Raw genomic sequence first — 72089 nt, forward strand, 5'->3', positions numbered from 1 at the left:
GAATTAACTAATCATCAAGCTCATGTGAAATAGTGCACACCTGTCTTCACCGAAAGTGACTGACTTGTTCCTTTTTCATGGATTGAAAAGAATTACAGGCCTGGGAGAGTCAGGAACATGAAGCCAATAGGTGTTAACCGACCTTCTCTGCTTTTACTTGCAAACATCAGCATTTATACAGGGTTCGGGGGGTATAACACCCAAGCAATGAGAATATACATTACATTCTTATAGAATGTGAGACAAGTCCAGTTATGGCCACTTTCCGGTTGAAGGCAGCCCTTTCGGGCCCTCTCTCCTAAACAAAAAAAGAGTGCCCCTTTCTAGGCTGCTTTCCAAGAAACACAAAACAGATGTGTGCAGAGAAGCAATAACTTCTCTCCACTCCAACCCCTGTAGTCTCAAAGTCCAAAAAGGAAGAAAACAGGATGAAACAGAGACAGAAAAGTCAGGCTGATTAGATTTATCTTGTAAGATAGATCTTACTTGAAGTTGGTCCATTTTACTACACAAAAGTACACTTAATATACACTTAAAGTTATGCTTTACTACAACTTAATTACAACTAAAATATACTTAGTATAGTGCTGTCAAACAATTAAAATATTTAATCGTGATTAATCGCATTAATGTCATAGTTAACTCGCAATTAATTGCACATTTTTATCTATTCTAAATGTCCCTTGATTTCTTTTTGTCCCATTATTTTTTCTCATTTGAATGCTCTTATCAACATGGAAAAGTGGATCGGCTTGCTTTGTGCAAATGTTTTTTTTATTGAAAACATTTTTTTATTTCACACTAACATTCTCACTTGGAGCAGTCACACTTGGAGCAAATAATCGCATCAGAGAATTCGCATCAGCTGTGTTCATGGCCGTCAAGTGGTATTTCAGACTGGACGTGCTGCGATGATAGCTCAGTTCACAACGACAAAACACACAGATCACTTTGGTATTGTCAATGGAACCATTTGGCAACTTTTTAAAAGTAAACTTTCCATTCAGAATCTTATTGGCAGTCGTTTTGAGTCTCGCGCTCGCCATCCACTAAAAACGTAACGTTAGCCTACTACTCTTTGGCCGGCTCGCAAGCCCAAACAAGTGTGTGCGGCGTGCCTGTTGTTTTGTTTCCGGTCTAGCTAGATCCGGTGTGGTGTTGTAGTTTTTCTAACATTACTAGTTGTTGCAACAGCATGTGAAAAAACTAAGTTTGCTAGGCAAAAAAGAACATTAATCTCACGATAAAAAAATTGACGCCGTTAAAATGGGTTTGTGTTAACGCCGTTAATAACGCGTTTAACTGACAGCACTGCTTAGTACAAAATTAGTTGCTTCAATAGCACACTTTAAGTTAACTAATCATTGACACACTTAAAGTATTCTAAATTAGTCTGGCTGCAAGTGTACTTAGATTTTTTTTTTTCTTTTCTTTTTTTCACCAGGGTCTTCTTGTTTGCATACTACTACAAGAGCCATATAGGCCACAAAGAGCGTATGATGCATCAACAGGATCTCATTGTTGAAACTCGTGAGGGCTACATAAAAAAAACAAAAAACATTAGATTTGCCATGGTACAGTGAAGACAGTCATCAATAAGTGGAGAAAGTATAGCACAACAGTGACATTATCAAGAACAGGGCATCCCTCCAAAATTAATGAGAAGACAAAGAGAAAAAATGGTCATGGAGGCTTTCAAGAGGCCTACAGCAACATTAAAGGAGTTGCAGTTCTTTCTGGCAAACTTCTGGTTGCTATGGGGCTATGGGCTTTTTCCACAAAACAAAAACAAATTCCAAGTCCAGCTAAACTTTGCTAAAATATATTCAGTGTCGGAAAAGCATGTGGGGAAAAAATTATGCTCTGATGAGACCAAGATTGACCTTTCTGGACAAAATTGTGGGGGAAAAAAGAAAAAAAGTATGCTTTGGGCCTGCTTTTTTCAGCTGGAACTGCTTTAGTGAAGGTGGAGGGAATCCTTAATAGCTCCAAGTACCAGACAATTTTGGCACAGAACCTTCTGGTGTCTGCTAGAAAGCTAAAAAATAGAACTTTCACCTTTCAGCATGACAATGATCCAAAACACACATGTAAATAAACAAAATAATGGCTTCAGCAAAGAAATATGAATGTTTTGGAATGGCCCAGATGGAGACAAGATCTGAATCTATAGAAGGACCTGAGGAGGGCCATGCACAAGAGAAGAAATGCCCTACTAGCAATTTCACAGATCTGGAACCAGAGCTGCCAACTCTCACGCATTCACCGTGAAGCAATTGACACTTTTCACACGCTCTCACGCCACACATCCATTTTCTCACGCACAGAAAAATCGCGGAGACCGACAGACTAGACAGAGCAGTTACTTATGATATAAAAAAAATCTCAGCTCTCAGATTCTGTCACTTTTATTACGAAATTCAAACAATAAATACCGTTTTGGCACTTGTAAATGTGACACGACCTTTTACAGTCTGGACGCGACAGACCCCTAGCGGCACGTGACCCAATCTGTCACGGTAGGGATGAGTGTAAAAAGGTGCGAGGACTCAAGTGCAGGAGAATGGTTTATTTACAAAAAGAAAAACAAACACAAAACAAAACCCACGAGGGGGGAAAACATAACTAGCAAATATAAAACAAAACCAGAACATGAAACCAACTGCAGGATCACGGGGAACAGGAAACATTAGACAACGTACCAAACAAGAGGGGACTTATAAAGGGAAACTAATCAGGAGGGAACAGGTGGAAGAACTCAACAATAATCAGATAACAAGTGGGAGGGATCAGACAATGACATGAGCACATGGCCCAAAATAACAAAACACCCATGTGCAGCACAAGACAGGACAGGCATGTGACAGGACAGGCATGTGACATTACCCCCTCCCTACGGAGCGGCTACCAGACGCTCCATAAGACCAGACCGGGACGGGAGGGACAGACCAGGGCGGGACGGGCGGGACAGACCAGGGCGGGACGGGAGGGACAGACCAGGGCGGGACGGGAGGGACAGACCAGGGCGGGACGGGAGGGACAGACCAGGGCGGGACGGGAGGGACAGACCAGGGCGGGACGGGAGGGACAGACCAGGGCGGAGACCTTCCATCGGGCGGCCAGGGCGGAGACCTTCCCTCGGGCGGCCAGGGCGGAGACCTTCCCTCGGGCGGCCAGGGCGGAGACCTTCCCTCGGGCGGCCAGGGCGGAGACCTTCCCTCGGGCGGCCAGGGCGGAGACCTTCCCTCGGGCGGCCAGGGCGGAGACCTTCCCTCGGGCGGCCAGGGCGACGACCCCTCGGGCGGCCAGGGCGGAGACGACCCCTCGGGCGGCCATGGCACAGGAACAGACACCGGCACAGGAACAGACAACGGCTCAGGAACTGGAACAGACACCAGCACAGGAACAGACACCGGCTCAGGAACTGGAACAGACACCACCGGCTCAGGAACTGGAACAGACACCACCGGCTCAGGAACTGGAACAGACACCACCGGCTCAGGAACTGAAACAGACACCACCGGCTCAGGAACTGGAACAGACACCACCGGCTCAGGAACTGGAACAGACACCACCGGCCCAGGAACTGGAACAGACACCACCGGCTCAGGCTCAGGAACAGACACCACCGGCTCAGGCTCAAGAACAGACACCACCGGCTCAGGCTCAAGAACAGACACCACCGGCTCAGGCTCAAGAACAGACACCACCGGCTCAGGCTCAAGAACAGACACCACCGGCTCAGGCTCAGGAACAGACACCACCGGCTCAGGCTCAGGAACAGACACCACCGGCTCAGGCTCAGGAACAGACACCACCGGCTCAGGCTCAGGAACAGACACCACCGGCTCAGGTTCAGGAACAGACACCACCGGCTCAGGCTCGGCAGGCGTGACGTGAACACTCTCGGCGGCGGCCATCTTGTCCGAAGACACAGGCTCGGCAGGCGTGACGTGAACAGGCTCGGCGGCGGCCATCTTGTCCGAAGACACAGGCTCGGAACAGTCTCTGGATCGGCAGACGTCCTGTGCTTCCTCCACGCCTGCAGTACCGCCACTGCATAAAAAAGGAAGACCACTCTCTTGGCCGTGGCAGGACTGATGGTGGGCGACTCCGAGACGATCTCAGGGATGACAGCGGGCTGCTCGAAGGGGACGGCCTCCGGGACGACAGCAGGCTGCTCGGAGGGGACGGCCTCCGGGTCATTGGGGAGGCAGGAAGTCTTCCTCCTCCTCCGCCTCCGGACCACCGGACTCGGGACCACCGGAACTGGGACCACCGGACTCGGGACCACCGGACTCGGGACCACCGGATTCGGGACCACCGGAACTGTCACGGAGGAGGTCTTCCTTCTCCTCCTCCGTCTCGGGACCACCGGAGTCGGGTCCTCTGTCACCCCTTCCTCCACCTCAGGATAGGTGGCAGATGGGCTGGAGCATTTCTTCCTCCTCCCTCTCCCCGAAGGGGTCATCGGAGGACTGGGGACTTGGGAGCTTGTGAGGTAAATGGGAGGTGGGCCAAGGGGCGGAAGACCACCCTCCCCTCCACGATGGTAAACATACCCCACAAACTGCCAGAATGACAATATCCCCAGCATTCCCATCTCCCAGGCAGGCACAGGCATATTAAGGCTGGTGTTAAAAATGTCCTTGAGCTCTGCGTCGCTGATGTTGAGCCCCTCCGCTACAACCACAAACTGGTGAGCAAACTCCTTTACGCTGGCATTGCCTTGTTGAAGCGAAAGGAGTTTGCTACACTGATCCACTTGTTGAGCGGAGGGGCAGGGAGATGGGAAAAGGAAGATGCCCATTTCTTCTGCTGAGTCCTCAGATGGTCGGTACGTTCTGTCACGGTTGGGATGATTGCAAAAAGGTGCAAGGACTCAAGTGCAGGAGAATGATTTATTTACAAAAAGAAAAACAAACACAAAACAAAACCCATGAGGGGGGAAAACATAACTAGCAAATATAAAACAAAACCAGAACATGAACCCAACTGCAGGATCACAGGGAACAGGAAACATTAGACAACGTACCGACACAGACTGCAAACAAGAGGGGACTTATAAAGGGAAACTAATCAGGAGGGAACAGGTGGAAGAACTCAACAATAATCAGATAACAAGTGGGAGGGATCAGACAATGACATGAGCACATGGCCCAAAATAACAAAACACCCATGTGCAGCACAAGACAGGACAGGCATGTGACACAATCATCTCTAGCTAATAGTAAATAAACACGAATGAACACTGTTGAAAGATACAGCCTACAACTTACCGAAATGTATATTCCTCATACATAATATCGACCAATCTAACAAACAAAGGGGTCAATAAAACCGCTGGAGAACAATTATGTCACATAACCTCAGGAAAGCCATTTGATGACCATAATATAGGCTATAGCACGTTAGTTGGCTAGAAAAAAAGAGAGAGTATTTTGCTAAATATGTGTACTATATTACATATTTATTATATTTTAACTTATATCATTAAATAATGTTGTTATTATAATTTAAAAAAAATGCATTATATTTAATTTGAGCTATTTTTAACCTTAAATAATTCTGCCAGCTGATAGGGCTCTCTGTGTGTTTACAGCATTAGGTGAGTTGTTGTTTTTTCTTGAGAAAAATGAACGCCTATCTTGTGTAGCCTACCTAATATTCATCCATATGAGTCAATTTTAAATCAAATCACAATCATTTAATTAAATTGAAATAATAAAAAAGTGTAGCTTACCAGAAATTGTACCATGTAAACATTGTAACATGTTGTCACTAAACCTAATAAAATTCAGTTTAGGTACTAAAATGTTTTGACAATCACAATACACTTATTGTGATGCAATAAAAAAAAAATAAAAAAAATCTCACTCCAAGCAAAACTCAAAAGTTGGCAGCTATGTCTGGAACAATTTTGCAAAGAAGACTGGGAAAATATTCCCAAGTCAATATGTGCCAAGCTGATAGACTCCTATTCAAACTGAGTGTTGTAAAAACAAAGGGTGCTTGAACTAGTTCAGGGGTGTGCACACTTGCAGATAGTATTCCAAGTTTTTTATTTATTTTTTTTTTTCTCTGAAATCTGTCACTTTGGTTTTCAGTGGCATTTACATCACAACACCGGCTTTTTAAATAGGGCTGTGTAGACTTTTTATATCCACTGTATTGTTTTAGACACAATATGACATTGAGCCCCAGACAAAATATGGACCCATTTAATGTTTTTTTTTTACATTGTTCTCTTTGTTTAAAAGAGCATAATAAATTGTGTGAATGCAGAAAGAGTTTGTGTAAAGATCACTGCAAATATACAATATAATTAGTTTTCTAAGTGAAGTACCATTCTCTTCTCTAGGGATCCAAAGAGGAATGTCAAAATTGCCCAAATTATCAGAGATTCTGAGACTGCAGGATCTTGGGAGTTTGCAACTTGAGATTGCAACACTGGCAAGAGACTATCCTGACATTAGGTTCTGATAGATGTGAGCGAGCAAGATTCAGTTATTTTACTTGAGAGGCAAATACTAGGCCACAGCCAAAACCATTACATGATGTTTTACTCTCTGACCTGACTGCCCTGAATTTAGAGTTTAGAGAACCCTAGTGTCTGTATTGTTTCATCAATGATCTTTGTTGTTACTCTCCACTAGTGAGCAGCATGTTCTTGCTGTCCTGAACCTGAAGACCAACCTTTCAAGCTCAGATTTGTGCAGGATTCAAAGTGTGTTTAAGTGAAAACAGAAGCAGACAGGACAGGACACTGAGTCCTCCCCTTCCCTCTTCTCTAGAGTACTCATCAAACAGGATACTCTCTGTTACAACTAAAAACACATTGATATTATTCTTTTAAAGTTTTTCTAATGATTTACATGTCATTGGTCAGTCCATCTAAAGTGGTCCAATGAAGTTTTTTTTTTTGTTTTTTTTTACCTATTCCCGATTTTCCCTTTTTTTTTTTTTTTTTTGGTATTGGTAATTGGTATTGCAAAACCACTACTTTTTAATTTTTATTTTGCTTAATCACAGCAGCTATCTTTGAGTTATGACCACAAAAATGTTTGGTTATATGGACATTCACAGACACCTCAATGTCTCACCCCATAGAACACATTACAAAGTACATGGACATACAGAAACTGTAAATAATCGGTGACATTTGTATACACTTTATATATATTTTTATACTATTCTTTACATATTTTATACTTTTTTACATATTTTAGTATATTTAACTGTTAACAGAATTTAACTGATCACTTTTTCCCATAAATATAAATATAAGCATTAGTCTTACAATCTATAAATAAATATACAAGTATGTTTAAAAACAAGAAAATATCTAGACATATACAGGGTGTCCAACCCCTGTATATGTCTAGATATTTTCTTGTTTTTAAACATGAAACTGAAACACCAAGACCACAATAATTTATTAGCAAGGTCTAGGCCAGTGCCTCCTTTTGTGGCCAATACAGCATCAATTTGTCTTGGGAATGACAGATATGAGTCTTTCACAGAGAGATTTTGAGCCATTCCTCTTTTAGAACAGTGGCCAGGTCACTATGTGCTGCTGGTGGAGGAAATTGTTTTTGCTCCTCCAAAATACAAATACTGGTGACTGTGCAGGCCATGGGAGATGTTTAACTCCACTCTCATGTCCATCAAACCATTCTGTCACAAGTCTTGCTGTGTGTATTGGTGCATTATCATGCTGAGACATGGCACCCTCTTCAGAATACAATGTTTGAACTATTAGGTGCACATGGTCCTCCAGAATGGTTCGGTTGTCCTTGGCATAGATGTGCCCATCAAGCACAATAGGGAATGCCATGATATAGCAGCCCAAACCAGCACCTGAGTGCATTTACTCTGGGCAGCAACTTACAGTCCAGGTGTTAAGACTCTTTTGGGCTTCTCCACACCGTAACTCCCACGGATAAGGGAAAGACAGTGGACAGCCAAACCATGAATATTGACTCTGTGGAGCTCACGACGAACAGTTTTGGTGGAAACAGGAGAGTCATGGAGCACATTTAATTCTGCAGAGGGGCAGCTGTGGTTTTATGTTTTTGGAGACAATCCGAGTTAGTACCTGGACATCCCATATGCCATAGCTCTCAATACACCACAAAGACTTGGTGTCTTGGACACAGATGAGCTAGTGAGACGTGCACCAACAACTCTGATGTCTCCCATTACGTATGTTGTGTGTGGATTGCAGTATTTTGTGTACAGCTGTGCTATTGCTCTGCTAATTTAACCTTCACACTCTGCTCTTACTGATGTAATGTAAAATCAGTGAAGATTGGCCACGAACCTCTAACTCTATTGGCCAGTGTTTCAGTTTCATTGTCTAATTTCTGTAGGTCTCGTTTCAAACATTACATTATTAAAATCCTTCAATCAGTATTTACTCTTGTTTGTAACTGGTACTAGTTGGTATATAAATGTTTTGCATAATGAAGAGTTCAGATGCAAAAGCCTCTAAGTGCCATCTGAAATTTTCTTCTAGAATGATCATTTTTATCAAGCTCGTATATTGATAATTATAATGATAATTTTTATCAAGCTTGTATATTTAAGTTCAGTAATTTCACTTAAATGACAATTAATAGGTCATTTTCATTGCCATTTAAGTGAAATTACTGAACTTAAATATACAAGCTTGATAAAAATGATCATTCTAGAAGAAAATTTCAGATGGTACTTAGAGGCTTTTGCATCTGAACTCTTCATATACACTAATGTTCATTCCCCGAGCCCCCTCATGGCGCCGACCCTGTCACTCCTTCATAAGCAGTGTCAACAGCCTCGATGACGTTCTTCCACTCTAATTGTAACAACATTATCTTGATTGTTTACAGTGACTTGACCCTGCCTCCCACAACACGGACTGTATCTCTGAAAGCAATCTTTAATTATAATGGGAAGTGTAAACCTGAGTCTGTGTTGTTGTGCTTCATAATTTGCCAAAAGTAGATTTTTTGTTGCCTTAAGACAGATACAATAAAATTGACTGAAGCTGTTTTACTTTATTTGAAATGACGACTAATACATTCTTAAAAAATAAAGGTTCTTTATTTGGTTCCATGGAGAACCTTTAACATCCAGGGAACCTTTCCATTCCACTAAAGGCTCTTTTAAGTGGATCACGAGATTATATAAAATGATTTAGAAGATTATCTAAATTGGAAAAAATAAAAAAAGGTTATTTTAAGAACTGTTCACTGAAAGTTTCCTTGAAGAACCAAAAATAGTTATATGGTCTTTGCTTTTAAGCTACTTCTGGAACCTTTATTTTGTGTACAGTAAAAAAAAAAATCTGCACACATATATTTTTATGTCTTTATTATAGAACAAAAGTAAAGTCATCGAAACTATGATAAAACACAAATGGAAGAATGGGGATTATATAGTGTTAAAAAAAATGCTAAACAAACCTAAGCTTTTATATATTCTGTGGCTGCCTTTAGATTACAGTATTGGAAGATTTCTTATCAATAAATGTTGGCCACTTGTTGGGCTCACTCGTTAAAAAATCATTAAAAGTTCAGTTTTGTGTGAAACTCATGGGCACAATTTACATTTGTCTGTAATAAAAAAATTGTTAATAAAAATGTATTTTTAAGTTCATCATCATATACTTAAATTCTGTCAAGCTTGTCCAGTAATATGACTGGTTGTAGCCTATTTCATTGCATGCCAACGTTTTTATTTAAATAAGAAATCTAAATAAGTCTAAATCTTAACAACTAGGCTAGTTGTTAAAACAGTTTTAAAAAAGAAGAATAGGCCTACAAAAAAAAAAGTTTAAAAGTTTAAGAATACAATAAATCAGGTAAAAAAAAAAATGCTGCCATTTGTTTACTTGGCATAGTGATGCTCCATTTCTTCCCTGTGGTTTGAGGTGCTTTACTGATCTACATGATTCACTGGCAAGGCTTGTGGAAAACCATAAAACAAAAGCGAAAGAAAGCGTTTCATTTTCACTTTTATTCTTAGTTTCAATGCCGGCTGAATGAAAAAAAGCCTTCACTCAGAGTGGGCTCTGACCTTCTCTGGTCTTTTGGGGGGTTTCCCTGACAGTGACAGACAGTGAGGGCTGAAGTGTTCAGTGAGTGTTTTGGCCAGGTCCGTTTACAGAGGCTATACTGCCACCTGCAGTATAGTTGACACGCTGCTAATTTAGCCTTCAACATGATCGTCTTTGAGTTTTATATTTTAAATAACAATGATTAAACTAGTGAGTTGTAGAGAGGGGTTTAGTTAATTTTAACTATTACTACACAATTCGTTTTTTTCTCCGTCATCAGATCTTTCCATATTATGCCGTATAAAATGTTTACGCTCGTTTTTGTTTTGAGTTCTGACTTCAGACAAAGTCCCCTTCAAGGACCTTTTCTGTTTCTTTCGCTGTGCAAGTGCTGGGGTGGTTTCTAAATTCTTATATTTGCATTCTCGTTTCCTTTCCTCGGCTGCGTTCCAGTTAGCTGCAGTGCATATTTAGGCCATTTAGGCTAAGGCCAATCCAAAATTGTCATGCCCTTCACTTGCTAACTTCCCTCCGTCTCTTTCACTCGGATGTACCGTACGTCATTGCTTACGTTGCACGAGTGCCCACTACTGGTGGAAACTGCAATGGGCTGAATTGAAACGTCCTAAGCCCTTGATCACTTGGAATCAGCTATGGAGTTGATGTATTATTTTAAAAAAATGTCCCTTTAAGAATTTGTTTAATGCAGCATCCAAATGTATATCTGTGTGTTTGGGTTGTTTTAAATAAAATAAAAAATATACTTAATATATCATAGAGTTGTTTGTTGTGGTGTTGATTAGACAAGATCTGTGGTTAATCTGGGGTGGAGCTACATAGGGTCCACAGGCCTGCAACGTTCATATAATGTTTTTCTGAAACATTTTAGACGTTTTTCGAACATTTTTAAATGTTCCTTCTTGTTTCAGATTGTTCAGAGAAAATTCCAAGGTAACAATGTTCCATTAACGTTTATATAACCAAAATAAAAATAATAATAAATGAAACATTTATAAAGCTGAATGTTCAGGAAAATAATGTATAACTGATACATAATATGTAACTTAATGGGAATGTTAGCAAAACATTCTTAGAGAAAAATGTATATTTGTTATTAAAGAGAGAACATTCATTTTAGTGAAATTTGACATGACAAACTGTTAAACTGAAGTTTATTGAAATATGTTAATGGCTTAGATGGCTTACCTTTTAAAACAAATTATATCATACCAATTTAGGTTGTTAAAACAAAGTGGTTTGTGTATATATATATATATATATATATATATATATATATATATATATATGTATATATATATATATACTGTATACATATATATATATATATATCATTTGTAAAATTTGTAAAATAAATAAATAATAATAATAAAATATATATATTTTTGTATTATTATTTATTTTACAAACTATATTATTATTATTTATTTTTTACAAACTACTATATTACTTATTTAACTCTCTCTTTTTAAAAATAGAACTCTTACTTTATTTTAAAAATGTATACCACCACACATTCATGTGCGTTTATTGGTAAATTGGGGCACAAGAAATGCGTACTGGTTTGGAATGACATGAAGGTGAGTAAATGACAGAATTTTAATTTGTGGGTATAAAGAGTTCCTGTGTTTCAACAAGGGTGTGGTGCTAATGCCAATGGTTTGAATGAATGCATATACTAATAAGTGTATTGTTTAAATGTATGTTGGATTAAAGCATCTGGCAAATTCATAAATTTTGCCCATTCAGTTGAATTCACCTAACAGAGGAATCAATCACATTTATGTTTTCACTTAAAAAAAAGCCTAATTGATTTGCTATAGCCTACTCTTAGTGGGCTATGTTTGCCTTTTTGTTGCTGTAAAAAACACAACAACATTATGACCTTTTAGGTCATAATTAGTGCTATAACCAGACATAAGACCTTCACTTATCTAATGAAGGCTGATAAATGTTTTTGATAGAAATATAGGATATTTTCCTTTGTGCAAGAAAGATTAAAGCCTTTGTCACTGTCCCTTACAACAGTAAACCCTTTGAACCCTGAAAATGCCACAGGTAATCCTGTGGACCCACACTGGCTGTTTGTCCTCTGCATTCCTCTCCATTGGCCTACATCATGATGTGCTCAGCCAGGAATCTTTTGTTCCAGTAGTTTGTAAACACATCCAGAGAATTCACTCTGTGTGTCATCCACTGTCCCAGGCTATAATTTGTGTTGCTTCTGAAAGCAGAATTATGTAGAAGGAGAGGCAAATCATTAAAAATATTATAATTCTTCACAATTTCTTGGAAAGAAATAATATATAAAATAATTAAAAAATATATATTGTTTTCATGTTAGAAATTGCATGGCAAAAATTTCATCATTCCCCTTTATTGTAATAACAAAAAACAAACTAATATGATTTCCATCTTTTATCCAGTAGGCTATATCCAGACATGTCATGGGGGCATAATAATGTAATGCATAATAGCAAGGTTTTTTGTACCATTACTATAACAAAAACAGGCATCTGTAAATACCATTAAGCTGCATTTATGTATAAAAAAATGTCTAAAGTATTAAGTTATGTGGCCTACCACAAAAGAGATCTTCCCCAATCAGCAAGTAACTGCCCAATATGATTGATAGCAAAATTTAACAAATCAAATAGAATCCAGTGAGGCACAAGCCAATCAAAACAGCCGTTTAACTGATGGGGCGGGGCTAGTTTTTGGCCGAGTTAAGTCACTAGTCACGAGGGTTTATGTGCTCATTGTGGTTTAGCATACGGGCGTGCGAGAGGTGAGTAAAACTTCACGAAAACATATTGGCCTTTTCAACAAGGAATTCTTTTTAATAAGAAATTATTCTGATTTTGGCACATTTTATACATATATTCGGACTCTGACTTGAGGAGCTACTGCGTGTTAGCTTTCAGGTTATGCTGCCATATGTTAGCTGACTAGCTCTTATACGTAACGTCAGTCATGTTAGTACGCAACGGCATTATTGCGTTGTTGGTTGAATAATTTTGCTCATGAGTGCTGTTTTATTTCAGATCCCCTGTATTGAGGGCGTCGTGAGATTTCTCTCCAGGGTTTATCACTCTGCTTCGCAAGGTGTAACCCAGTCAGGCACCGCCGTGCCGACCACTAACTAGCGTTTCCAACTAAACTGACAAACTCAAACCAGTAGTTCACCTCTTTTCAGGGCGACCAGCGGTGTGTTTATGTCTTTGTTTTGCGAAAACGGTGAGTACCTGGACGACAGGAGCTACGGATGGGAAAGGTACGTGGATTTTCGTTATTTCTAGTGTTTTTTTCTCTCATGTGTAACTTACGCGAACACTCTCGCGATAGTTGGTTTGTTTAATCAGATCTATGTGTGCGCATCAGTTAATGTGTTGCATACTGCACCGAATAAAATGGCGTCCTTCTATGGTGTGACGCACTCTGCAGCATGGGTTTGCTCAGCAGAGGCCTATTTGGTGTTTTATCCCATCAGAAACTAAATGCTGCACCGAATTTGTCTAGAATGTCAGGCTCTGTACTTGGCCTCACATTGCCACTGTTTCCTATACTAAATAGCAACTTATTTCAGCCTAGAGTTGTTTCTAAATAGTTACACAGGACATACATACCCCAATATCACTTTGACAGGTGGTCCTAGTAGATAACTTGTCAGTCTTATAGAGAATGGGCACACCTCGATTCATATGTCTGCTGTATTTGATATCAGGGGGGTAATGTTGCTAAACTGTGTGACGCTTGGTGTTTTCTGCTCTTAATCCTCATTCTCGGTTTTATTTCCCTTTCGCAGTGCTATAGTGCAGCTGACGGAACCTGTTTGGGGGGAACTTAGTCAACGAGCTCCAAGCCTGGAGCCTCAGTGGCCGTACCCTTTTCATGTCAGAGACAAAGTACTCTTGCAGTCGTTTATGTCATCCCCTCCTCTCCAAACAGAAGATACTAATAATTGCCAATTCAAGATCTTCTCGTCTTGCTGATAAACCATACGGGAAGCCAAAATGTCCATCAATGTCAACCGCAGCGTGTCGGACCAGTTCTACCGCTATAAAATGCCCCGTATCATTGCAAAGGTGGGTGTTAAAGGATGTTTTATTTATATATATTATATAAATATATAAATAAAAATAACCTAAACTGTTTCTATTTCTCACAGGTGGAAGGCAAGGGGAATGGAATTAAAACAGTCATAGTCAACATGGTTGATGTTGCCAAAGCTCTGAATAGGCCTCCGACATGTGAGCATTGAATTTAAAAGCTATTTTACTTATTTTTTTATAAAAGTAGTTTTTTTTCATATAACATTAAATTGTAACCTCTGTTTAGATCCCACCAAATTCTTTGGTTGTGAGTTGGGAGCCCAAACCCAGTTCGATTCCAAGAATGACCGCTACATCGTCAATGGATCTCATGAGGCAAACAAACTGCAAGACATGCTAGATGGATTCATTCGCAAGTTTGTGCTGTGTCCTGAATGCGACAATCCTGAAACTGATTTGGTAAATACATTCTCCATTTTGCCTTGTACATTTAGACTTATAGGTAATAAAGATGCATAGATGAGTCATGGTCAGTGAGACTATTGATGAACAGGTGCATTCTAGACAAAAATGGGTGCCCTTGATGCCCAGTTGAACTGTATGCCCTTTATGTTTGTATTGATTTTGCTGAGTATGTGGGGTCACACATCTGGCTTCTGTGTGTTGAGATTGTTTTGCAGGTGTACAGAGGAAAGTAGCTGTGTCATTAGCTGTATACAGGCTAACTTCAGTCTCTCATTGTTACATTTATTCAGTCTCTTGTTTTCAGTTGCCAAAACTTACCAGCTAGGGCTGCGTGATATGGCAAAAAAATAAAATCCCGATTCACAATTTTATGTTTAATTAGTCAACTTAAAAATGTAGGCTAACTAATATATAATTCAAGTAACATAATCTTTATTAACCATCTAGTTAGTTATATTCCAGGACAGGTGCACCACACCTGAAGTGATCAACATAGTTTAAATGCCAACCAACGTGAGCGGTTAATCAGATGCTCCATGTGGTCGGATCATTTTCTTCTCTTAACTGTTATCATTGCTGAATTGTCAACATGTCTAATTGTAACATTTGCCAACATTTTTATTCAAAACCACAATTTATAAAAAATAATAATAATTGTGGCAAAACATTAAATTTGAATTAATCGGAAAGCCCTACTACCAGCCATTGACAGCAGGGTTTTTTTCTTAAAGGGTTAGTTCTGAAATTTACTCCACCCTCATGCTGTTCCAACCCATAAGACTTTCGTTCAAAGAATGCACAATCTGTTAGTGCACAGATCTTTCGAGAACATCTGACAGGGCAAGTTGCATTAATGTTTTTTTTTTTTTTTTTTTTTTTTGTGCCTAATGTTTCATGTGAAGTGCATGTTTCATGTTTAGGACCACTAGGATTGTGCCATTTCCCTACAGCAGCTCACCGTGTCCTCATAATTTTTTTCACTCACAACATCAAACTAATCTATATCAGCATATAATCTTATCCACATATCAATATACCTTTACAAAGTCCATATACCGCTCATGCCTACACAGTGCACATCAAATATGGTAAACGGAAGCTTAAGCTTGCTTGAGCCACCATGATTTTTTTTTTTTGGAGTTACAACAAGCACATTTAACTTTCTGCACGAACCAATGAGGTTTGTTTTTTGCACATCAAGCAAGTACAGTTGAGCTTCCGTTTACCATATTCAATGTGCTACATGTATGTGTGTTGATCAGTGTATATTTATGAATAAAAGTCTAAATTAAATCTGTTCCTCATTATTTATACAATGTCAATGACCTCTCTGAAGCATCAACGTTTTGATTGCAAGGACTTTGTATGGAGGGACAGAAATTATTGTTTTATTTAAAAATTCTTCATTTATGTTTTAAATGTTATATTTTGAAAAAGTCTTATGGGTTTGGAGTGACATAAGACCGAGTAAATGACAAGTTTGATTATTAGATGAAATATTCAGTTGAGAACAAAATACTTCTACTTTGCTCTACTGATTTTCCTCTGCAGTGCAGTACTGTTTGACTTCCTGAGATTTTGCATAGTCTCAGCTGGCCTGGTTTCTGTTTCATGCGGCAGTCTGCCTTAAAAACTGTCTGTAAGGTCATAAGACACAACACAGGATAAATCCCTATATCGATATACACACCTGTATATAGGGAAAAGCATACATTTTTATGGCAACAAAGCAATCTTTGCAGTTTTCAAGTACAGGAAGCTTTGTTTAGAAGTTGTGAGTGATTTGCCCCAGAGATTTCTCGCTGGATTCATTGTTGTACAGATTGTTTATCAGTGTACCTTAAAGTTGCTTCAAATGTTCTTGTCATTGTAGCACATTAATCCCAAGAAGCAGACCATTGGAAACTCCTGCAAGGCTTGTGGGTACCGAGGCATGTTGGACACTAGACACAAGCTCTGCACCTTCATTCTCAAGAATCCACCTGGTAAATACAGATTATAAAGAGACAGTGAATTGAGGTTTTGAATCCCCAGTGGTAAATTGTTCTTGCTGTCATTTTCTTACTTCCATAAACCTGTCAGTTTCACATGAAACCAAAAGAAGGCCTTTTCAGTTTCTGAGTATTTGGGTTAACTTGATGTGTTTCAGTCTTAGTATCTGCTGTAATGGTGGTCAGAAAATTCAGACCCTTTGCATGTTGATTCTGTGCATAAACTGAACTCTGTTGTTTCCTCTCTCTGGTCTTGTGGCAGAGAATGACAGTGGATCTGTGAAAAAAGAGAAGGAAAAGAAAAACCGAAAGAAAGACAAAGAGAATGGCTCAAGTGGTGGAGAGGCTGGGAATCATAATGACATAGATGCCCCTGATGCAGTGGTAAATGCTGCTTTGAGAAACCACTTTCAGCCTAACCAGTGGAGGAAATGAGAAATGCTGGTGTTGAATGTTATTTTGATCATGGCAGGATGGGGATGATGATGATGAAGACTGGGCTGAGGAGACCACAGAGGAGGCCCAGCGCCGCAGGATGGAGGAGATCAGCGAGCACGCCAAGGGTCTCACGCTCACTGAAGACTTGGAAAAATCCCTGGAGGAGAGGGTCAACATATTTTACAACTTTGTAAAGGTGTTTGTCTTAAGATATTATTGAATTTAAGAAAGATACTATTTATATATAGACTGTCTTATTCAGCTCCAATCTTTTTGCTTCTGCTCTTCAGGAAAAGAAGGACAGTGGAGCGATTGACGCTGCAGATAAAGAGGTCTTGGCTGAGGCTGAAAGGCTTGATGTAAAGGCCATGGGTCCTCTGATTCTAAGCGAGCTGCTCTTTGATGAGAACATCCGTGACCAGATCAAGAAGTACAAGCGTCACTTCCTCAGGGTACGTCCTGACATCTATTAGCATTTTTAACATTTAGAACAATAGTTCTCAAATCTTTGATTCCAAGGCCCCTCATTGTCCACAATATTTGAAAACCCAACACTGTAAATTAAGTTCCAGGGGTCACACTTTTAACCAATTAATTTACGTGTTTAAAAAAAAAAATGGCACTCAATTTAATAAAATTTGTGGTCGACCGATATATCGGCCTTTGCATTTTTTTAAAATATCTGCATCGACCGATACGTTTTTCTGTTTGTCCAATGTGTCAGAAGCGGGACTTATATATTGACGGTGCTAAGAGCGCCACACACCGCTCCCATTCTTCGTCACCATTAGTTTACGATCTCTGTTTAACAGTTCTGTCTAATACGTTATTAGATAGAAATATTAAACAAAGTAAATGGTATACCAAATAGTATAGAATTTGCTTTTATATTATTAGTAATATTAAAAACAAACACTACATAATACGTTGTCATTTACCATCAGCGTTCGGAAATCTTTGACCTTCTAATAAACGTTGCTTTACACAAACCATACTGACTTTGTCAAATCCAGCAGTGAACAGCTTCATCTGAAGTGTACATTTGTTGCCTGCATGAACGTGCATAATTTTAATATTGGCTACCTAATATATCCATTTAGTCCAAGATAATGGAAAACCCTGGTTGTTGTATTTAAAAAAGGAGTGAATTATCTGGATTTTTATTTTCTTAATCTCTCAAATGCTATTAGTTGCACATCAACAAGTCTTTCCATATTTCTTTTGTTAAATAAGTCATACTGACTTGTTGATGAACTATAGTAAATAAGTTTACATTTCTACCCACAGTTCTGCCACAACAATAAGAAAGCTCAGAAGTATCTGCTGGGTGGGTTTGAGTGCCTTGTGAAGCTGCATCAGACTCAGCTCTTACCCAGAGTCCCCATTATACTCAAAGACCTGTATGATGCAGACCTGCTGGAGGAAGATGTCATACTTGCATGGGCTGAAAAGGTAACCTGCCATCAAAACACTTGACATTCTAGAATCTGTCATGATCAGATGCCAAACATCGATCTCAGTTGTTTACATGCATGAAACCAAATGTAGCCATAGACAGAAGGATGATGTGGTCAGTTGCCAGGCAACCCTTGAAGGATCTGTCATTTTAGCCTGAATGTCTGAGAGGGTTGTAATATGGTAACGTCTGTGACCTGCATGCTTATTAACAGCAATCATACTTGACTAGTCCAGTGTTTAAGGGTGTTCCGATTGGATTTTTGAAGCCGATTGTCGATCACAAGAAGCATTTCTCACACAAAAACAAATTCTCACCTAAATGTTTGATCATGCAGTGCATTTGTTTTTACAATGGGGATTTTTTTTTTTTTTTTTTACAAATAAAAATAATACTGGATGGTCTTCCCTGAATAAATTAAATACAGATTAATCTTTAAAATTAAAGTTATTCATTCAAGAGCAGCGAGTGTCAATGTTAATCAAACAACAAAATACAAAATCAGAGACAGCAGCAGGGTTGTTAGGCTGCTGTCACTTTAAGACCGAATGCACGGATCCAATATACTGATACACATGCATTTTCTTTCTGAACTTACATTCACGCAAGACAAAACCGACAGTTGACGTGCCTACTATTTGACCATTTAGTGAAAATTGGTACTCAAGCTTTTTGTGAGGCAGCCTTATGTGTGAGTGCATGAGCGCTCCATCTCTAAAGAAATGCAGACTATAAACTTCAGTGACGACGCGACACTGCCTCAATTGCCACTGCCTGACAATTCCTGTCAACTCTGCAGCGTGCAGATATGGTGACTTGAAGCCATTTGTGCATTTTAACAGTGAAAGGGAGAGTGCGTGGTGATTCACTCACACTGTTTGAGAAATATGAATTGTACCTCACCTTCAGCATAATTATTTTACCCACGCCGGACAGAGATTGAGACTGCGTTGCTGCAAACCTCTTACGTCAGGAGCACGTCTTTTAGATTGGTCAGTATGAGATCGACAAATTGAGAGATTACCAATTGTGATCTATCGGAGCACCGCTACCAGTAGGGTTTGGTATCGGTTTTTTTTTTTCGATACCGGTGCCAAATCAATACTTTTAAAATGGTACCGGTGCCTGAACTGATACTTTAAAAAAGAGCGTCAATACGATGGTGAATGACATTTATTTAAAAAAATTAAAAGAATTCTTTAAATTGAACTGTGTATGGGATAATGTAATAGCGAGGCGGTTGTTATAGCGGATAACAACCCCGACAGGCTGAATGGGAGCGGAGGGGTCTTGAATCAGCCTGAAGGGGTTATTCGCTATAACAACCGCCTCGCTATACATTATCCCGCTTATTACATGGCTACCTACAAAATAAATAATTTGACGAAATATTGATTTTAAAAAGGAGTTTGATTTAAAAACGATTGTATTGCTTCCGCTAAAGAAAATAGTCCATTCCGCGTCCATAGCAACGCTCTGTTTTTCATGGGAACGGTGTTATACTTCGCAGCGGCATTCTACATTGGAATTCAACCAAGCCATTATTTATATATATATATATATATATATATATATATATATATTAGGGCTGGGAATCGATTAAAAAAAATTAACTAATTAATTGCACAATTTCTGTAATTAATTGCAATTAATTGCGCTTCCCCCAAGCTTGTAATCATCAATATTTAAACTTAGAATCACCTAATTAAACAACACAGGAAAAAAAGGGAACAGAAAATAGCCCTATATTAAAATATTAAACATCAATATATTATTCTTTTTCAATAATCAATCAACATAATCAATTTAACAGATTATTATTATTATTATTATTATTTTATTAATTATTAAAACAAAATATAGTCCTACAAAGCTATTATTACCAGAGCATGTGATCAGAGCAGGTCATTTTACCATTGTTGCCCAGCATGGCTATACCAGCTCAGCAAACAGAAGTCAACAGAGAAATTTCACGTTACTTGAGTGGACTTTACTTTTCCAGTGCTTAGTACATGATTGAAGCCTTTGGGCCGTTAACGACAGAGCCGCCGACACACACACACACACACACACACACACACACACACACACACACACGGAACGGAGAGCTCGCCGCTGCTGGGCCATTAACGACAGAGCGAGCCGACACACACACACACGCACGCACGCGCGGAGCACAGAGCGCGCCGACCGACCGACACACACACACACACACGCACGCGCGCGCGCGGAGCACAGAGCGCGCCGACCGACCGACACACACACACTCACGCGCGCGTGCGCGACGCACATACCGAGCGGAAAAGACCCGCTCATGAAAGCTGCCCGAGAATGAAACCTGACCGCCGAACATGGAGGGGCGGGACGGCATATTTCGGCCTTTTTAATAGCAGACGCAACAGGAAATCATTAAAACGAGGCAACAAAAAAAAGTGCTGCGTCAATTGCGTTATTTTTTTTTTACGCGTTAAACATTTCAAATTAATCGCAAAGATTAACGCGTTAATTCCCCCATCCCTAATATATATATATATATATATATATATATATATATATATATATATATATATATATATATATATATATAATTATACTTAAATATATAAATATAAGTTAATACAATGCATAAATACAAAACACAACAAATGTACGTATTCACAATAAAACCTAAGCCACCTAACCCAACTACAATAATTTTACATTAAGTTAAAGTACTAATAACAGCAAAGTAGTTCTTGTAATGCTACAAACCAGCTTTAAATTTCAGCATTTCTTTTGCAGAAATATGACAATTTTTTACCTTCTCTGGCAATATGACACCTCTCCTGACTTACTGCATGTTCTGCACAAGGTCGTTATTTTATAGCGCATCACCTTAAATGCCGTGATGCAAAACCCTTCGTGGAAGAAAAACGCTGTCATATTAGCAACTGACAATGAGCACTCATCAGGATCGACTGAATGCTGGATTTTTAAAAGTATGTGAAATTCGCAGCTCTATTGTTGCAGTCAACTTGCACAATGTTCTTCAATGAATAATTTATTAGATGTACGCCGGTCCGTTACTAAATGTAACGCAACAAATCATTTTGTTCTGCGTCATATGTCAGTCAGTCCTTGGCTGATATTTTTTTATTCAATACATGTAAGTGAATGTGTTTTGTCATTTAAGAAACCTTTATAATCATTATGATTCATGTTAGTTGATCTATAACGCACCATGTTAGTACACACCGCAGTTCAGAGAATTATCTGTCAGGTTTACAAGTCAATTCATCCACTTCTCCCGAAATACATGAAAGCAAGTGACTGGTGAAGTGCGAGACGAAGAGAGTAAATTTGATAGTTACAGGTCTACACAATGTGTATCTAACACGTTATCAATATAATCGAAATAATTATTGCCGCTTTCATAGACATCAGTGTGTATTTTACAAAGTATAAATGTATTGTTTTGCTAGTACTTATGTGTATTTAAATGTCTGAAACCTAAAAAAAAAACTTATGTTGTTGTTAAACACTGCATAGTTGTTATATGACAGCTCTGAGCGCATCTGGCTTAGTGACAGCCAACATGCGAACGCAGATTTGAATTTAGAAGTTGATGATCACGTGATCTGAACGTTCTAATCACATCAGTGTGAATGATCGTACACGTCAAAGGGTTAACTAGTGATCACTTGTGGTAATCAGGGGCACAGGAAGTGGGGTGGCTGCAGCACCCCATTTTGTGCAAGGTAGGCACTAGGCAGGTTTTTTGTGCACTTCTATTTCCTGTCACTGTTCATGCTCTCTTATTGTATATGACAGTGTAAACAACCCAATAACCATTTGTTTAAAGGCTTAATTTATGTTCTGTAGGCCGGTCCGTTGCATTACGAATGAAAGCAGTATCAATAATGTCAAAAATGTGATGTGCTGTCAAGTTCGTGTGTGTGTTTGCCGTTTAAATGAGTGTTCTCACCGATACGCTTGTGATTCGCAGAGTTTTGGCGAGTTTTATAGACTTGATATAATTTCTTATTAAAAAGTGGCAAAAAAAAAAAAACAGCACCCCCAACCTAAAATATCTACCCGCGCCCCTGGTGATGCTTCTTGCGTCTGTTTTGGAGAACCAGAGGGCAAATATTTGAACCAACATCTGAGGCATTTAAGTGGCACCGAAATCTGCGTTTTAATTCGGTCCGGGTACTTGGGCACAGGTTCCATATTGGTACCGGGTTTCGGTACCCAATCCTACTACCAGTATTCATGAGTTTAAACCTGTTTGTGATGTTTTGCTGTAGGTGTCTAAGAAGTATGTCTCTAAAGAGTTGGCTAAAGAGATTCATGCCAAGGCAGAGCCCTTCGTTAAATGGCTCAAAGAGGCAGAGGAGGAGAGTGAGGGCAGTGAGGAAGAGGAAGATGATGATGAGGACAATGTTGAGGTAAAAAAAAAAAGCCACATTATCACACCAACTTTCATAACCAGGGTTTTCAGATTTTTTTTATTTTTTATAAGATTGTTATACAAAATGTGATGCTTGTTAGTTACTCGCTTAACATTGTTGGGTAGCACAGAATTTGCTAAAATGTCCCTTTTCCCTAGGTGGTGTATTCTTCCTCTGCCCGTGAGCTAAAAATGGAGACTAAAAAACCTGAGAAGTCAGAACATGAGGAGGAGGACATTGATATTGATGCCATTTAAAGAAATAACCAAAAAGCTTAATTTGCCTCTTCCATATTGCTCAGCTTCTTTTTGTCAGACGCATGCCTTTTCACCTCCTTTGGCCTTTTCTTCAGCTCCAGGCCTAGGTTAGCGATCTGCTGAAAGCCACTTATTTTAGTCTTCTCACCAGCTCTACTGATGAATTGTTGCTTTTGTTTGTATGCATGAGTTTCTTAGATTCTAGAGCATAAAATGCACTCGAGTTCCCCTTGTATTTTTGCAACTATTAAAGATTTGCCTGTGAATTCCACCATGTTTCTAGTTGTTTTTGACACTACTAATTTTCATATTTTTAAATTCATAATTATATATCCCATTCAGAAGTTTAGATCAAGTCACAAAAAATAGCAAGGACATTTAAATTGATCAAAAGTAACCGTGACAATTTCTGGTAATACAAAATTTTTCTATTTCAAATAAAGACTGTTCTTTTGAACTTTTCTATTTGTTTCCACAAAAATAAATTGAGCATCAAATCTGCATATTAGAGTGATTCTGAAGGATCATGAGACCCTGAAGAGTGGAGTAATGATGCTGAAAATTCAGCTTTGTCGTCACTGAAATAAATTATACATTTTAAATAATATTAAGGTTATTTTAAACTATAATATTGTATTTGATCAAATAAATGCAGTTTTTGTGGGCAGCATAAAAGTATTTTCTTTAAAAAAAAACAAATCTGGCTGGGTACGTTTCTGAATTTAAGGTGGCAGCTACATTTTTGATCATCGGTATAGAGTCTACTGCTGCCTTTTCTGGCCAGAAGCTACTGGCTTAGATACAAACGGGTCACTGAATAACATTAAACGACCACAATTGAGCCATCACTTTGTTGCACACTGGTCTTTCACAATGTCCTGGTAGCCTGCAAAAAGTTAAAAAGATAATCACTGTGGGGGAAATGGGTTGAGACTGCTAATAAGAACTCAGGAGTTTCCAAATTAGGCATTAATTTACCTTTATTGTTGCACATTTAAAGTCATGTTTTAGTTATGGGACTTTTGACGGGTCCAAATCAAGTCAGTAGGCCATAAAAGACAAATCCAGGAAATCATAGAAATGCTTAAAACAAAACACAATAGTTTCTGCACACATCCATATAGAAAGTCATAATTTCCTCGATCGAAACAATCCTAACATTCTGCAAGCAGCTAACTACGACTATTTCAGCAACATATATTTCAAAGAGCATAAATACTTAATTTCCCTTTAATCTTTACACCAGTAGAAGACAATCACAGTGTTTTGCCCCACACAGGGCTTTCTGTTAAATGCTATTTTCAAAAAGTACAAAATACATTAACGCAAGAACTATATAATTACTATGTCAATCAAAAGGATTTTGGCACCGAAACCCCTACCCCTTTTTATATAAATTTTGATGGTATTACATTGTGCAAAACGCAAATAAGCTAAAACTTTCCACTAGTCTAATATTTCATCTCTCTATCCTGATTAGCTTACATTGATCTTAGTGCAACACGGAGGTAGTTTGACAACTACCGGCTTCTTTTCATTAACACTAACATTAATCTGCCAAATTAAACAACTGCATTTAACAAATTAACAAACAAAACTACAATGGGTGTGAGAATAAACAACAAATTCAAAAAGCAACTGCTACAAATGTCCCTTAATTTTTTTTCTTCAAAATCTTAACTATCCATAACATTCCGTTAAAGGAATATTCCATGTTCAATACAAGTTAAACTCAAACGACAGCATTTGTGGCATAATGTTGATTAACAGGTAAATGTTGAACTTGTTTTCTTATGCTTTTTCGACTATATTACCTAGTGTGTAATATAGCTGTTTGTGAATGTAAAAAGTCTGCAAAGTTTTAAAGATCAAAGTGCACAACAAATAAAGGTCTCTTCTAAAAAAAGAAAGAAAAAAAATTTATTCTGAGGGTCTACTTTGACCCTCAAACACAGTAGTAGTAGCTGAGGCATGGAAGAGTTTGGTTTGTGTTGTCGACATGTCGGGAAGATGCTGATTTCAGCGCTGTGAAATCCAAAAATCCACTTTGCATGCACTTCCAAGGAATCAAGATGGAATTGTTATGGAAAAAACCAACGGCATCGATACTGTATATTTCACTGTGTATCAAGCGCTTTCAGAAGCTGAATTTCAAATATGGTAATGGCCGCTTCGTTTCCGACACACACTGTAAGCCGTAGACCAATCACAACAGACTTGGTAACCTGACCAATCAGTGCAGAGTAAGCTCATGGAAAGGAGACTGTTGAGACCGTTTTTAGACTTTAAAAATTGAGGAGATGCTGCAATGTTATTATGAGAAAACCTTGGATGCATGTAAACCTTTTGTAGAAGACCTCCAAACCTTTAAAATAGCATAATAGTGGTGCTTTAAAAGAAATGTTATTTTAAAATATGCGTATTATTTGAGTTCAAAAGTGGCAGTAAAGACTGCTACAAAGCATTTCTATTTCAAATAAATGTAGTTCTTTTGAACTTTCTATTCATCAAAGAATCCATAAAAAAATTTGGTGAATTTTTGGAGGATTTAAAAGCATTATAGTTTATAAAATCACTTAAAATTAGTCTTCTGATAAAATGTGCATATTATTTGAGCTGTGAAGCTGTTCAAATGTTTTTAACAGTCATTTTCATTTTCTATACTATTGAAATAGTGAGTATTTTAATGTTTACGGATTGGTTTACTTCCATTCTAAGTACCTCACTGTGTTCCAGATTGCTTTTTTCTTTTTTTAAGAAAAGGAGGAACAAGTTGAAATTCATTTCTGTAATAATCAACATTATGCCACAAATGCTATCGATTTAAACCCACACTGAACCCGGAATATACATTTAATGCAAATTCAAGAGAATAGGGCAAATCTCTCTTTTATTAAATAAATATCAGCTTCAAATTGAAAGGAAAAGCATGGGGATGCTAGCCATTTTTCTTCATATACTACATTTTAGATGACAAGATTAAAGGTATCACTGACAGCTTCACCAGAAGAGGGCACTATTGGCTTGGTCAGCTATGATTTTTATCATTTTTGTCACCACCTTTTTCCACCGTAGCATCGTTCCCCATATTGCTTTTGGTATATTTGGCTTTGGCATGGTACCGTGGATGTTGATCGCTTTTGGATTCGAGCGACCATGCTGACTGCTTAAAAAGTGTTATTAGAATTATTTTAGACTGAAATGAGATCTGTGGCACTGGATGAAAAATTCAGTGCTGCATACTTTAAGAAGCTCACATGAGAAAAGTGACGTGTTTGAGCCTACAGTAAGGGTTGTGTTATCTCACTATTGGACAGATGCAGTGGTGGTAGCTGCCTTTGTGTCACCTGCTGCACAAAGATAAAGAGAAACCCGATCACGAGTGCGGTGCCGAAGATGGATCCCACAGCCCAGGCGTAGGAAGTCTCTCTGGGCACGAGTGGCACCACTGGTTTTGGGGTTGGCGTCTCCACTAAGAGATCCTGCACGCTTGACAAAGAGCCATTGTTGGGCAAGGGCTTGAGACCAAGAATGCTGCACATGAGAGGATAGAGGTCGACGGAGCACATGGACGCCTTGGTGTAGGCACGGCGGAAAGCGGGTCCGCGGGCGACGAACACAGGTTGCATGCTGGGAAGGCTGTTGTTGTAACCATGGTTTCCCACTGCAAATCAAACACATGACCATTAAATAACTGCAAAGGTATCTCAAGATATTGATAAGCAAGCACATCGGCGACATTAATGTGTTATCGCATGTGTTCATTGTGCTTGAATTATGCGGAAATACCAATACGCACACATAAGGGATCCATTTCTGTTCTGCATGACCGTCCATCCCTCTTTGACCTCAATGATCAGAGGCATGATCCTGGCATTGTGTCTGTAGTGGTAATGATCTGGAATCTCCTCCTTTTTATACACAGCCATGTTAGGGTTGGCGTTCTTCAACAAGCTGTAGACCTCTTCAAGTTTGCCTGGGTTAAGAGGAGGATAACACTCAAATACTGTTCACACAGAATGCGTTTTTCATTGTTTTTCAAAGTAAACACGAGCTAGACAGACGTGTTCAACCGTTGCGCTCGCGTCTTTTGCAGCATCTCGTGCATGACGTGCTTTTCTAAAAATGTGGTGCTAAAGTTAAAACAAGTTTAATGTTTTTCCAGACCTTGCATTTCTTTTCACTCCTCTGACCTCCGTCTCGCGTTTTTAACAGCAAAAACACGTTTTGTCTGAATGCGTCACCAATTATAGCAACATATTATTTCACTGATGATTGGGTGTTTCTTAGACTACAGGCACTTTTGACAATTTACAAATAAAATCTCTTAAAACACTTTTCACGCACTCATTAATAATTTGTCCACTAATAATATCTTATAGTATTATTACCGTCTCTTTTGTCATGCCACGGTTAATTTCATAGTTAGGTTTTGATGTATCCTAAATACACAATAATACTATTTGCATTTTTGCCTCGCCTGAAGTTCATTCTTATTGGAAATTGTAAAAAAAAATATTTTGCTCACAAATTATATTTGTCCTGCTTTTGACCAGGATGTGGTCTTCATATTACAAAAGGAAAAAATATGAAATCTATTAGTTTGAATAAAAACCATAGACAGTTCAGTACAAAAAAATGCTAAACTTTGACAAAAATATTTTATTTTTGTTATAATTGTGATTTTATAATATTTAGATATGAATCCAACTGAATCCAACTTGTGAAAAGATATCTTTCAGGTAGTCAAATAGCAAATAGCATATAGTGGAGCTCTATGGCCATCTAGTGGTTAAAGTGATTTTTTTTTTTTTTTTTTACTGCATTTTCCAAAAATTTTACATTAAACCATTTAAAATGATCGATGTTATCCCCATGAATGAAAGTTAGAAATCTGGGTCTTTTATAAAGTGAATTTTACATCAAATGCTGTTTTTTTGTAAAAAGCTTATTTAAATAAATAAATATTTATTTATTTATAGAAATTTAAAAGATATCATTAATTCTCCAAAAACTGCACAAATGTTGAGTAAAAACATTAACAAACAGAATAAAATTACATTTGTAAAAAAAAAAACTATTATCTTGTTACAAAATTAAATGTTATTGTCTGGGGTCTCTGGAGACCCCAAAAAACACGAGTGTAGACATAAATAAAGACCATCAGAGGGTTAATAGTGCAATAAACAATAACAAATGCTTTGTTTTCATTCTTACCTTCTTTCGGCAAAATACCAACTACAGGACTCTTGTCTATCCATGTGTAAAGATCTCGGCTGACGTAGGTGTCCAGCTCAATAATCTTATCATGTGATAACTGAGTCATTCCATGATCACTTGTAACAATGAGATTGACTTTATCATAAAGGTCAGCGGTTTTGAGTTTGTCCCTGAGGAATCCCAACTTATCATCGATGTCTGCTATGACTGCATCCATTTGTGAACTCTCCGGCCCCAAGTTATGCCCGCTCTCGTCTGGCTCCTCCCAGTATAAGACACCAAAATTGATGGCCTTCGGCCCTGAGAACCAATCAATGAGTTTCTCGACTCTGGTCTCAAAGGGTACTGACGCATTATAACTCATGTAATGTGTTGGGTACGTTCCACCAATTGCTACATCTGATCCAGGCCACATGGCAGCTCCGCTCTTCCTGCCAGCCTTTTGATTGGTCACCCACAACGGAACGGCCTCCTCCCACCACCATGCATCGTACACTGAAGGTCCCTCCATGGAAAACGACTGGTTGTGAATGGGGTCGTACATTTCGTTAGCAATGATGCCGTGGGTTTCGGCGTGTAATCCTGTCACTAAGGTGTAGTGGTTCGGGTAGGTCTTGGTGATGTAGGTGTTCTCCACTTTCTCCACCTGCACACCCTCATCCATCAGGGCACGAAAATTGGGCGTGGGTACTCGGTTCACATAGTCCCAGCGGAAGCCATCAAAGGACACCAGTAGCAGCTGGCTTTGCTCTTCTTGCTGGGAGCTTGATGTCTGTAGCAGTACTAATAAGAAACTAAGGAAGCAGCTCTGGTATGGCATGATGCAAGTTTTTCTATGAAAGGGAGACCTAGAAAATCAAATTAATTGTATAGACATGAATGGGGAATGAAAGAAAGTTTGGACCATTAACAACATTCATATGATCATTCTGATAAAGGTCAATATTCTGATTAAACATTTATCAGTTATTGGAATTCCTATTGCATACATACATTAGCATATTGCTAAAACATGTGCATTAATTTCTGGAAATACTGAAGATGCTCTTGCCATTTACTATGCTAAAAGAATAACATAGAACATAGAAGAACAACATAATCAATTTAAATAATCACATTGATGTCCTTAACAATAACTTACAAGAGCCAGATATTTTACAACATGTTGGCTATAAAATTTCAATGTTTATAAAATATTAGTATACAATCATACAAAACTTATTTTATATCTTGACTTTTCAGAAATGTCAGTATCTAATATCACCCAGAACTATCTTTGTTTGGACATGCAAATATATGAATTAATGTTAGGTTATGGTGGATATTCTGAGCAAGATGTTTACTTACCAGAATATTGACTTAATCGTAATCTGATTATGGCACTAAAAATAATGTCAACCATTTCTGATATATATATATATATATATATATATATATATATATATACATATACATATATATATATATATATATATATATATATATATATATATATATATATATATATACACAGTATAGCTGTAAAAGGGGAATGCAGCTTTGTGAAATATCATAATGGAAAATCTTAAAATATCGGTACTCAGAGAAAACAAAATTAAATATATATATATAACCAATCAACGACTGACACATTGTTGAAATTTAAAAAAATCCCTTTAGATGACTCTGTCTTCAAAACAATGCAATCGGTCGCGCACTGTGTCATGAATGGCACTGCATGTATGAAGCCTACGGTTATGCATGTCATATTCGGTCATGAAAGTGCAGCCTACTTTCAGAGCGCCTGCTCAGTTAACAGGTGCATTTCTCTTATACATAATGTAACAACTAAATGGAAACATTTCGGTATATAAACGCTCTAACAGGTCAAAACGGATGTCAAATATAGCCTACCGAAATAATTCAATTGAATAGTGCGTCACTAGAAATGGAACATCATGACATCATACACAATGCAGCGCATTTCAGCCGCCTGTAATGCTCCTCGCTCGATTCACTCTCATCCGTTAAAAAAAATCTACAAAACAATCCTTGTTGGGTTCTTCCACATCAACCTTAACTGACCAGTGTGCTTCTCCATTTAACGGCAGCTGCTGTTAACGAACGGGAAACCGTAGCTCAAGTTAGCGCAGTGCATGCTCTATGACAACTCTTTATGTCATTACGTTACATCGCGAAAATGTCTCCTATATCCTGCATCTCCACAGTTACAACCAGTACATTTACAATTAAACGCATATATATAACCTGAGGTCATGCAAGCAACCGTTCATCTTACCGTGTGTGGGGGGAATATTTGGCACTGCAAAAAAATAAACACAGTCACTGAGTCACAGGGTCGATCACAGGAAGCTCCGCCTATTTTTCGCTCTCCATCTCATTAGAGACGATGCTACGGAAAAATCATTAGCAATAAACTCTAACAACACTATTCGTTTTATTTTCATTTACAAGTGTGTATATTTAGGCTACATATGGCAACCCTAAATGGCAGACGTAAATGCCAAAAATAAAACACCTGCTGTTATTTCGAATTGCTTTTTGTTGTGTGCAGGTATTTTTAACCAGGACTTCTTCAGGGGGGATTAAGTTTAAAATACGAATTTTTAGGTGAATTTTCTTTAACGTCCCGGCCTTGCAGTCGACGCAGAGCTAAGCCTACCTGTTTGTGATATATGTCTATATATAAAGTATTTATGTTTTGTCAAAAGTGAACAAAAGCGCTAGAGTAGACGTTATAAATGATGATTAGCTCCTCCTAGGAACAATTTCTGTTCGCGAGGGTTTACCATCACATTCTGGCTAATGTGTTTAACGATAGGCTGTAAAAGTATAGTCAGGCTACGCTATAACGTTAGCTATGTAAAAACAAATATAGGCCTATACTGTAAGTTTCATTATCAACATTCTCCACCAGAGGTCACACAAACATAAATAGTAAAGTCATCAATAGGTACTAGCCCAATTGCTTACCCAATATAATGCATGGTCTTCTTGTATAATAATGGTCTACTTTTCTGCTTTCTACCTTTTTTTAAGAACTGAAATAGCTACACAAAACAACGCGCATTCCCACATAGGCCAACTCTGTGATATTCTATACAAATATGTATGATTAAAATGCTGAATTAGATGTAAAATTGGGCTTTTAACATTTTTGATAGCTTATTATGATATTTCCACAGGATTCCTATTGTGTATTACTGATGGATGGATGGATGCACAAGTGGACAACGGCCATCTATAGCCTGTGTTTTAGAGAAGTCTACTAATGCTGGCCTCTCCTTGCTGTGAGATCCGGGGATGCTGCTGGACTCGCGGCTTTGAGCAGATTCTTTACCGTCTCCACGACGACCACAACCTGACGCAATTTACGCCCCTCCTCCATTCAAGCCTCTCATCTCATTCAAGACACAAGTGTGGAGTAAAAGCAGTGTTGTTGAGCTCTCCAGTAGAGCGGGACGCGAAGACTGTCTTCAAGTGCCTGATAAACTTGGCTATGAAGGTAAGACTCATCTGTTCTTTAATACTATCCGTACGAAGATAGAGTTCATGACTCTCTAAACCCCATATGAACTGGATATTTTTATTTAGAAAATAAAAGTATTTAAATCTTCATTAAGAGTCACTGAGCTGGTGCTCTGGAAGTAAAAAAAAAAAAAAAAAAAAAAAAAACCTTTCAATCTACTTCACTTGGTTACTTGGGATAATCTTAAATGAAGTTTACATTTTAATCAGCTGCGTTCACTGACCATGATTAGGCGAGCTGCGGTGCATTTTAATAGAAGTTAGCCTAATTTATGACATTATAATACCAATTTATGTTCCTGTTCTGTCTAGATATAGGTTATTCAACACCCTGACAAGTTTGTATTTAGTTTGTATCAGTTAGGCTGAGTTAATCATTGCTATGTGACATGTGTAATAAATAAACTCTTTGGTAATAATCAAAGAAATGTTGTTATGACATTATGTCTAGAGACAACTGAACAGCTAAAACGGAAAATGATTAGTCATTTAGGAAAATTATACATTATTTATGGTCATATTGGTCATGAAGCGCATCTCTGGCTGGAACAGTCCTTTTTCACTCCAAATAGGACAATCATTTTATGCTGAGAAAAACAGATTTGCACTGCAGCGATATGACAGTTATGTTCACCACATCTAATTAGACATGGATAAATTCAGTCATGACTAGTGTTCTAAACTGTCTGTTTGGACCGAGAACATTTAATATGTCTGGAAAAAAGGAGAATTTTCCCCTTGAGATCTGCATTCTAAACATAAAACTTTAGAGTGTGTGGAAAGATAGAGCACTCAAAACCATTATTTTGACTCACGAAAAGATGTTTTTTAGTTTTTAAGAAAAAATATATTATACTTTATTCTATTCTATTTAGTGCTGTCAAATCGATTAGTTGTGATTAATCACATCTATATATATATATATATATATATATATATATATATATATATATATATATTTACAAACTTCTATTAGATGCGATTAATCGCAATTAATCGATTTGACAGCACTAATTATATTATATTATATTGTTAACTTTCAAATTATATAACTTTCAGAGCTCATTTAGTCTGTTGATAAATATCACATACAGACATTTACATATTCATGCTTATGTAAACAGAATGTGAATATTCATCAGAACATAGACATGTTGTTGATCATTTCACACATTCCAAACAGTATTTGCATTCTCTTTGTTGAGACTCTGCACTTTTTTAACCATGAATTAACGTTAGTTAGTCTCATTTTTTAAAGTCACAAAGGCTTTTAAGAATCACATATTTTCAGTCTAAAGTGAGAGTGGTTTGGGATGAATGGATCCCCCTGTGAGATGAGTGACGCCACTGCTGCCACACACAGAGCAAAGCGCTAAATGAGCCGAGTTTGATTAGTCCTGGAGCCGTGTGGAGGTCAAAGTGAGGCCAATTAAGAACCAACATACTCCAACATCCACTCCTCCTATGGGAAGGACACATTCCTAGAGCAGCTGTGATGATGAAATACATCAAGGCAAAATGCCAAACACTATATCACACGTACATTAGACAGACAGCTTTGTGGGAAAGCATTAAAAATGTGGGTGGTCCTGTGACCAATTACATTATAAGCACAATGCCCATTTATTGCCAGTTACTTCATACGATTATGTCTGTTCAGTAGTAGTTTTGCTTATCTGTATTAGAGTAATGAGAGACTGTAATTGAGCAGCATTATATTCTTTGCTCATTGTCACATGCAGGTCTGGCTGGTAGTGACATTTAGTTCTTTAGAGCAGACAGTCTTCAGTGCTGCTGACTCATAGGCTGGGTTTAGTTGCTATGGAAACCACCAGCTTTGTAAGATTGAGACTGTGACATAAGGCATGGATGGAAAGTGTCCATGTGATCAGTAAACTGCCCGTTTAACCCATGATTTTCTCCAGAAGATCTGGATTTGGAGGTAGAATAACTTCTGATTTTACAGAATTAAAACCAAATAATAGAATCAAATTCTCTTTCCCTTCTACTTTCACTCCAAAAATGGTATTATTTGGTATTAGATATTTGCATGTATTTGATTTAATTTAAATAATCATATATTCAATGTGTATTAATTTAAATTACTTATAATCATATAAAATCAATTTAAGGGATAGTTCTCCCAAAAACAAAAATTCTCAAGTTGTTCCAAACCTGATTGAGTTTCTTTCTTCTGTTGAACACAAAAGAAGATATTTTGAAGAATGTTAGTAATCAAACCGTTGAAGGTATAGCCATTGACTTCCATAGTAGAAAAAAGAAAAAAGAAACTCAATCAGGTTTGGAACAACCTGAGGGTTAGTAAATTATGACAGAATTAAAATACACTCACCTAAAGGATTATTAGGAACACCTGTTCAATTTCTCATTAATACAATTATCTAATCAACCAATCACATGGCAGTTGCTTCAACGCATTTAGGGGTGTGGTCCTGGTCAAGACAATCTCCTGAACTCCAAACTGAATGTCAGAATGGGAAAGAAAGGTGATTTAAGCAATTTTGAGCGTGGCATGGTTGTTGGTTCCAGACGGGCCGGTCTGAGTATTTCACAATCTGCTCAGTTACTGGGATTTTCACTCACAACCATTTCTAGGGTTTACAAAGAATGGTGTGAAAAGGGAAAAACATCCAGTATGCGGCAGTCCTGTGGGCGAAAATGTCTTGTTGATGCTAGAGGTCAGAGGAGAATGGGCCGACTGATTCAAGCTGATAGAAGAGCAACTTTGACTGAAATAACCACTCGTTACAACCAAGGTATGCAGCAAAGCATTTGTGAAGCCACAACACGCACAACCTTGAGGCGGATGGGCTACAACAGCAGAAGACCCCACCGGGTACCACTCATCTCCACTACAAATAGGAAAAAGAGGCTACAATTTGCACGAGCTCACCAAAATTGGACAGTTGAAGACTGGAAAAATGTTGCCTGGTCTGATGAGTCTCGAATTCTGTTGAGACATTCAGATGGTAGAGTCACAATTTAGCGTAAACAGAATGAGAACATGGATCCATCATGCCTTGTTACCACTGTGCAGGCTGGTGGTGGTGGTGTAATGGTGTGGGGGATTTTTTCCTGGCACACTTTAGGCCCCTTAGTGCCAATTGGGCATCGTTTAAATGCCACGGCCTACCTGAGCATTGTTTCTGACCATGTCCATCCCTTTATGACCACCATATACCCATCCTCTGATGGCTACTTCCAGCAGGATAATGCACCATGTCACAAAGCTCGAATCATTTCAAATTGGTTTCTTGAACATGACAATGAGTTCACTGTACTAAAATGGCCCCCACAGTCATCAGATCTCAACCCAACAGAGCATCTTTGGGATGTGGTGGAACGGGAGCTTCGTGCCCTGGATGTGCATCCCACAAATCTCCATCAACTGCAAGATTCTATCCTATCAATATGGGCCAACATTTCTAAAGAATGCTTTCAGCACCTTGTTGAATCAATGCCACGTAGAATTAAGGCAGTTCTGAAGGCGAAAGGGGGTCAAACACAGTATTAGTATGGTGTTCCTAATAATCCTTTAGGTGAGTGTATATGGGTGATCTATGCCTTTAAATTGAACGACTTATCACATGGTTTATAGGGCTAACTGTAGAACAAGCGAGATTTAGTTTCAGTTTGAGTAATTAGTTAAAAGACTGATTTAGTAACATGGATTCAATGATAAATATATGAGTTATTGCGTATTTAAAACACTTTCAGTTTATTGGTACTTTTAAATAAATCCCATTCTTACTAGTTTCATTGATAACACTTTATTAGTCCACTTTAGACATTCTACTAACTATAAGTAACTTTTCAACTACATGCCAACTACTGTAGCAGTCATTATCAATGTCAAATTGAAAAGGATGGTGCATTTATATGTAATTGATACATGTAAATATTTAATATTAGGCTTAAACATTTAAATGATAAAAAGGTAACCAAGTTTGTTTCGATTGAAGGAAAGGATCAAGAAGCAAGATATGTTTGGATGACTACACTACTGGGATGATACTGCTGGAGAAATGGAAGGTCAATATCTCCATTGCTGATTTATTTTATAGCCCCGCAGACTAACCATCCTGGTAACTACAAGCAAATCCAAAGGTCTGTATTTTTATTGATCAAACAAGGCGATGAGATCATCTGACACTTAAATTGATTTTCACTGTTTATTTTTGGCGACACTAACCACTTCCTCAAAGGCCATGGATGCGAGCTCTATACCTCAGATTAATATAGAGGACTATGAGGGCCTTGAGGTTGAGGTTGTCCCAGATGATCACTTGAGAAACTTGAAAGCACTGACTGAGAAGCTGAGACTTGAAACCAGAAGGCCGTCCTATCTTGAGTGGAAGGAACGAGTGGAAGCTCAGAGCTTCAAAAGCTTAGCCATGCCAGAGAGCTCATCAGACCTGGAGAAAGGTGCTGGACTGAAGCCTAGTGCAGCACCTCAGAGGAACATCGAGAATTCCCAAGTGACTGCAGGAAACGGCCTGATTTCTAAAAGCCTTAGAGGGTTCGATAATATTGACGAAGCTCTGGTTTGGCTTAGAAAAGAACTGGTAAGTCAAATTTTTTCAGAACCAGTTTGTATCCTAATTAGGACTTGACGTCTGACTTTTGTGGCGCTCTGGCGGTTAATAAACAGAACTATGCGTCTTGTGGAAGAACATTGTAGCCGGAGCTACTTCTCTCTTTTCTATGACGAGTCACACAGGTACTGGGCTACTCCACACAGGTTGGCGTCCCGCTCTGTCTAAAATAGTCCGAATATAAACACTTATTACAGGCCGTAGTGATTTAGGATAAGGTTTAGAAGATGGATTTATGATGCACTCGCTCATTATCTTTTGTCAATTTTGAGCAAAAAAAAATACATAGTGTACCTTTAAGTTAATAGGTAGTGTACCTTTAAGTGCCATTATTTCTGAATTAAAATGACATATACAGTAATTAATGTTAATATTTTTTCAGCAGCATAAAGTAAAAAACATTGAAAAATATTTAAATGGATTAAATTCTTGAAAGAAAATCTTAATTAGATCGGCATAGCATAGGCCTGGATTTACAGACAGGGCTTAGATTAAGCCAGGATAAGGCTTTAGTTCAATTAGGGCATTTAAGTAGCTTTTATAAACATGCCTTAGATAAAAACATTACTGGTGTGCAACAGTGGCACTGACATATTTTAGGAAATGTTAGTGCAAGTTGCTTTCAGTTAAAACAGCTCAATCATGCATTTATTATTATTTATATACTTAAGTCAAGTCACCTTTATTTATATTACGTTTTATACAATAAACAGCTTTACAAGGATAAACAGGAAAGATTCATTGATGCAAACAAAGTTTAATTCTTCTGGAAAACAGATCTGTAAAAAAGTGTTAGGTCAGTTCAGTGTTGATTCAGTTCTGTTCAATAACAGTGTGAAGATCATAAAACATGAAATGAGTTCAATTAAACTATAAAGCAGCTCTGTAGGAAACAGTGATGTCATCGTTCAGCTCAGTTCAGTTCTCATCCAATTGTATCAGTACAGTCAGATCAATAATATAGCTGAATATTGATGCTGCCTTCACATGCTTCACATGGGTTATTTGAGACCCAAGTACTAGAGTTGGGCATGCCATAAACTTTAAACATGGCGGAGGGGAGAATGACTGGTTTTCTTTATTTGTTTTTATTACAAAAGCTACATCGCCTTGTCGTAATGCATATTTACATATAATAATTTGAAGCATATTGTTTGTTTTATACACAGCGACAATAGCCTGTATTTGACCGAAATTTCAGAGTCTTCATCAAGCTGACTATCTAAATAGCGCTGTGAATGTTTATGGTTGTCAATGAAAAGGACGCTAAATATAATTTTGTCTTTAATAAGATTTTCCAAATAAATAGGCTTGATTAAACCTGGTGTCCTCCGTTATTCCTGTTCTTCTGACAACAGAGCACTTGAATGTGATGAGCTCATAATCACAACTTTAGAAGGGGGAAATAGGACATTTCTGATAATATGTGAAGGCAGCAAAAGTCCATAAGAGGAGTGGACTAATTTCTTTTGTCCATCAAATAGTCATATAGTGTAACCAACATGCAAAAACAAACAAATAAAACAATAGGAAATTATACGGGACCCCTGAAAATCCTCATGATTGTATGACAAGGTCAAGTCTCATAAAATATATATATATATATATATATATATAAAAAAAAAAAACTTTTATTATAAATGTTAATTCAGTTTCAGGTAAAATGTCAAGTGGTGCTACTCCCCCAAAAATGATATATGATATTTATGAATTAATAATTCATGATATTTTACCTTAAAAATTACCTGGAAAAATACATTTTAAATATGTGAAATTATGATTGTGAACACTCGTTCATTCAAGGTGTATGGAAAATATAGTTTGTTTTCTTTCTTGAAAATGGTAAAAAGAAGATTTTTAAAAGATTTATCTTTATCCTATACACTCTTGTTTGTCATTATCAGGTTCTCACAAATAAATCAGATTTTTTCAAAATAATTGGTGCTGCTTTGCAATCATGTTTTTGTAAGGGAAGAAAACAAAAAGCATCCCCATTAGTTAGCTAATTTGCATGAAACAATGGAGTGAATGCGCAGGCCTCCATGACCTCTTCACTGCGTGAGATTGCCATTCATGTTAAAGTGAGTGGAAAGGATGGTGAGCAGATGAGCATGAGAGGCGATCGGTCTGTTTCCTCGCTCTCTGTTCCTGTAAGTGTAATCACTTCTCTTCCACTGAGCCATGTGGTTCATGGCATACTTGTATGCACAGTCTATTATAGCCGCTGCACGCAATGAGGCTCCTTTCACCACATCAGAAGCCTTTCTTCTACTTTGCCCCGTGTGTGTCCATAAACATTTGCGCAAAGGAAATTGGACACAAAAACAAATGAACAGAGCCAGCTGAGGTACAAGGGGACTTCTGACGATTCATACCACCTCTCCCAATTTTGAGCCCCTTGTTATGTGAAATGGACAAAAGCATGTTTGCTAACAAAGATGGATCTACATGTCCATGTTTATTTAAATGGTTAGATGCGATTAAGCAATTAAGAAGCAGTAGGTTCACACCAGGCATTTTGCCATGAGTCTGAAAGGTCTGAGCACTACCATTTAAAAGTCAGGAAGATTTTTATTCATTCAGCTAGGATGCATTCAAATGTATCAAAAGCGACAGTAAAGACATTTATAATGTTACAAAAGATTTCGATTTCAAATGAATGCTGTTTATTTGAACTTTCTATTCATTAAAAAAAGAATCCTGAAAAACAATATCAAGGTTTCCACTACAATATTAAGCAGCACAATTCAGATTTTTTTTAATGATTTTGTCCCTTAAACTTTTAAAGTGAATATTTCTCAAGTAATGACAACGATGAAAAATCAGCTGTTGGCCTATCAGTGGTATATTCTTTATACTCTTTTAATTTATGTCATATTTGCTGGCTATCAATAGAGCACTGAGGCGCCGTTTACACAACACCGTTTTCGAATAAAAACTTTTTATGTGATTTGGCTGTTCATTCACACGACAACGGCATTTTGGGGGCCTGAAAACACAAACTTTTGAAAAAGTACAAGTTTTTGAAAAATATAGCATTATCGTCTTGTAAACCTGTAAACTAGAGAAATGCATCATGAGCATGCATATTACATGTTCAGTCTATAGTTATGGGCGTGTGATTTTTCCTTTATAAAGTCACATCGCCAACTACTGGCCTGGCATGAATAATACAGCATTTTTAAATCGTTTTCATGGATCCGTCCGTGTGAACAGGGATCATTTTACCAACGTTGTTGTCTGTACGGAAAAACTTTTCTGTTTTTAGTACATTGTTGTCGTGTAAACATACCTTAAGTCTGACACATTTTGATTTGGTACTCCACTATGACAGTGACACAGAGAGTTAATATGACACAAAAACTTTTAAGGGGCAACAAACACAACTTTTCCAAAGCAATAGCAAAACAATGAACAGCAACATTAGTTAAAGTCGGCATGAAGCAGCAGTTAATTGCGATAGTCTTCTCTTCCCTATTGTGAAGTATATCCAAGTTAAACGGCTTCACAAACAAGAGAAAAATGTAGGGCGGGACTTTTATTTTGACAGGTTGTCCTGCCCTCGCGCCAGTAAACACATCAGAGAAGAGAAGAGAAGAGATGTCCTTGCAAGAGGGAGGCGAAGTTATTTTGAGGGAACATGAATTGTAAAAAAAAAACAATTTTTTATTGTGTAGTTCATTGTGCATCTAAACCTTATTCTGAGTAAAATAAGCCAATATTGTTTCATAATGACTAAGTAAAGGTGTATGTTTAATAATATTTACTATGAAATTTGAGTAGGCGTAGAGTCAGATAGTTCTCATAATAAACCTTAATGAGTTTCTCCTAAATTTGATTTATTCATAGATGGAGATGCGCATCCAGGACCAGCAATTGGCACGCCAGCTCATGCGACTACGCGGTGACATCAATAAACTCAAAGTGGAGCAGACATGTCACCTGCATCGCCGAATGCTCAATGACGCCACCTTTGGCCTGGAGGAGCGTGACGAGCTGTCTGATCTTTTGTGTGATGGACCCGTCACTCCGGGGTTTGGCCTCTCTTCACCACTGCGCCTCATTGGTGTCACAAAGATGAACATCAACTCCAGACGCTTCTCTCTTTGCTAGAAATTTTCTGAGTGACCATACAGCAATAAAGAGAACAAGTGACTCAAAAAGTTAAATGAATAATCTTCGACAACTGTTTTGAAACCCATGAGAACTATTGTCACAGAACATCCTGTGCCTCTTGGCCTATGTACTTGTGCCAGTGAAATCATTTGAATTAATCGAATGAACAATAGACAATGACTTCTAAAAAATGTCTGACCTGTTAGCCATGGCTCTATGCCTTGCATACAATTCTTGTTGTGGTCATGAGATATCAACAACTGTTTCTTACCACACACATGCTCTGTTCCAAAACGTTTGTGCACCCTTTGACATGAAAGGCTGTTCCAAAACAGAAGGTACTATAAATCTAGTGCCTTTAATATACCTTGTTTTAGCCCAATTCTAAGGCAGTATTCATGGTGAAAGCAACCCCATAATCTAATGCGATAAACTTAGTAAAGCAATACATACAAGATTGTGGATGGGGTGTTTATTATGAATAAACTATGAATCAACAGTGAAAAGTATTGATTAATGTAATTTAAATGTGGTATTTAACCCTCTACTGCACACATTTTGATGGTACATGTCAAGTCACCTTTATTTATATATCGCTTTTTACAATACAGATTGTATCAAAGCAGCTTCACAGTGATAACATGAAAATAATACAACAAAGTTTGTTTCTAGAAGAAAATTGCGTCATCGTCCACCTTAAGTAAGGCGGATCAATAAAATTGTTGAACATTAAATGTCCCCAACTAAGCAAGCCAAAAGCCAAGGCAACAGTGGCAAGGAACCAAAACTCCATCAAGCTGACAGAATGGAGAAAAAGACCTTGGGAGAACCCAGGCTCAGTCGGGGGCCAGTTCTCCTCTGGCCAATGAGTGAACAGTGTACGAGTATGATTCAGGCAGCATTACAGGTCAGAAGTCAGATTGGATCAGAACATTCAGAATATTATCCAGTTCCATCTGGTTGGAAGTCGCGCCGTCACGCCGGTATGGAGACGACTGTGAGGATCAGTGCCGATGGCTGTCGTGTCGATGAGGCCTTCACAGGGCTGATGAGGCTGGCACTTCAGGGATGCATCGTGGATGGGTCCAGGCGCAGGGCCACCGTCTGATCTGGATCCGGCCCGGATCCGGCTGACTTCAGTAAACCTTGTAATAAACAGAAAGACTAACATTAGCGTAGATGCCATTCTTCTTATGATGTAACAAGTACATCAGGTGTTATAGGAAGTGTCCCCGGTTCCGGCTGACCTAATCTATGCAGCCTAATAATCATTTAACTGATTTGAATAATAGAAATGTAATGTTCTGTATGAATGGCAGGTAAAAGAGATGCGTTTTTAGTCTAGACTTAAACTGACAATAGTGTGTCTGCTTCCCGGACAATGTTAGGGAGACTGTTCCAAAGTTTAGGTGCTAAATAGGAGAAGGATCTATCGCCAGCAGTTGATTTTGATATTCTAGATACTGTCAACTGGCCAGAATTTTGAGATCACAGTAGATCTCAAAATGCTAAAAATTCATTTTGATACATGATAAAAATAATTCCACATAATTTCTTGGTTCATTTGGGAACATGTTATTGATAAAACAGATTCGTTGTCTTTAAATAAGGAATATTTGACGCCGAGAGAGAGAGAGAGAGAGAGAGAGAGATTAAGCATGTGTGAATTACCTGAGTCTGTGTGTTTCTCAACCGTTTTAGGCAGCTGCGTCCACTAATAGCGAAACTGTAAAGTTTATCTGCTCCAAGAATGGCACTGTTATTATTACCTCGTTAGTGAGAAATGTCAACTATTTTACTGATCAAATCTTCAGAGCAGCCTGACAACACGTTTCTGTGCGAGTGTGTGTCCGTACTGTATGTGTGTGCAAGAGTGGAAGAGAGACAAAACTGGCAAAAAACATGGAAATAATTTTTCATTTTTATCCTATTGTTTACTATATTAATTTGCTTGGTCAGTGTCGTTGTGGGTTTTGGCTCTTTTGCTCTTGTAGGCAGTAAGGACCTGTGGTATAACTGAAATCACTTATCACACGAAGTGATATGGAACTGTAATGCGGTCAAGAAAGACCTGCCTGGAACTACTTTAGCCGTGCTTTTCCCTGAAAATAATTGCGCACCTTAGAACGTTCGTAAACCAATCAGTTTCAAGCATTCAACAGCCCCGTAGTAATGTGTTACAAGTTATTTTTAAAAATCAATTCCAAGAAACACTCAAGAAAAAATGAGTGCTATTTTTAATTCAGGAACCCAACTGTTGCACTTAAAATTAATCTAGTCTCCCATGTGGAAAGCACACAGACTTGCTGCCTATGTAGAGCACTCCAAATCGTTCACTTATATGAGGTTTCATGATGATTACGATCTAGGCCGTAGTGAGGCAGATCACATTTTGGAACAGAGCTACAGCCTTAATTCAGTTTTGCTTTATATATATATATATATATATATATATATATATATATATATATATATATATATATATATATATTACAAAAATGCCTCAAGCATTTACATCAATCTGCATATCTGCTCTTTATAAGATTTTTTCTACACACATACATTTCTATTTTATAAGGCAAAATGCACCCATATCTTATAAACATGGCTTGGTTGTGGTTAGATACAATAAAGCTTACCTGGTATATTATTATACTTGGAATGTACAGTAAAGATATAATTTGCTATGTACAATGTAATACTATCCCAGTCTATAGAGCATATGTGGGGAAGCATGCAAGTTTTTTTTCACAGAAAGTTTCTAATAATTCATCCATATAATACAGGAATAAATGTTTTACAGTACATTGTTGCCGAGTTAGTATGTCAGCATAAAAATAAGCAAGAAGGGTCACCACTGTACCGCTTTCAGTACATTGAGCGGATGCCGATCTTTAAGTACGGTATGTAGCAATTACTTTTAAGTGGTTCCATTTTGCCCAATTTGGGAAGAGCATCTCAGTAGATCTCCATCATTCAAATGGCATGTTTTCATAAACAAAAACTCCAGCATATGTTCAAAGGTCATGATAATAAGTGCCATTACAAGGCTCATTTATCTTATTCATGGATGTTTAGGTGTTTCCTGTTTGTTTGAACACTGCGATAGTTCGGTTCAAATGATTTTCTTGTTAATCTTGAACATTTACAGTGCTTTTTTAATGAATGTGAATATTGTGCTGCACTCAGCGGGAACAATAGGTCTACCTCAGAGAAAATGTCTTGGCCTTCTTATTCACGTTTCTTCAAAAGATGGAGTGAAACCTGCTCTGAACAAAAGCTGAAAGGGTGTGTTTCAAGCCAACCTCCTCTTTCAGGAAGGTAGTGTTTCACATCCCTTCTCAATGACTGGCTTCTGTGTACGGCCAAACAAGCCTTGATTAATGATAAACTCTCTAAGCATTCTGGATAGTTGAAATTCAGCTCCACATCCAGTATAGGACAGTAGTACAGTAAAGTACAGTACAGTATATTCAACATTGTTTCACAATTAGAAGTTGCAATACTGCCAGTATTATAGCTAAATATTATTATAACAAAAGTTAGTAGCTAAAGACCTCAAATTTGATTAATCGAGCGCCTGGCATTTAAATTCAAATAGCACGGAGACTTTTCACTGTTTGTACTGGAAAATTGCATCTTTTGTGCAAAGTCACAGAATGCAACAGTCGAGTTGCGGAAGTAAAAATTCCATTCATTTTCTCCACAGCGGAATTTATTTAGAATGATAACGATGGCAAATGCTTTTTTTAAAGCCATCAACTCGCACTATTTCAACTTATTTTTTTAATTAATCATGTTTAAGAGCGAAACTACATTACCCATAATTCTGCAGAAACAATTTCCACCAATCCGAGCATCAAACACTTTTTAGCGCCCATCCACTCCAATAAAGCACAAGTACAATAAAATAAAATACAAATTAAATTAAATATAATCACTTTAAATGTAAAAATGTAGAAGTTTTTAATTCGGTTATATCATTCGCAATGCTTCATGGGATTGTAGTTCTCTCCATTAAGGCTGTTAAGTACAGTCTTGTACCTTTGTCTTTTTGTCTGATTTTCAGTTTGTATCAAATTTGTGATTCAACTTGCAGCTGTTTGTTTTGCTTCATGATGTATAAATGTTTATCAAAGACTTTTAAAAATCCTTTTCGAAAAATCCTTCCAGAAACAAGGCCGCTGAAAAAGTAGGCGGACACAGGTTCACTCTGTTCTGCCTTCATAAACTAACAAGACAGCTGCCGTTTTAGAGCTATTCCCTTCCACCATTCGCCAAACAATGTTAGCCCAAATGAGAGATGGAGTCTCTCTGTGCTATTGTCTCCAATGCAGCGATCTTGCTGTAATGACATCTAACATGACATATGCTCCCAGCTCCTTGTTATCTCTGGATCAGGATACTGACCTTTGACACCCTTTTGTGTGCCCCTACAGCAGCTCTTTTTGGCTACAGCGAGGAACGAGGGTCTTACGGATGCCTGCACCCTGGAATTACGAGTATGTGCTGTGTGAGCAAAGTTATGTTAAAAACAGCCATGTTCATATTCAAGAGGCATATTATAAATAAAGCGTTTTCTGCTCGAATAAACTTTTGGTACAGTCGTTTTAAGGACCACCAATGAGAGATGGGAGGAACAATAATATGATTTTATGACCGGGTGTCAAAGCTTGATCTGGAGCCATGTGATAATGCCATTCAGTGTCTTTGAGGACACAGTTCTTGCTTTTATGGCAAGGACTCCAGCACAAAATAATTAAAAAGGCAGATTTAAAGCACAGGTTTAGCCCATTCAAATTTAACCCACTAGGTAACCTCAAAAAAGTCATTACAGGGCAATGGCCTCTTGTTTCAGAGGTAAAAGTGAACTAATGAGAGAGAGAGTACAGTGTTGCACTTTTAATCCTCCTTATCGTTGCGTGATAACTACACACTTGGATAAATCGAGCAGGCTTATGCTTATGTCAGGGATTCTACTTAAATGTCTATTTCTGTCAAGGTTTTCATTGGTCATTAGTTTGAAATGTGAGTAAGTACTTTAAGCTATCTATATGTACAATAGATATTTATAACTCCCTGAACAAATTATTAATTTTGCAGAAGGCTAATGAGGGGCAATTTGGATTTCTACTGTATGTTGAGTGCCCCCTTCTGGCAACAATGTTACACAGCCACCAGCAATCAAAACTCTTGATTTAGTGGAAATTATTTCCTACTCCATATTAAACATAAAAAAGGAGCTGTTCTAAAGCAACACTTCATAATAACAAATCAGTTTTTTTAAGATTTAAAATCAGTGAAGTTGCTCAACCAATAGTTAAAAAACAGATTAAAAGAAGCCTAATTGAGAATGCACAGTATAGGTTCCAAAAGAAGCCCAACAAAAACTGTAAAATGTTATGGTAAGCAGGTAAATCCATTCGTTCGTGTGAAATACCCCTTCTGGTAGTTGGTAGGCTAGGCCAACGCTGTCCGTTATGATGCCGCAGCCGTCCTTCACGCCGATGGTTTCCGAAAAGTTCTCAAAGTGCTGGCTGTCCTTCTCCGGAATGAAAGGCCGCAATCCTGGAGTAAAATAACCCCTCTGGTAGTTGCTCAAATGAGACAAAAAGCAATAAATGATTATGTAAGTGTTGCACTTTTTAATAAATTCATACTTCAGTCACATTCTGTACAGATTACAGAATAGTACTTGCATCCCTGTTGGATGATACAATCAGTGATCCTGCAAGGCACAATGTTAGATTACCGAAAACTGAGGAGGATACAATGATTGACGGGACGTGAATGTAATGCAGGGTACTGAATATTGCAATCAGCCAGAAAACTGGCTTTGTCTAATAACCAAATTTTTCCAGGTTTTCAATAAAAACCAAACATATATAGTGCTACATTTCCTACCTGAAGAAACCCACATGATAATAACTGGGTAATTAAAACCAATCCTGGCTGAAAGAAAATATAAAAGAAGTGAAAAATATATGTTAGAGGAAAAACAAACATCGACCAGATAATATAAAGGTGTAAAAGGGTCAAGTTTTGATTAGCACTTCAGTGCAGGAGGAAATATACTGCACTTCACTTCCATCAGGTTACGACACACATAAGGCAATCCAGAACACAGTTTAGGAAGGCCACTAGGCAATGCTCCACACTCCAGGTAGAATGAACCTCTTCACACTGATCAGAAGTCACCTTACTATTAAATGAGATACTAACAAACTGGTCTCAGATCAGTGTGAAAGAGCAACATCTACCAGAAACAAGGTTTCTCATTAGTGGTAGCAGATACTGCCAATAAACATCCCAGAGGAACGAAACTGCTGTCCACAGCAAAAGACGATCCTTCTATCACAGGTCTTGAAAATCACAATTGTGTTAATATGGCACAACATATAAAAATAAGAATGATAGCCAGGAAGTAGTATCCATACAGTATCCAAACTCCAGCATTGTCAGATTTGATGGACAGCAAACCGGACCAACGGCCCATGTGATTATCTCAAGTGGTGATTGGCTAAAGCACACTGACCGAGTGCCGTGACATCAAGACGACACACCGTCCTGGTCCATGCTGCTTCCTAGCGCTTCAATGTCATTGCTTATGTCTGAAATCATACGGTCCCATTCGTCGCCCTCAGAGGTTGCCGTTCCCTCATCTGACCCGCCTGCAGCTCCGTTTCCATTGGTGGTGGAGTCTGACGCAGAGCTCGTTGTGCGTTTGTAGCGGCCAAAGCTGTCCGTTATGATGCCGCGGCCGTCCTTCACGCCGATGGTTTCCAAAAAGTTCTCAAAGTGCTGGCTGTCCTTCTCAGGAATGAAAGGCCGCAATCCTGGAGTAAAGAAAAGAGGAATAGATTTGACAAATGAAGAGATTCTACAACACCGGTGCATAAGAAAAAATGTAAGTCTTGATGGGAGCTTGTACTATTTAGACATTCTGTAAGTTTCAGAACTGTACAAGAAGCGGTTTATTTTCTGGGAAGTAAATCCCTGACAATGACAGTCTGACCTTAATTTGTGATGTAAATTTCAGAATGAATCATTTGAACCTGAAAGAAGCTGTTATTGAAGGATGGAGAAGCGGCAACAAAATTGGACATGACAGCAAACTCACAAACTATTGGTTGTTATTCATTTTATATATAAATTTAACGCTCACATATAAGTCTTAAAGACACAGCAGCAAAAAAATATTTAATTATAATACCGTGTCCTAATGCGATGCGATAAGATTCACGCAACAAATAATTTGTCTGTCCACACTAGACGCGACGCGACTGCGAAATGCGTAAAAATCAATCAAAACCCACAGCCAATCAGAACAGCATGTGGGCGGGCTCTCGCGTCAAGTGCACATCACCAGAGTAATCTTGATGGCAATCGCAAGAAAATGGATAAGTAGGCTACATAATCAAATTCACAAATATTACACCATTTAAACATTATTCAAATACATAGGCTACTGAGTTACTAAATTACTACTAATTTCAAGATCTGAGGTGAATTATCCATTGTTGCTTTTACAGCTACAAAGCTGGAGCACTAAATGATATTCAAAGTCACATTACACGCTTTTAACATTAAATAAAGCACATAAACAGTACCGCACTTATCATTGCCACACTTTGTGTTTGTTGTTCCAGCTGCGATGTTGCAGAAAAATAGAAACCGTTTCTAAAATAGAATCGTCGCGTGTCGCCGTCGCGGCTGGTTAGGACAAAAACTCTGGTTAACATGGAAAAGATACCTTTTATCGCGCGCCGCGTGTAGTTAGGACACGGTGTAAGTGTCAGCGAGAGGGTGGAAAATCCAAATCGTGACATTTTATACTACTTTTTTTATTTTATTAATACAATTAAAAAATATATTCTTATAAGTGAACCTCAGAGATTTTTTTTTAAGATGAATAATATGAATTGACTTCTTTGATTTCACTTTAAATAAAACGCTAGTCGTCTATACCTACTATGAGGAAGTAGCAAAAGGCCTTTTAACCAGTGTTATTTTAGGATTATATATATATACTAAATATAGTATTTGTTCAGTTTGATTAGAGCATTTATTAATCTATTATTTTGAATTAAGCTTCTGATTCATATTTTCAGTTATTTTAATTTGAACGTTTTATTAAGTAAATTTTTTGTTTTAAATATTTCTATTTATGTGTATTTTTCAACATAGCTTTAAACTTAAATTTCCTGCCAAAGCAACACTTCTAATTTTCATTTAAAAACAAATTAAAAAAACACTAAAAGACCAATTGTACAGCCCAGCATGTAACTAACCAAGGAGGAGGAACTTTCTGCTGTCTCCATAAAGCTGACGCAGGTTGATACAGAACTCATGGATGGAGGCTCCGTTTCTGTACTCGTGTAACAGTGTGGCAAACTGCTGGATCTCCTGAGACGACAGCTTCGTCCTCAACTGTTGCAGAGGATGACAGGAAAACAACAGTGTAAAAACTCAACATTTAATATGCGAGAACTCTGAAGATAGAGAAACTAACAACAGACATCCAGGTGTACTTTTATACACTCACTGTGGTCATGTAGTCTTGTAGCAGTTCAGCAGCTGTTGTGCTCAGTTCGCTCTCACTGGCTGTTTTGGTTTGTGGTGAGGCCGGGGTGGAGGAGGGGGAGGGGCTAGAGGAGTGCCCCGCCTCTAGAGAACTCTGGAACGAACTGAGATTGGACAAAAACATGATTGCTCAATTCAACAGAAAAAGTAGCACATTACCGCAGAGAACAGTTGAAGCAATACTCACAATGTGCTTGCCTCGGTCTCAAACACTTCTTTGACATCTTTGCTCGAGGAGTCCTCTTTTATTGGACAAAACATAGGAAATATTTAGAATTATTTCATTTTGCTACAAGGTCAATATTTCACAGACTAAGCTCCAGGAAATATAAATATGGCCCAGATGAAATAATAGTGATGTGAAACTGACTGTGGTGTGTGGTTTTGGGCAAGAACAAATTTACTGGAAAATCCCAAAATGATGAAGCTGTTGCTCACTCACCGCTGTAGATTGAGAGATGCCTGGTGGGTGTTGTGGCTCCATCAAAGATGGCCCTGTCCAGGAAGTCAATGGTAGACTCTGTGTAGACGATCTGGAAGACTTGACTGAGTAGAAGACAGAGCTCCTCTGCTGCAGCCTGCAAAACAAGAGCTCAGGATAATTAGACCACTGCTGTTTTATTGATTTGAGGTAACATATAGAAAACAACCTTCAGAAAATCTGTAGTTTTTGCGATAAACGGCCTTGAAAGATAGGCCTACTGTTTAACCAAAAACTGAATTCTGTATGGTTTATCAAAGCAAGTTAAACCAGATGTTAAAGCGATAGTTCACCCAAAACTGAAAATTCTGTTATAAAATTATTTTCCTCATGAAGAAAAGAAGATATTTTGAAGAATTCCGGTAACCAAAGAGTTCATGGGACCCCACTGACTTCCATAGCATGGAATAAAATACTGTGGAAGTCAATGGGATCCATCAACTATTTGGTTACCCACACTCTTCAAAATATCTTCTTTTGTGTTCAGCAGAAGATAGAAACACATACAGGTTTGGAACAACTTGAGGGTGAGTAAAAGATGATAGCATTTTCATTTTTGGGTGAGCTATCCCTTTAAGCACTTTGTTCTCAAATAAAAATAAGGCCCTTTTAAAGTGCACATATTAAGCTCATTTAAATGTTAAGAATTTAGAATAATTTAGTCAGCTTGAATACATTTACATGATTTAAAGTAAAAACAACAACCATTTTTTCTCATACTGTACATTGCTGCAGCACCTCTTTTCACCCTCTGCCTGAAACACTCTGTTTTAGTTTTGGTCTGTTTAAAACAGCCTTTCCAAAAAGCCCTGTCTGCTTTGATTGGTCATCTGGCCAAGTCTGTTGTGATTAGTCCACTGCTTAGAGTGTGTGTTGGAAATGGTAATGTCCCTTACCATAATCGGGTTTCAGCTTAAGCTGAGGCTTCATAAGCAGCTGAAAATAAAAACAGCATCGCCTCAAGATAGCAGAATCATTTGAGGGTGGGGCAAAGCAGCCAGTAGGCGGACATTGCGCAAATGTGTAACATGGTGACGTAGCTAAGTCACGGAAATAATGGCAGGACTAAAAACGAGAGTTTCAGATAAGTGCTTTCTATTGGAGTGATTCACTCCCTTTTGGCATGGACTTTGTGCTTTGTAACTTTGCAGCTCATTTACATGCACAAACAGCTATATTACACACTAAAGGTAAGGTAAAAAAACAATAGGTGCATAATAGGTGTCCTTTAAAGGTACAATATGTAAGATTTTTGTAATAAAATATAAAATTTGCACAGTGTGATATATTTCCTGCAGTTGTGTGCTTACAATATCCCAAAAGTTCCCAAAGATTTCTAATTTCAGAGAAATTTCGATTTTAAATAATGGCTCATCCCTGGTCATTGTCGCCTATCAATGATGTAATATCCGCGTTATCCCTATTTTCCGCAAGTACTGCCATAGTAACCATGGCCACAGACGTGGACAACTGCGTTACATCTAGCGGTACGCTCACGCTGTTGTTGTTTCTTTCAAACATTATGGACCATGGCAAGCAGACTTTGGGACAAAAGGAGAAGTAAAATGAGGATCAATATCAGCGTGGCGTTTTCGAGATGCCGAGAGCTCCACGTCCGTGACTAACTTCCAACTTGACAGAGACCCTGCTCTTGCGTGTACTAGATTAGACAGGTGAGCAAATGTACTTAAAATTAATCAATGTTACATAGCTCAACATGATGAAATGTTAGAATATGATCAGTGTGTTATTCTAATGTTGATATAGCTTACTGCTAGTCTCATACAGATAAACTAACACATAGAATAACATTATAACTTTCAACACACTCAAATGCAGTTTAGTGTGATTGTGTAGACCAAGTGAAACAGCGCTGCGTTACCTCACAAGTTTAATTTGTCAAATAAACTGACCTGCGTGAATATTATTCAGCACTTGCGGGTAAGTTAGTTCGGTAGAATGAAATGTCCTTATTCCTTTATATCCGCGGGACTCACATGTGGCGCTGATATCTGTCTTTCATTAGCAATCGCGACCTGTTCATACCACAGTCATGTTAAAAACATCAGTGTGTTCACTCATCCATAAACATTATTAGATCCATCAGCATGATGACAAGTTCCATAATTCCGCTTATGCATCATCAACCTACGCCTTTGTTATTGTAAGAGGTTAGCGACAACTAGCGGCGAAAGAAATTACATATTGTAGCTTTAAATGACTAAAACCAACCTTGTTGTCAACAGCCAGGACAAGCAGACAGCACACCTCCACAAGCACAGCCCCGCTCTCTGACAGAGAGCTTAGAGTGGGAGACTTTGACATCTCTGTACTATGACATGGGGACCCACCGGGCTCCTGAGCTGCAAACAAAAACGGTAAGGAAAAAACTAAGCTTATTTTTCACACATTATCCTTAGCCCAACAATAGTCATAATTTCTGTGTTCTGATTTGTTTAGTTTTGGTGTAATGCTCGTTGGTTGACTACAAGACCGTGTACCTGTTTTTAGCACCACGAGGTGGAGTGAGTCGTCTCTGATGTATGACACAGCCGCAATGTCGTGGATGGGTACGCGAAGAATGATGTCCTCTCCGTCACGCCACACGAGCTTCACGTTGTATGCTGACAGACTGACAACAGCATCCTGCTCTGATGTCAGCTGCCCTGCCAACTGATGAGACTTCTGCAAAAGACATAAGAGAAGCAATATGGGAATTTCTCTCTTTACATTGCAAAATAAGGCACAGTCTCTGCCTGTCTCGCTTACCCTGGCATTGTCAATAAGCTGCAGAACTTCTGTGCGACTGGAGGGATTCAGATATCCAGGAACTGAGGTCAGCTGTCCCAGATACTACAACAGTAATAACAACAATAATGGTATAGCGCCTTTCTAGAACACAAGATCACTTTACAAAGCAAATAGAAGCAGGCCGAGAACCCAACCCTGGGAGACGCCACATGTTGACTAGGTGGAGATTTGATAATAATAACAAAATGCTGCAGGATGTGATCCAGAGTTGTGATATCAATTACTTAGGAAGTATATAGAGGGTATGCATTGACGTCACTTTCCCGCCGGAACACACCCCCTCAGCCGGACTAGAGTTGCAAAAGAGCTGCTGCGTGACTGGTTTAATAGGGGAAACTGCGAAAACGCGAGTAAAACAAACGATTATCAGTTTAAACTAAAGGTTGGACTCGATATAGTGTTCCTTACAACTTACCGAAGATCCAGTGATCCATGGATACTGACATGCAGCCAGGAATCGTGTTTCCTGACATTTATATGTCCTTGATTTCAACGCCAGGGAAATACATAAAGCAAATTTGCATGCGAGCGCTTTATATAAATACAATATCTGGGTGATCACTCATATCAGTGTTATATACATATATCATCATTTCGTCCAGCCCTAAAACTAATAGTATTGTTTTTCAGTGTTTATTTAAAAACATCCATGCAGAATATAAGACGGTAAATATTAAATTGATGAGTAGTAAATACAATATATAACAATACAATATATAGGGTATGATTTTACCCCTAAATTCAGCATATTGACAAAATAACTGCAAATCCACCTTTCGCTGGCTGTAGTCCAGTTGTTTATGAATTCCAGCGATCCATTTGCTTATCTGTTCTGTAGCTTTCGACAGTCTGTAAAAATATACTTCAGATTTCATGTCAAATCTAGTTGTATAGTCACAAAGCTCTTTCCCGTTTTAGATGTGTTTTGTATGTTTTCGCAGCATTCACGCCAAAAACCAATGCTGCCGCTCAGACTTTCTGCCACTCAGTGGGCGTAACTGCAGTCCCTCCGGCCGACCGTGATGTCACGCGCATACCCTCTATTGTGGCAATTACTGTCAAATGAAGAGCTTGAATTCAGGAGAAGAATATAAGGGTAATCGAGCGATGAGTTAATTTCGCATGCTCTTGATTTTGCTTGGACGAATCACATTTGAAATCAGCAACAAAAGATATGAGAGGTTTTTATTCTCCGAAATTTTCAATTTGATATGTTAACTATGCATGACTATTTGTTAAGCAGCATTTATTTGCATTTCCCATTTTTATTAAATTTTTCTAGCTGTCTGCAATCTTACCAGTACAGTTTCAGGAGTTGTTGTTGATTTGGCTTTTTTTTACCCAAATCAAAACAATAAAATATAAGCACATAACAGAAAAACCTAAATTAGAAGGCGAATGATACCTTAACTTCCTTCTCAATGTAGTCATTGAGCAGAATGTCTGGGTCGATACGGTGGTCCGGGAGAGAGAGGGAGAAGGTGTGGAGGGCCCTGCGCTCAGTGGACTTCTCTAGAGCCTTCTTATCTCTCCCCTTCTCTCCTTTCAGAAACACTCGCTTGAATGGAGACACAATACCTGGCTGCAGAAAGAGAGAAAGAGGAAATCACACCACGACCAGAGGAAGTCAAAAACACAAGAGCTTTTTCAGTGAGACCATAATTCCATGCGTTTGGTCAGTGGCTTGCTATGCCAAAATTACTTTAGCTAATGTATTGTATACACTTCACATTTATATACTGGATTTCCACAACATCTTTGAATTCTGTGATCTGGACTGATGGGGCAACCGTTATTAAAACCATCCCAAGCCTGCCAGTACATCAAACTACATGGAAGTGTCAGTTGCGCTGACTCAACAAAATATATTATACATTAAAACATTCAGTATAATCAGTGAAATATATGCATTGACATGCTGTCCTTCCAAATTAAATAAACTATTGGCTTAAAAAAAAAAAATAACATAACCAACTAGTCTTGGCACTACATTGGCTTGAGGGCTTTTATGAAACCATACACCTTTGCAAAGCATAATGACATCGACATCCATGGAAAAAGACTGCTATTTAATCTGTGGTAAACCCAACCACTAATGTCAGCTTCTTGCTATCCAACAGAAAAGTCTCTTGAAAGTAGTTAAGGCTGAAAACTGGAGGCGGACCGAATGTTTAAGCAACCACATTGTTTTTCAAAGTCTGAGGATTTGTAATGGTAAACTGTACATTGAAATTACGTTTCAGAAAAGTAACATGATTTCTGCGAGCCCTACCTCTGTCTCCATGACCAGCCACTACGACGACACGATTGGAAACGGGCGACGTGCGACAGCTGTCTTCTACAACAGGTGACTACTGTTGCATGCTGCTCTCAAAACAGGTTGCATGTGGCTAGTGACAAATGAGATCGGGGCCAACTCCCTCAAAGAAGCGAGAGAAACCACACCCCACGACACACACGCGTGTCCCCACACACAAACGCTCACGTTCTGACTTAAGCTATAGTTCATGCAATCAGGAAGAGCAGAAACCGCCATTTCCTGTGAACACTCAAACAAACTTTAAAAAGGTACGTGAAACTGTCGTCCCTGCAATAAGTTTCTCTCTAATTATGGCATAAATGGATATTAACATGGATATGGAATTTAATTATTTAGGTTCAAAACACTATGCTGGGTAGGAAGTAATAAAAAGGAACTGCCAAAAATAATTATGCCATTCAGAGTCTAATAATACAGTCTAAAAGTCTATTAAAGGTAAAGCCAAATTTCACATTATGATGAATTTTGTAAAATAATAATATATGGGTCTTGACACTAAATGAAGATTTAATGTCTTAAATACAAATACATAATATGGTCATAAGAATTTTTAAACAGGCAAGGCAAATACAGTATTTAACAGGGGCCCTGGCTCCATTTTAATATCCACCAAGGGGTCTTTGGCCTGAACAAGGTGGAGGAGCCCTTATATATAAGGTATTCAAAAACATTCCATGCAGACAGGGATATTCTCATGTCTGTTTTCATCAATAAATCCAAGACATATTCTGTTTGAGACAAGCCTAATTCTCTCACTTACTAAATTATTGAACAGCCAAGGAAGGAGACACTACAGGAACATCAACATTTCATGAGTCGGTGTCCTGATGAAATTTCAGGAAACAAGGTGCACAGGTGATCCTCACCTGGATTAAAAAGACATACACTGTCTGCTGTTCAAAAGTTTGCGTCAGTAAGATTTGTTTTCATGACTAAATTGATCCAAAGTTACAGTTAAAGAGTAAGACATTTGTAATGCTACGTAAGTTTTCTATTTCAAATAAATGCTGTTCTTTTGAACTTTCTATTCAACAAAAAATCCTGGTTCATGGTTTCCACACAAAAAATTAAGCAGCAACTGATTTCAACATCGATACGGCAAACAACATAGCTGGTAAGAAATGTTTGAGGATCATGTGACACTGAAGAGTTATGGCTACTGAAAATTCAGCTTTGCCATACCAGGATTAAATTATATTTTAAAACAGATTAAAATTGAAAAATAGCTCTTTTAAATTGTAATAATACTTCATACTCTATTTTTGATCAAATAAAATGCAGCCTTGGTTAGCATAATACTTTTCTGAAAAACATTAAAATAATCTTACAGACTCCAAACTTTTGAACAGTAGTGCATATGCAAACATGAATGATACTATAGAAGTTTGATGTTTGTCTATTTTAGGTTTTACAAAAACGGTTTGTATCAGTACGTGTGTCTTGCTGGTGTTTACATTAGCAATTGGTAACAAAAAATTGAATACTTAGGCCTATTATAAAATGCATGTTTCTTGGTTTACAAACCAACATTTCAATTATACAACTATTACATACTCTAATTGTGGATCTGCAGTAGGTTTCCAAATGGCTATTAATGAAAACAAAGAGGCCAAACACACCCATCTATAGTTTTTCTTTTACACTGACTTTGACAGTAAATGCCTCAATGGCTCCAGCTTGTGGCCACTGGGGGGAACTTATCCTCTCAGCTCAATCAGACAACCAAAACATTCAATATAAGGTCCTAAAATCCAAACCTCTGAAAGATCACACAACATCACATCCCATCCCAAAACGGACTGTAACTCTAGTGGATGTCAAATGATTTGCTTTATTTGGATGTTGTGTGGGCCTCTCTGACTGAGGGGAAGAAACAGTGGTGATTAAGAGGCAGACACAGGGGGCGTCACATCCTGTCTGAATCTTTGGAGAGCCCAGCCCTCCATTCTCCCCTGCGTATGAGGAGGAAAGTCTGAGCTCGGCATGGAAACACCTCCCCTACCATACAACGCTGATAGGATAGGAAAGGTCACATCATGAAAAAAACCCTGTCTGTGATCCTGCCATTCCTCACATCAGATAACGCCGTTACTGTAAGCTTATTAAATGAATCATCGGATGGATGAGATCCAATAGAGCCAGAGATTTTTTCAGGTCCAATAATCTGTGCTCCCAGTTTATAAATGGTTTCCTCATTATCAAATTTGTAAAGACTGTACCTTCGATTTTGTGATTTGCACTCAGAGATTGACAAACAGATTTGTAGAGTCATTCCCTTAATTTAGAAAACTGCTCACTAAATAGGGCTAATTAATATGGGATGAATTATAAAACAATAATAGTTTATTAAACATAGGCTAGATGTTAAAACTACTAAAAATATTATATACATAATATTTAGACAATTATTTTGTTGATTTATATATATATGCAAACACACATTTTTGCTGTCAAATCGATTAATCGCATCTAACAAAAGTTTACATAGTATGTGTGTATATAATCATATTTATATATCTGTGTGCATGTATATACACACACACATATATTATGTAAACACAAACTTTTGACAATTTGACAGCGTGCACACACACATATATAGGCTACACATACACATATAAGCTACATATATATATTCTTATAATACTAGATTTACAACATTAGGCTTAAGATCTATATTATTTTGCCAAGGATCTAAGAATATTTTTTGTCGAACTTTAGTGTCTTGTTTGTAAGTTAGTTTTTGGTGACATCACATCACGTACTGTATGCTGGGGAGTTTGTTTATTTTATATTACACGGCAAATCTATATTATTTTAGGATCATATGCGTTAAAGAAATCAGTTTCTAAACAACATGACCATGCTGTAAATCTGTGGGTGCAGTTTATGAACTCGTGAGTAGCAACAGATTGTACAGATTACAAAGAATTTTTACAAACAGAGTACGTTACAGATTAGAAAATGACGGACCAGATAATCACATCTCAAATATTTTTCTACGTGGCCATAGGGGGGCTCTGTAAATCTCAGACAGAGGTAAGAGTGCGGTACTAAAAAGCCATGAAGAAACTCAGAAGAATGACAGATTTTTGTCACAAATGCAGTGAAATCGCAGTCTCAGTGTTTATCTTGGGTCTGTGTACCACGACTAACCTAAAACGCCAGCAATTTACAGTCCGGTCACGAGAGAACTGGTAGGGCCACTTCTTAATATCAGAAGAGGTAACGTTAACGTCATTAAAAAAATGCCTGTTTTTAAGAGGCTGAAGAGCTTTATTGCAGCTGTTAAACCGTGGTTAGGTCAACACTTTTCAGCTACTAGTCCAGTTTTGCTGATCATACACGTGTAAACTCTCGTAACATTACAATGTTAACTTACCTTTTTCACTTTCTTTACATCATCCTCCATCTCTATGTACAAATGCTCTTCATTTTAACTGTATTAGATGCAGTGATGTCCACAAGTTCAGTGCCATCTGCCTCATACACGTCAACGGCGGCGCTTTACCGATCTAAACTAAACAAACCAACGATCCAAATCACGTGCTCGGGGATCGGAAATAAACGACTAACCTTCTTTAGCCTGGTAAAAATAGGGATTTATTCAAAAGGGGACAGAGACCGACCAAATATTATAAAATAAAACAAAAACAGCAGCAAACTTTTCAATCCTGCCGCCATTTTGGGCGTAGGGCGTCTACCCACAGTGCTTTGCGAGACAAACAGAAAACCTCATCAAAACATGAAACTACAAACTAAATGTCTATGGTATTATTCATTAACCCTAAAAAAAATAAAAAATAGTTTAGGCCACTTTATGGCGTTTTAGGTGGTGCGTTGTCTTTAACTACAACTGCAACCTAATAGTAACGCTGTATCTAGTCCAGTAGCTCTGGGGCCAGAAAGGGATGGGGTCCACTAGGGGGCCTCAGCAAACTTCTTAAAGGGCCACAACATTACTTAAATAATATAATTCAAACAATATAACTTAATTAAAATGCCAAAACAGCTAAAAATGATTGTTTAAATTATATATAAAGTGGCATGTTTTTATTAATAGATGTATGCAAAATTCACCACAGCAAATAATTTTAGTCTATTGATATTCTATCTATTATAACCACCTCCAAAATAACATTACTATATTGTTATTATTGTTAAATCGCATCCCATAGTCCTGAACATGTGGTTACATGCTTAGATATATAAATAAGTTATGAATAAGAGTATTCCGAATAAATTACAGGGCTTTATAACTCAGTAAATTTTCTTCACCGTAATTCAACTGAAGCAATTTGATGATAAAAACGAATTATAATAACGTAATATCTTTATTAAACAACAATTTGTTAATCTGGGAAATCTATCTCTATCATATCAGTATACATTCACATACACATCTGAACATATACATTAGTATATTACCACTTTTATCTGTCATTGGGCAAATTGTGCATGAACGTAAAGCATACAATTTTGTATATATGTACTAACTTTCAAATACTATAATTATGTTTCCAGTCTTCAGTGATGAACAGTCTCATATATAGATCTACAGTAAGGCTCAACATATTCTTTTTTCCCAATATATTCCCTTTTTCACCTAAAAACTAAGGTTTACAAAAACAACCATAGCACCATGTTGTCAGTATTAGTAACATGTTCCCCAAAAATAAGGTCTAATGCATTACTAGACATCAGTTTTTGTTCTCAAATAATGGCAATCAAACAAAACAATTTACTTTCATTTGTATTTGACAACATCAAATAAATCTTTTTTTTTTCCAACATAAGTAATGAGTACAGTCAGTTAAGAAAAAAGAAACGTTACAGATAGTAGCAAAGAATTTGCTTATAATGTTGTGCCTTATTTCTTTAATACCCCATGTGAGAAATACAATGACGATCTAACACAATCTGTTTGGCAGGTGATTTACCCGTCTCCAACAGCATGGATAACAACTCTAAAAATCAGCAGCAATTCATCTGACAACCATAATCAATCATAAGATTATTTTCCAACAAAATATACAGCCAACTCTACAATAACAGAAGAAATACACATAAGTTTAGGACATAGAGATGACAGGAATATACAGCACGGCAATCACCTTATATGTTTAGCGATCCCTTTTTATCAGAAGTACTTTTAGGCCTGGATGAATGTCAAAATGATGCATTTTCATCTTTTTTTCACTTACGAGAAATCCTAGTGCATATTTTAAACACCTAAACATTTTTTAAAACAAATATACATAAAAATGAACAGAAATTTGGGGAAGAAGTAAAAAATTAAGATATTTGCTGCACCAATGCTTCTTTGTGCAGGTTGAAACATAATACATGGCACCATATTTCAAAGAGAGATGTTTGGCTGTAAACTGTGTTGAGGTGCTTGTTCTTCCAGAGAGGAAAGTGTCCGTGAGCTTAAAGAGGCAGGTCTATCGGACGGTGGCCTTGCTTAGTGAGCCACAACAGGGGTCCTGCAGTCCACATGTGTGGTAGCACCTTAAGAATATGTTGATAAGCACCAGGTCAAGAAACAAAAATGCACCGTTTTGTGGTCGTTTTGTCATCAGAACATTTGGCTCTTTTTCAATACCAATCATTGCAGAACCACTGTACAGAACTGGATTTGATGACCATAGATGCTCTTTGAGAACCCTGGAGCGATGGGTGGGACGTTGCATTGAAGAAAACATGCAAGTGTGTTGGAGGGGTCACCATAGGATGCATTTTGTGGTCATGCTAAAAATCCAAAGGATGTAGAAGCAGTCTGAAGATGGTTCACCACTAGAGGCCTTTAAAAATGTGTCCAATGCCATCTCAGATTTAAGTTGAAATATTCGATCCAGTGAGCACCATATTTATGTACCCCACTTTTTCTATTCTTATTGGTCTACACACATTTTGTTCTTTTTTTTACTTCTTTTTTTTTTTTTTTTTTTTTTTTGCAGGCATAAATCCATTTGGCTAGACATTTTTGTTCACAAGACAAACGACAGAGAGAAAAGATTAACTTGTTGGCACTACAGCTCATTCGTTTTGCAAGACAGAGGAAGGCATAGACAGAAGTACATTAACAATCATTAAAGAAATTGCTAACTTCATCATAACTGTCATTTAGTACCCAAACAAACCTCATTCCTTTTTCGCATCTGCTCATAAAACCCTTGTAAATGATTGAATGGAGCCGCTCTTTTTCAGGAAAAGTGTAAAACCCAACATTAGGCCTAGTAGATGTTAAGTATTGCCTTTCAGACATAATATGCAGATCATTTCGTTTAGCAAAGATTTACCCAGACAGCACTTCCTGCGCATGTATGGGACAAAATTGACTGTCTCATTACAGTACTGAGTGAAATTTGAATGGAGATAGAGACACTGGCATTGTTGTTTGCTGCACTGGCTGCCATGGCTATACAGAAGCACCCAAAAAGACAAGGCACCACAAAGAATTAGATATTAGAGACTGGTCCCACTCACCCACCCCACACTAGACATGTACAAGTGGAGGCATGACTTTAACATCGACTAATCTGATGTGTAACTTCTTTGACTAGTAAGGCGGTAATCTAAAACGAACCAATTCGGAATTATACGTGTGCTGTACGGGGGTTGGATTTGTTTCAAATCCCTCCCTTTATATCTGCTCAAACGTGGCAATGTTGGTCACTACACATCATGCTAATGCGCAAGTGGAATAATAGAAGGAAATATCACAGTGTAGTTGAAAATATCACCTGGTCTGTCTTACCTCAAGTGCGTTAGTAGAAACCGATTCTGTAATTGGACTATGAACGTATCATGGGATGCCAGGCAGCCGAGTTACACAACCGTAAAAACAAGTTAAAGTAGCCGTACACATCATAACATAACAGGGTTGGTGATATCCCAGCAAACAACAGTGCATCAATGTGCCAAGCACCTACAGGATTGGAATATCGGTGACTGTTACAGGCACTGCAAGGGAACAGGGAACAGGGAACGGAAACGCTTCGTATAGTTTCAACTGAAAACCTGATATTGCGAGGATTACTGAATTTTGATGTTTAGGAATAAGAATTCCTTGCATGAAATCACCTGCCCATCCCTGATTCCCTTTAGCCAGGTTATAAATCTAAGTTGTTATCTTGAAAGCAATCTTTCCCTAATTTTTGCATTCGAGTATCCCAGATAACACTCGCATGAGAGGGGTGGAGGAGTCTGAGCAGCAACCAAGGATGGAGCTGAAGAGGTAAGACCTACAAACCACACACACACATACACACGAATGCACATTCTCACTGATAGCTATTGTCTATCCTCATGTTCTTTTCCATCCCTGGCAAAAAAAATTATAAATTAATAAATAAAATAAAAACCTCCACCTCGTCCGTTACAACCGATCTGAAGTCTGCTGGGAAAATTTCAGCAGGCACAAATGAGGTTTGTAGCGGCTCATGCGGTGAAACTTGGCATCCCATGTTAATGCCTGCACTTATCTTGCCTGGATGCTAAGTGTCGGAACAACAAAAATTACCTCAGCCCCCTCAGAGCAATTCATTCATTCTCAATTGAATCAATGAAATCTGGGATTGGAGGTAAACAAGTGGCTTTTTCTAGAGGTAACCCTCAGGTTTGTTCTGAGTGCACCGTATATAGCATAATGAAAAAAAAGAAGAAGAAAAAAACATCAAAAAATGGACCGTTTAATTTAATTATCTTGCATTTTAGAAAGACTCATTCATTGGTTGGCACCTGGCAACCCAGTCAATCCTCAATATGTGCAACCTCGGCATGCATTCGATGGTGGCGTATAAACTTAATTCAGGCAAAAGCAACCTTTTTCTCCAATCATTTCATAGTACATCTTCAGAAATATTGCACACTTCAAATAAAGGATTTCTATTGAAAAAATGAGTATAGTACATTTTGAATGCGAATGGTATACCATTTACACATGTCAATGTGTCAAGGTTCTTGACCCTTTAAGAAACCATTAGCCTTTTGCTGAGGAAAAGGTTTAAGTGGACAGACAAATGCAATTTTGTACAGGGAATGATGGAGGAGTACTAAAGGTTAGCATTAAGCACCACACACTGCAAACATTTCATTAAAACACTGTAAAAATTGTAACCTGCAATTGTTACCTTAAATGTCCGTTTTTTACATGATCTAACCCTCAAAAATAATTTCTTTGAGGTTAGTTTTGTCATATTAATTGATATTTTTTCATTGCACAAAACCAATTCATTTACAGGTACATTGCATGTTAAATCACACTTTTTTAGTTAAGTTATATAACAAAATGTTTAACAGAGTCTTATTATTTTGTCTTTATATTTATGTATGGAAGGACTTATATAAGGGAATATGTCTATTTCTTTCTAGCTTTCAACAAGTGCACTCTCATGTACTATATATGGGTTTAAAAAAATATAACAGTGGGCCATATGTAAAAAGAAAAAAAATGTGCTACCGTTCAAAAGTTTGTGGTCGGTAAGATTATCTTATATGTGCACCAAAGCTGCATTTATTTGATATGTAATACAAAAATACATATACATTCAAACAGTAATATTGTGAAATATTCTTGCAATTGAAAATATCTGTTGTCTATTATAATATATTTTGTATATATTTTTTCAGCATCATTATGCCAGTCTTCAGTGTCACAAGATCCTTCAGAAACCATTCAAATATGCTGATTTGGTGCTTAAGAAACATGTATCATTATTATCAATGTTGAAAACTGTTAGTTGTGCTGCTTAATATTTTTGTGAAAACCATGATACATCTTTTGTGACAATTTAAACCTCTTTACATCTGACTGGCCCCAAACTTTTAAACGATAGTGTATATAAATACAAAGAAATATGTCCCATTTATTAAATCTAGCTTTCATAAAGAGCACTCACGTGTAGTATAGATGGGTTGAAAAATATAACAGTGGGCCATATGTAAAAAAAAAAAAAAAAATTATATTAATATATTCAACTTCATTAGATTACAAAGTTGTATATCACATCACTAGTGAGTTTCAATAGGAAAAGACATGTTAAGATAAATATTAAGGCCCTTGAAGATCAAAATAGCAGTGGCAGTGCTATATGGTAGGCCAACACCAAAAATTTAACATGACATCATTGTATTTTACTCGAAAAAGCGATTGTTCATTTTTTAAAGCAATTTGACAACAATCAAGTCTCTTCCCCCTTAATCACAAGAGAAATGGAATGGGGCATTGTGTGCTTTTTCTGACAATCAAATGTGCTTTCTTAGAGTCTAGATATTAGATATTAACTTGTTTGCCGTCTTTTAAGATCAGTTGTCATCACAACTGTTTGGATAAAACCTAGGCACAAAATGGTAAAAGCCAAAATCAGAATGAGGATGCTAAAGACTATGTTCCTCCATCATTCCCATCATGCACATGTCAGAGGTGACAGGGCCACAAACACCATCAAACAAACACATTAGTCGAACATTCACACCATAGTAACCCCAACAAGGGAATGTTGTATTTCGGACTCTTTGTTCTGCAACTCTACACTGTGTTAGTCAAAATATATGTTGAATATTCTCTGTTTAGACTCTTTTAGACTTTAGATGCACTCTTATAGCTCAAGAGTACAACTAAATAAAAACTCTGAAGAAAAAAGCACCAAGGGAAGTGGAGAACCAGAGAGGGCATGAGAGTAGAGAAGAAGCGGCATTGTGCGCCTTTATAGGGAGGACTCATACTGGAGCAGCTCGTAGAGGAGGGGTCCATCCCTGTACCTGATGCCCACTGCATTGGGGCTGATGTACTGGAGGATGTTTATGGTCCGCCGCAAACGTCGGTCGACAAAGTGAGCATCCCAAGCCGGATAGCGCTTCCTGGGCATGTCAATCTTGATTAGGGGCCCCTCGGGCTGAATGGGCCGGCCCGCCGCATCGGTGGGCTCTGTGGATCTCACCTGGAACACCGGCAGGCATGTGTCTGTGGCAGCCTCCTCCGGCTCGCTGTAGTCCCATGAAGCCATAGCCCTGGTCGGAGTGGCTTGGGAGCCCCGAGGCCCCGGAGTGGGAGCCATGGGCTCGGCCTCAGGTGGTAACGGGAGACCCCAGAGCAGCTCAGCACAGCAGGAACTGGCCAGCACCCTCAGCCCGGGTCCCATGGGATGCAGGACCCCGTAGTAGAAGACCATGCAGGCCACTCCGGAGGCAAAGCACAGGAAGACGCCGCAGAGGGCGGATGCAGCGTAGGAGTCGGTAGCAACCGGGTCTCTGTAGGTGTACCACAGAGCGGTAAGGATGGTATTTTCCACCAGCACCAGTGAATAATAAACCACCATGCGGTATCGGGTCCTTCCCTCCTTGACATTAAACCAGCAGAAGACGTAGACTACGCCGACCACCATGTTGAATAGCACCTCCTCCCACTTGGACATACAGAAGTCGGTGCCTCCGTGGATTACCCAGAAGGCCATGGCACACCAGTGAAGCACCACAAAAATGCCAAAGTATAGGTGGAAAACCGAGGCAAAAAGGGCAAAAGATAGCGCCCGAGAAGAAATGGTGAAGAAACGCCACAGAAGATGCACCAACGCTCCCCGGTAGCTCATACTCTTTTGGTCGTCGCGGGAATCACGCAGAAGCTTGTGGTATGAGGCCAGAACCCAGGAAAGCGAGAGAAGAGACGCGATCGCTGACACACCTGGACAACAGAGAGAAATACATTTTTTATTGTTATTATAAGATATACAAAGAATCATTGCTATACTATTGCTGTTCCTATAATATCACTGCTTATTAATATTTGTAATTATTATAATTATATATATATATATATATTTTTAGTATTAATCATTATTAAATAAACAAAAAAACGATAATTATAAATGTTAAATTAGAAACAATAGAACAATCAAATAAATGCAGCCTTGGTGAGCATAAGAAACTTCTTTTAAAAACATTACCGACCCCAAACCTTTGAATGGTAATGTACATATGTATTTTTACATGATAAATAGAGAAACATCCAGAACCACAATAAAACTGCACGAAATTCTGAATTCCAGTTTCCAAATTTCCCAAGTTACAAATAATCTACTGTACATTAATCTGTCTGTTATTTACGCATTCTACAATCTTGGTAAATTATGGGGGAAAAAGAACAAAATCAAACCCAATGTGTGTGTACTGTGATAAATGACTTTATCTGTATCCAGGAATGCTAATGAAAAGCACCCTAACATAAACAGTACAACAGCATCATTCATTGTCTTATCATTTCTATAACACCTGCCTACCATTTATGGAGCTATATTCTCCAAAGCATACCTCTTGCTTATTCTATGTATCTTTTTTCTAAGATGTTTACCATTCATCCTGCTGAGCTCAGACTTCATGTTCATAAAATCATCTACACTGCTGGCAGTGCTGTCACCTCACACGTAAGAAATGGTCTTACATCTCACATTATCAGCTGCACGGCGGGGGAAAAAAAACATGTTCCCCACAAACACAATTGATCATTTAAAAGGGCTTAGCCAGGGAGGGCTCAGATTGTCAGATTCGTCCACAAGTCAGCCTTTTTTCCTGATGTACTCTATAGATTTGTCATGATTTGCTTGGTTTTCTGAAAGATTAAGATGGTTGCTACCCATTCTAGATGGTTGCTGGACTTGTTGATGTATTAATATAACACAAAGCTGTGAGATCCAGTAGATCATATTTTGTTGTCACAAACCTAACTGCGAATTTTAGCCATGCATCATGTTGATACGGAGTCTTGAGTTGCACTCATAAAAAATTAAAGATGCATTTCCAGCAACATTTCTAATCAAGAAATGTTGATTGAGCGTGCAATGCATGTGAAAAATGTCCAACACTACTGCAAAGCAAATTAAGTCAATTTGACACTCTAACTACTGAAATTATAAAATAAATATATCTACTGAAAAGTATAAATTATGTCATTATCTTCTTGTCAAGATTTAAAAATGATCCCAGTAAAATGTACGCATGCAAAGAACATTCACTACTGATGTATAAAAGCAATACTGTACGAAATGTCAGCAGTCTCAGTACAGAGCCTTGAGGCACTCCTTACACTGCAGTGTTTCTGCCCGGTTCTTCTGGATCATGATGCAGAGCTGGAGAACCAGCTGTGGAGCGCTTTCCAGAAATGTCTCCAGTAGACGGAGCATGTTGACATCAGCATACTCGTACATCATGGCCCAGTAGAAGCGTCGCTGGTTCTCCTTTTGCCTGCGGCTCTGGATGCCGAGATACATTGTTCGGATGTACCTGCAGAGGAGCAGATGCAGAAACAAAGGAAAGCAGAGATAGTATGAAACTGGAATATACAGAGATGAAATTATATAGATTATATTTCAGATGTAGAAAATGACAGTAAACAAGGGGGAGGGGAGGGGGGGGACAGATAAAGAGGAAACAAGGGAAGGGATCAGTTGACCAGACTGATATCTTGTATCCATTATGGATATATGTACATTCTCTGTGCAATTATGACCTTGTGCATTATTTGTATTCTTCAAACCAGTGTTGTGTTGAGGAGGTACTAAAAGTAGTGTAGAAGCATCGAGCCATAAGCTTTGCTTTGACTTCTACCATTGGGGTGCTAGTATCAAGCAGTCCAGTAATACACACACCAGTACATTTGCATTGTCGTTGAAAGTTGTGAATTGTGGTCTTGTGAATATTAGTTAAATATACAAACTAAGTTAGATGCTGTCAATGACAATGACATCGCAACGTCCTTATGTGTTTATTCAATTATGTGTATGTAAAATACAGGACAAATAGCATTATTTCACATTTATATATGGGACAAATTTATTATTCCACATAAATACTCCTTTTGCTCTCAAACATCGAATATTAAATAACATATTCATTAGGGCTTATTTTTCAGTCTTTAAAAAGACTGTGATATTTGATGTGGTTCAGTTGAGAGTCAGGGGAAATCAGTAGTGTGCAATAACTGGAAGCAGATAATTATTCCAGCAAACATCTTGCCTATCTTTTCTCATCCTGTGTTAAAAGACACCACGATACCAGTGAGGACAGTGGCTGACGGGCGCCTGTCTAGGCAGGGATGGAGACAGGGTGCTCTGTGTCAGCGACTGTCAGAGATTGATTATTGAGCTTAGATGATCTTCTTGAGCTCAACACCATGTAGCCACACAATATTTAAACATCGGGAGGCACAATCTCATTTCTTAACTGAAGCTCAATTATGATGTGTTTAATGAGAGAAGCTAAGATACATAAAGAACATAAAAATGTTGCTGAGAGGACCAGATTACATACAGTCATAATAACAGGACTGATGCTATGAGGTCAACAGGAGGTAAATGGGACTCACAGGTCCAGTATCTGAGAAAATTAAACTGCCTCCAAAAAGAGTGTAATGATACGACTACACCACTAGAGGGTACACGTTACTGTTGTGTAAAACAGGCTTTGCCCAACATAATCTGTAAAAACAGCATAATTCTGTTACTTAAAGGTGCTTGAAGCAATTTTTCTGAATTCTACACATAAAATGTCCCTATTACCTGAAAGATATCATTCAAAATAACTTCCCTGACAAATCACACCTGCCTCTGTGATGGTTCTAGTCTATGTAAACAGCTACTATAAATAAATAAATAATTTATGTATTCATGTGTGTGCATTTTTGTATTAAATCATATAAATTCATTCAAAATGAGCAACTAGTATAATAGCTACATTTTCTTATGAGATGGGAAATAAAGAAACAATAACGGCAAAATAAATGTCACAATCACAAGAAATAAATTTGCAGTTGCAAGAAATAAAGACAATTATCTATTTATTTACAAAATTCACCATCTAATCGAGCCATCATATCTCATTATAAGCCAGTGGCGCACAGTGGTGTTCTGAAATATGGAGGCAAAGTCATCAGAGTTTTTCTTGACGCATTTTTACATTTACAATGTAATTATTGATCTATTTATTAAAACAAAGAATAGTTATCATCAAGTTTTCTCAATATTTTTACATTTATTCCAAAATAGTAACAAATATATTTTATTTGTTAACTAATGTTCGGCTACTCTTTTTAATAGTCACTGGTGTCGCTGTTGGACAGTGTCACTTTAGAAAAATAGTGATTTATGCTCAAATTTTGTAATAGTGTATAATATTTTGTAATATCTGCACTGTTTTATTTTTACTGTGGATTATTTTCTCATAGTCTTTTTGAGGAGGCACTGCCTCTCTTGCCACCTCGGAGGAAACGCCCTTTGTTACACAGAAAACAGTGTAATACACAGTACATCAAAGGAACTGGTGGGAAACACACACATATTTATACACGAACTTCAAAGTTAGTCACAGATGCCACCCCACCTCCTTGGCTCCAGTCCACAACAATGTTGACGAGCATAATCTCCTGCTATCTCAGCTCTATGTTTCTTTCATGTCTGCGTTTGCCATTCTGTTCATACAATATGTTCTTCATGGTTTACTCATCCACACCGTCTGTAAATGCACCCCGCTCCCTCTTCTCCACTTCTCTCTGGACCACCAAGCTTTGAATGCCCTGTTCATTACACCGAAATCTATGAAATCTCATTTTTACTGCATCAGGTATGGATTCTGAATGTAAAAACTTAGCAGCAGGTCATATTTCAGCATGAAAGGGGCAGCTGCTGCTTGAAGTTGCTGTGACTTCACTTCTCTGGCTGCCATAACCGTGCCATCTGCTCTGAGCTACTTTTACACTGAGAGCGGCTCACCCACTCTGTTTACACACCTAGTGAACACCGCTACATCTGCTCTCGCATTTAATGTACACATTAAGTACAGAACCTCGCTACAGCTGCTATACAGTCACACAATAACTCCACAGATGATGTCTGTTCCCGAAAACCTAAACTGGTTTGAAAAACTCTATTTCCAATGCTGTGTTTACCCTTCTGACAAAAATACTGTTATTATGCCATGGTACATCGATGGTTTCAGGTAGTATTTGAAATATTGGAAGTCAATGTGAATTGCTGTTTGCAACACATTTTATTTTGTTTAATGCATTTCCGAGTAGACAGAATAGTCAACAAGAGAAGAGTTTAGAATTACATAGAGCTTAGGTTAGATAGAGCTTAAAGTTTACTAAATAACAATGCCTAAATAGCTATTTTGCAATTGATGAACAAAACTAGACACATTAGCTGTTTGGCTAATGGTAAACATTATTTAGTAGCCCATATATAGCTATTGGTCAACAATATAAACTGTATTGCTAATTGGCTATTAGTGAACATTTTAAACTAGCTAAAATAGCTATTTGGGCAATTGTAAACATTACAAAGTAGCCTGAATACTAGCCGATCTATTAAAGAAGATTATAAACTAGCCACAATAGCTATTTGGCATTGGTAAACATTACGAAGTAGCCTAAATAGCTGTTGGTGAACATACTAAACTATAGCCACAATAGATATTTGGCTGTTGGTAAACATTATGAAGTTGCCCATTTGTGATGTATGTGGAAAAGGAAGGTTCTTTCAGAGAAAAAAAAATTGTTTTTGCATTCTGATGAAAGATTGAGAAGACAAAACACTTTTCTTTTTATATATATATATATATATATATATATATATATATATATATATATACACAGTCGTACTGTGAACATTTAATCAAAAATGATTTTTTTTCTGATGAAAAACAATAAAAAAAAACATTTTTCTTTGACTTCAACATCCTGTCGAGACTGTCCATCAAGCTTTCCCCAATAGCCTAATTGTTTTATGAGGACTGTTTCTTGCACATTGTTGCACATATCTAATGTTTCTTGCACATTTGCAGGTCTTTCAGAAAAGGGCAGCTTGTCTCAGTGACTCTTGGGAATCACATGCTTTTTTGAAGTGAGTGTGCCTTTAGAATCGTTCACCAGAATGTGTTTTGGATGGAGCGTAATCTCTTTCTGCCGCTCACTGCTCTCATGAAGCTAATTACAACTATAATCATCTTTGCATTCGTTGCAAAGCTTAATGGCTTTAACAAGAGCCGGTAATTATGTCAAAGTAGGAGGAACATTTGGTGGCAAACATCACTAACAACAACAACAAAAAGACATTATTGTGCACACCGGCAAAGCACATCATGTTTCTTTGTGAGAGTTAATTCTCCACAACAGCCTGGACTATAACACATCTCTACATACAATGTTACAGAAGCAAGTTATTCACATTAATGTTATCTGAGGATTTTATGTCTCTAAAGCCCCTTTAAGCTATATGTTCAAACATCAGTGTTTGTGTAACAAATTGACATTATGATGAAACTGAAGACCCAGTACATTGTTATTATAGGAAAGAAAGAAACAAAAAACATAATAAAGCAGGACTTGACCAGATAGATAGGCTTGAGAAAGGGCTCTAAACATAAACCAGACATGTACAAGACTCACAAAACCCAGTCAGAAAGAATCAAAAGGACATTAAAGGGACAAAGGTAACATGAGGGGTAACTTATGTACATACGTAGGGGTCAAAAATACTGTATAACAAGACTAAATGAATAGTAACCAATGACTAAACAAGACTAATAAACAACAATCAATGACTACACATGACTAACCAACAACAACCAAGGACTACACAAAACTAATCAATGACTAATCTATGACTAAACAAAACTGACCAACAACAACAAATGAGTAAAGAAGACTAATCAACAACAATCTGACTAAACAAAACTGACCAACAACAACAAATGAGTAAAGAAGACTAATCAACAACAATCTGACTAAACAAGACTGACCAATAACAACCACCAAAGATACAAGAATAATCAACAACAATCTGACTAAACAAGACTGACCAACAACAACAAATGAGTAAAGAAGACTAATCAACAACAATCTGACTAAACAAGACTGACCAACAACAACCACCAAAGATACAAGAATAATCAACAACAATCCATTAAAAAAAAAAGCCTGACCAACAAAAAAAACAAAAAAAAAAAACAGAGTAAATATAACTAACCAACAACAACCAAAGAGTAAATAAGACTAACCAAACACAATCTGACTAAACAAGACTGACCACGAACAACCAATGAGTAAATAAAGCTAAACAACAACAACAACCAACGACGAGTAAATAAGACTAACCAACAACAATCTGACTAAGCAAGACTGACCAAGAAAAACCAATGACTATACAAGACTAAATAAAACTCATCAACAACAATCCATTACAAAAAAGACTGACCAACAACAACCAATGAGTAAAT

At 37.9% G+C, this 72089-nt stretch overlaps 5 protein-coding genes across 8 annotated transcripts in view; 2 read left to right on the top strand and 3 right to left on the bottom strand.

Annotated features, from left to right (window-relative positions):
- The first annotated feature begins 12760 nt into the window (after positions 1-12760).
- eif5 (eukaryotic translation initiation factor 5) lies at positions 12761-23417 on the top strand. Its single transcript, XM_082146874.1, has 12 exons — positions 12761-12845; positions 13102-13331; positions 13863-14142; positions 14226-14307; positions 14396-14568; positions 16448-16559; positions 16828-16949; positions 17038-17199; positions 17294-17455; positions 18291-18455; positions 22746-22886; positions 23048-23417. The coding sequence occupies exons 3-12, from the start codon at positions 14071-14073 to the stop codon at positions 23144-23146; spliced, it is 1290 nt and encodes a 429-aa protein (XP_082003000.1). The 5' UTR covers positions 12761-12845; positions 13102-13331; positions 13863-14070; the 3' UTR covers positions 23147-23417.
- A 691-nt stretch (positions 23418-24108) lies between these two features.
- enpp5 (ectonucleotide pyrophosphatase/phosphodiesterase 5) lies at positions 24109-30767 on the bottom strand. Its single transcript, XM_082146869.1, has 4 exons — positions 30645-30767; positions 28364-29214; positions 26946-27122; positions 24109-26810 (listed from the first exon to the last, which is right to left on the bottom strand). Exons 2-4 carry the CDS (start codon positions 29184-29186, stop codon positions 26428-26430), a joined length of 1383 nt encoding a protein of 460 aa, XP_082002995.1. The 5' UTR covers positions 29187-29214; positions 30645-30767; the 3' UTR covers positions 24109-26427.
- A 798-nt stretch (positions 30768-31565) lies between these two features.
- Positions 31566-41151, top strand: fam167ab (family with sequence similarity 167 member Ab). 3 transcript variants are annotated; one of them, XM_082146935.1, is made up of 4 exons: positions 31566-31871; positions 35878-36022; positions 36121-36480; positions 40360-41149. In XM_082146935.1, the coding sequence occupies exons 3-4, from the start codon at positions 36124-36126 to the stop codon at positions 40621-40623; spliced, it is 621 nt and encodes a 206-aa protein (XP_082003061.1). In that variant the 5' UTR covers positions 31566-31871; positions 35878-36022; positions 36121-36123; the 3' UTR covers positions 40624-41149. The 3 variants fall into 3 exon arrangements, with proteins under 3 accessions (XP_082003061.1, XP_082003062.1, XP_082003063.1); XM_082146937.1 differs by having other exon boundaries at positions 31575-31871; positions 35883-36022; XM_082146936.1 differs by having other exon boundaries at positions 31573-31871; positions 35878-36480; positions 40360-41151.
- A 5095-nt stretch (positions 41152-46246) lies between these two features.
- Positions 46247-58538, bottom strand: ccm2 (CCM2 scaffold protein). Of its 2 annotated transcripts, none has more exons than XM_082148700.1 (10): positions 58204-58538; positions 53907-54083; positions 52460-52543; positions 52192-52375; positions 51923-52053; positions 49652-49787; positions 49397-49451; positions 49172-49313; positions 48918-49056; positions 46247-47462 (listed from the first exon to the last, which is right to left on the bottom strand). In XM_082148700.1, the coding sequence occupies exons 1-10, from the start codon at positions 58231-58233 to the stop codon at positions 47176-47178; spliced, it is 1365 nt and encodes a 454-aa protein (XP_082004826.1). In that variant the 5' UTR covers positions 58234-58538; the 3' UTR covers positions 46247-47175. The 2 variants fall into 2 exon arrangements, with proteins under 2 accessions (XP_082004826.1, XP_082004827.1); XM_082148701.1 differs by lacking the exon at positions 58204-58538 and adding an exon at positions 54774-57131.
- A 523-nt stretch (positions 58539-59061) lies between these two features.
- The window catches only part of xkr6b (XK, Kell blood group complex subunit-related family, member 6b), a 61523-nt gene continuing 48495 nt past the window's right edge, over positions 59062-72089 (bottom strand). The window contains exons 2-3 of the mRNA XM_082146840.1: positions 66904-67100; positions 59062-65505 (exon numbers count right to left, since the gene is read on the bottom strand). Coding sequence (XP_082002966.1) covers positions 64532-65505; positions 66904-67100 — 1171 coding nt within the window. The 3' untranslated portion in view covers positions 59062-64531. The remainder of the gene's footprint in view (positions 65506-66903; positions 67101-72089) is intronic.

The sequence above is a fragment of the Leuciscus leuciscus genome (genome assembly GCF_965113295.1).
Source record: "Leuciscus leuciscus genome assembly, chromosome: 19".
NCBI lineage: Eukaryota > Metazoa > Chordata > Actinopteri > Cypriniformes > Leuciscidae > Leuciscus > Leuciscus leuciscus.

Bases quoted from the DNA above. Each gene is read 5' to 3' on its own strand.
- eif5 (XM_082146874.1), top strand. From the start codon at position 14,071: ATGTCCATCAATGTCAACCGCAGCGTGTCGGACCAGTTCTACCGCTAT. The intron at 14,143-14,225 runs GTGGGTGTTAAA...TATTTCTCACAG, and splicing joins TGCCCCGTATCATTGCAAAG to GTGGAAGGCAAGGGGAATGG. The intron at 17,200-17,293 runs GTGTTTGTCTTA...TCTGCTCTTCAG, and splicing joins TATTTTACAACTTTGTAAAG to GAAAAGAAGGACAGTGGAGC.
- enpp5 (XM_082146869.1), bottom strand. From the start codon at position 29,186: ATGCCATACCAGAGCTGCTTCCTTAGTTTCTTATTAGTACTGCTACAG. The intron at 27,123-28,363 runs GTAAGAATGAAA...CTCTTAACCCAG, and splicing joins TGGTATTTTGCCGAAAGAAG to GCAAACTTGAAGAGGTCTAC. The intron at 26,811-26,945 runs GTGCGTATTGGT...TTTGATTTGCAG, and splicing joins CAGAAATGGATCCCTTATGT to TGGGAAACCATGGTTACAAC.
- fam167ab (XM_082146935.1), top strand. From the start codon at position 36,124: ATGGATGCGAGCTCTATACCTCAGATTAATATAGAGGACTATGAGGGC. The intron at 36,481-40,359 runs GTAAGTCAAATT...ATTTATTCATAG, and splicing joins TTTGGCTTAGAAAAGAACTG to ATGGAGATGCGCATCCAGGA.
- ccm2 (XM_082148700.1), bottom strand. From the start codon at position 58,233: ATGGAGGATGATGTAAAGAAAGTGAAAAAG. The intron at 49,452-49,651 runs GTGAGTGAGCAA...GTCCAATAAAAG, and splicing joins GCATCTCTCAATCTACAGCG to AGGACTCCTCGAGCAAAGAT. The intron at 47,463-48,917 runs GTTAGTTACATG...TCTTTACTCCAG, and splicing joins CAGAAAGTTCCTCCTCCTTG to GATTGCGGCCTTTCATTCCT.